We start from the raw sequence: 71,349 nt of genomic DNA, 5'->3' as shown, positions 1-71,349 counted from the left end.
AAAGGTGGACTGGTTCTGCCCTACTTACCATGAGAGAGGGTTAGGAGAGCAGAAGCCTCTTACAGACTGATTTCAGCTCAGCGGGAGGGACAATTTCTACAAATCCTAGCCATCTAAAATGGAATGGTCTGCTTTGTGGGGTGATGAGGCATTTTTGAAATATTTAATATTCTTTTTTGAACAGGCAATAAATGCCACAGGAGGGAATCAAAATGAGCCTAACTATATGAGAGTTAGTCTCCTTCTTTTTTTTTTTTTTTAAATGTTTTATTTATTTCTAGGAGAGAGAGAGACAGCGCGAGCAGGGGAGGGTCAGAGATAGAGGGAGTCACAGGCTGAAACAGGCTCCAGGCTCTGAGCTGGCAGTCAGCACAGAGCCCGACGCGGGGCTCGAACCCATGAACCGCGAGATCATGACCTAAGCGAAAGTTGGACGCTCAACCGACTAAGCCACCCAGGCGCCCCGAGTTAGTCTCCTTCTTACCCCGGTTTCCCAGACATTCCTTTTTTCTTCTGAAGAGGCAACCTCTTGTACCTGGTATTTGACCAAAGGCCAAACAACTCTCCATAGGGAATACTGTAAATGGGCCATGGTCCCTGGCACTGGGCAAGATGACTTCGGAGAATCTTCCATCTCTCAGATCTCCCCGTTTACTTTCCCAGCTCATCATCCTTAAGGCTGTATCGCAAAGCTGAATTCGAATCAGTGAAATACACATTCACTACTCAAGCATCAATTGGAGGACTTAAGACTTGGCTGTGGGAATACTGGACCAGCTCTGAGCAGCCCTTATAGCGACAGGCAGATTCCAACATGTGACCAAAGAGATATCAGAGGGAAATGGACCACAGACCATGTGCCAAGCTTGTGGGAACCCTTTGCCAAATGTATTCCTTCCTCTATTTGATACTGAAGAGGACAGGAATGTCATAAGATTGGGGAAGGAACATGACTTAGAGGAAGGGACTGAGGGTGAGGCAGGGAGGAGACAGGCTGAGGGTAGAGGGGAATGGAAAGGCCATGGTGTTTCAGGGGCTGCTGGGAACACTCACACTGGTGACCTGGGAAGTGGCCTTTCCTGCCATTGGAAAACCCCAAGTGTTCCTCTTGGCCTTTCTTCCTGGCTGTCCCCTGCCTTCTCCAAATCTCTCAAATACTTCTCGAGTCTGTTGTCAGAGTACCTATGATGCATGCTTTCATCCCTGACATAGAGAGCTACACACTACCGCATACATGGAATCTCTTTTCATGTACTTGGAAAATCCAAGGGCATTTTTGATCTTGAAGGTAAGCTCAAAACTCTGATCCTGACAGATGATTCTGGCTGCAGCACTCAAGGGCATCCAGACCTGACAAATCCAGGCAGCATCTGTCCTATTTTAAGTGCTTGGCTATTTCCCCAGAATAAATGGAGGAAAGTAAAATAGGTAGAGCTTTCTAGCAGGGCTCCAGACTCCTTTAATTATGAGAAGTACAGGAAGCCATCTCACCTATCCCTAATTCAGCTTCTTAAAGGGGAAACAAAGAATAAAACCATTCATTATTGTCATTGTTATAATGGCCATCATTCATTTTAAGGGCCAAATAGTCAGTGTTTATTGGGCACCTGGGTGGCTTGGTTAGGTGTCCAACTCTTGATTTCAGCTCAGGTCATGTTTTGGTTCGTGGGATGGAGCCCAACATCAGGCTCTACACTGACAGTGAGAGGGTCTCTCTCTCTCTCTCTCTCTCTCTCTCTCTGCCCCTCCCCCACTGTGCACACACATTCTATCTCTCAAAATAAATAAATAAACTAAAAGAAACAAGAAGTCAATGTTTCTCAAATGTAAATTGAAGAAAAGGCATATATTTTCTAGACATACTTTCATATCATCAATAACAGAGTACATAACAAACAAAATAGAAGAATCAGTAATGATTTTCATATTCAAGATAAACTCTCAGAACATCTCAAGGGACAGATTATCACACAGTTCTGTGCTTGGAGGTTCGTTTGGCCTCAGTTCCACAAGCTCAGGGCCATGGGCCTTGTGAATCTCTGGAGGTAGGGTCAGGCTAGGGCTGGAGTGTAGGCCTCACCTGAGGCACTCAAGGCAGTGTTCTGCCATGAAAACTCCACTTCTACCAATGAGAGCAATAGTAACAAGGGTAGAAGTAACATCAAGAAGAACTAACATATTTAAGTGTCTACCACAGAGATATTTGCTAGCAATTCGGCATATATGTTCTCATATTTGTTTTACAACACTTGTAAGAAAAGGACTCACAGTGACCTTGTTTTGCAGATGAGGAAGCTGAGGCTTAGAGACCTCAAGTCATTTTCCCAAAGTCACACAGCCAGCAAGTGAAAGGGTCAAGGGCCAAACACGTACCCCTTAACCTCTCAGATTCTTCTTTTATCTCTCATGCTGAACTGAGAAGATCCAATCCAAACATGGCAGGGAGATTCCAAAGAATGATCTTAGGAAAAAAAGGGAGAGAACAATTAGCAAAGTGAAGTCTAGGAAAACCAAGGGTAGGTATCTAAGGATCAAGAGACTTGCAAAAAGTTGATCGAGCTGAGTGATGTAGAAGAGAATTTGTAAAGAGAATAGTCAGAGATGTGTCTGGTTTTGTTTTGTTTCGTTTTGCTTTGTTTTGTTTTGTTTTAATTGAAGTATAGCCAGGCCACCAGGGTGGCTCAGATCTGAGTGTTCGACTTCAGATCAGGTCATGAGATCACAGTTCGTGGGTTCAAGCCCTGCACTGGGCTCTGCGTGGACATCTTGCTCAGAGACTGGAGTCTGCTTTGCATTCTGTGTCTCCTTCTCTCTCTACCACTCCCCTGAAAGCTCTCTGCCTCTCAAAAATAAATAAATGTTTAAAAAAAATTAATTGAAGTACAGTTGACATGAGACCTGTCTTTTACATGATGCCTGTCTGTGTGGTAGGGAAGGTGTGTGCCTTAAGAGAGACTTGCTGGCTTGGCTCTCACCTTTCCTGCCCTATCCAAGGCTCCCACCTCCCAGGCAGGACAGAACTTGGCGGTGGGGGGAAGCACACGTGCTGCAGATGGAATGTGAGCCCAGGTGCATTTGTGCACTCCATCACCAAAACCCCTGCATCAGGCTCCAGATCCTTCCAGTGGACGGTGGAGAAGATGTATTGACTGAAAGGACTCATGGCGACTGACTATGTGTGTCTCTAACAAACGCATACCACAGGACACCCATCTTCAGCACTCACAAGCAAGAAAAGCTATTAATTTAGCAACATGAGAAATGGAGAAACTTTAAACAAAACTCTATGAGTGATGTAAATTGTGGGAGAATGGAAATAATGATCTATTTGTCTTAATGAAGAATGTTTATTACCAAATAGGAAAGGAAAGTGTTCCTGGTATTGATACACTATTTAGGTAATAAGAAATAACCCTCTTTGGTCCACCCTCCACATTACAAAGACATTTTAACTTGGTGACTATGGTTTGAGTCCACTCACACCTGGAGTAGGGTTTCTTACTTGTTCATACGAACCTTAGCCTTGTTGATGAGGTTTGTGAATTCTCAGGTTTCTTTCTTCTTTGCTTGGAGGAGGAGGCATGCAGCATGCAGAGGAGGGATCTATAAGCACTTCTTCAAGTTTTCATAGTAGCCCAGAGACAGAAAACTATTCTAACCCTTGACAGTTTCCACAGTACACCACTGATGTGCCTTTCAATGCAAGATGCATCATCATATTGCAGAATTTTTGTTTCTAAGCCACCCCCAACTTTATCCAGGAACCTCTCCTTCTCTCTAAGAGCTAAATATATTGAAAACACTCAGTACTGCCCTGCCTGTGTGTACAAAGAGAGCCAAGGATGTACTGCCACAAGTGTGCTGGACACAACTCTTATTGGTCACGAGTGCTGATGGTTAAATTTTTAGAAAATTGATGAGCTTGTTGTTAAGCTTTAAAATGGCCATGTGTGGGGTGCCTGGGTGGCTCAGTTGGTTGTGTATCCAACTTCAGATCAGGTCATAATCTCATAGTTTGTGGGTTTGAACCTCACTTCAGTGTCTGTGTTGACAGCCCAGAGCCTGGATCCTGCTTCAGATTCTATGTCTCCCTCTCTCTCTGCCCCTCCCCTGATCGCTCTCTCTCTCTCTCTCTCTCAAAAATAAATAAACAACAACAACAAAAACATTTTAATGGCCACGTGTGAGGTGCCTAGGTGGCTCAGTCAGTTTAGTGTCTGACTGGCTCAGTTCATGATCTCGCGGTTTGCAGCCCCACTTTGGGCTCTGCACTGACAGTGGGGTTCTGCTTGGGATTCTCTCTTTCCATCTCTCTCTGCCCCTGTCCAGCTCATGCTTTCTCTCTCTCTCTCTCTCTCTCTCTCAAGATAAAGAAATAAACTTTAAACAACTTAAAAAATAAAATAAAATGGTCACATGTGGAGTATTTACACCACAGAAATTGGCAAATTCTACAATTTTTTTTTTCCCTTTGAGAACTAAAAATAAGAGACCATGATTCCTTCACTGGGCATACCAGGCATTCACAATTTTTTTTAGCCAAAGTTGGTGAACATCTACTAAATGGCAGATCTTGTAGTAGTTACAAGAGCTCTGATGATAGGTAATACATGATCTCTAGATCAGAGAGACCTCATTAGCTTTGAGCCACTCCCTGACCATTCTTCTGCTCACTGCTAAGACAGATGAAAAGCTTTGGATCCACTGGCACTTGAAATTGAAATAATCTTTTCTCTAAAGTTTAATTATTTATTTTGAGAGGGAAAGAGTGAGCACAATCAGGGGAAGGGCAGAGAGAAAGGGAGAGAGAGAGATTCCCACCAGGCCCCACTGACAGTGCAGAGCCCAATGCAAGGCTTGAACTCACAAACCATGAAATCATGACCTGAGCCAAAATCAGGAGTGGGATGCTCAACTGACTGAGTCACTCGGGACCCCTGAGATTGAAATATTCTGAAGTCTCTCCCACTTGTCATGATCAAACATCCTAACAAAGGCATTTCAGAAGCTTGAAAGCAATTCATCTGGAAATGAAGTCTTTGCTAAATGGCAGAAAAAATCAAGCCCCTGACTCTTTCGAAATATTTTTCTTCCTCTATGTCTTTTCTTAACTTTTACCCTGGATCCCTGGAGGGTTTCATGCCAAAGAAAGGAACATAGTACAGAAATTCCCTTGGGTAATGCAAGGCATTTGCTTTTGCTAGAACCTTCCAGATTTCTGGGAACAGGTTCTTAGAGATTTCATAAATGCTACTAATCTTTTGTTTGGTTTTTAAATCTTGTTCAAATATATGATTTTCTCATCATTATCTTGCCCCCTGCTCCAGTTTAATTCCATGGCTGTGTCCAGAATGAAAAACGTCAAAGGAAAAAATAGACTGACTTGACTGACTTGAGTGATGTGAGCCTAGTTCGCCTGTGGCTGGGGCTGGTCTGACCTCCTGGTGACCTTGAGCTATCACTTACCCAATAAGTATGCAACAGGATGGTATTTCTAACCACAGGAACATTTAAAGGATTAACTGTAGCCCCCAAGGTTTTTTAGAAAAGGTAAAGGCAATTAATTCTTACTTACCCAGTACTAGCTAGTTTAAAAGACAGACTCTGCATTGTTTAGATTATGGAAAGCCTTGGATCCCTTACTTCTAAGAACCATAATCAGCTTAAAAAGGCCTGAAACTGTGAGTGCTCAGAATTTCCTGTTGAGGATCAGAGCTGACACTGTGGTTGCTCTCAGGACATGAAGCAGGGTCAGGTAACAGTCTCAAAGACCTGGGTCACCAGGAGAATGTGATTGCTGACATTCCCTTAAGGGGAACTTGAGAATGGAAAATAATAAAGGAGAATCCGGGGCCCTCACATGTGAGGGTACAGAAGTGGGGTGAAAGATAAGAGAATTAGAGATTTTCTTCTTCTCTGTTTCCATCTCCTGTGGCTTCAGTTCTTTATCTGTGCTGATCTCTTTCTAGGATATTTCATTTGAAAACCTCCTCTATTTTAAAGATACTGAGTGTTTTTTGGGATACCTTCTCTGGGATACGTGCTGGCGATACTCTGAAGATCAAGATGCCATTTCTTCCCCCACAAGGAGCACATGATCCTTTGGGGGAAAAGAGAAGACAAGATGGAAACATGATGCATTAGAACTTGGGGATTGTGGGAAGGGTCCCTAAGCCAAGCTAGTCATGGGGGGGCTCACTGGAAGAGGTGATATCGGGGCTAATTCAGGGACAAATAGACATTATCCAAGCAAGTGAATGGAGAAACAATATTTCGAGCAGAATAGAGAGAGAATGTATAGAGATGTAAGAGAACAGGATACTTCAAGGAGCTCTAAGTAAAACTGGAGCTTAGGGTTTGATCAGGGAGGAGTGGTAGGAGATGAGTAAGTAGAGGCCAGCACTGGAATGTTCTGTAGGATGTGCTAAAGAGCTTGCAATTTAGCTAGGGGAGGGCCACTGAAGTATTTTAGGCAGGAGAATGGCCTTATTAGAGTTGTGACTTAGAAAGCATTTTAAAATATGAATAATAAGGTTCGTTGATAGTTGTTGAGCACTTACGATGTGCCAGGCAAATTTGGGGCATTTTTCTTGATGTAATGCATTGTCAGTGTCAACAGCAGTATGGCAGCATATGGCAACAGTTAGGGGTAGTGTCAAGATACAAATCCAGCCAGGACACCACCAGAGACTCTGTTTTCAGCTGCTAAGCTACAAACATATCTTATGTTTCTTTCTTTCAGTCACAAATGCAATGTAATTCCCATTACCGCAGCAATTCCCGTGCATATGCAAGCGGCTCTCTCCTTTTGAAAAACCCCAGATTTCTATTACATAAGGTCTAGGGAGTTCACAAATTGGAAGGAATGCACAGAGAAGTTCACTTTGTCTAGACTTTTTGCCCTCCTATGGTGATCACGTACTTCCTCAGTGAAGATAACTCTGCAAGATGTTTCCCATTGTTTCAACCCCAAGATTTGCTGGGAATCCCCAGAAATCCCTGGCCTACGCTCAATTTCTAGATTCCAGAATAAGTTACTCCTTGTCGCTATTTATTTCACTTGGAGACAGGTTTTTTAGAACCAAATTCCTTGTTAACAAGGAGCAAAATTAGGAAAATCAAATCCGAGTTAAATGAAAGATAGTTTTAAAAAAAAAGCAAAAGGAAGGATTTCTTTTATTCCTAGAGGGCCAATCTTATACTTTTAGGAAGCCACAGATTATGCATAGCTCCTGAGATACGCTTGTAAATAATCAAATGTTACTTTTATTCTGTCATCAACCCAAGTTACCAAGCACCTGCTATGTTCAAGACACCATGCTGGCTACATACAGACGTGGTTAAGTCGTGGTTTCCATTTCGTGCCTGATGGAGTTGCTCCGAGTCAGTCACTGATACTCGCACAATGTGGGTGTTTATCATCTTCATCTCCCTGAATACCTCCATCTCCTCCGTGACTCTTGCTCACATGCATCTTTTGACTTACAGGAAATCCTAAGACACTCCTTCCCCTGAAATAGTACAATTGTAGACATCCACTCTAGTTCAGGGAGAGGAGCGACAGCTCCTGACATGGGTCATCTGGCTAAACCAGTTCTTACCACTCCATTACTTAACTTTCCCGTTTGACTAACAAATGACTAGGCACACTCTAGACTACAAAGTTGTTAAGGCCTATTTGGGAGTTCTTGGGCTATGGCCATTTTCTTTCTTTCTTTCTTTCTTTCTTTCTTTCTTTCTTTCTTTCTTTCTAAGTTTATTTTATTTATTTGTTTGTTTGTTTGTTTTAGTAATCTCTACACCTAACATGGGGCTTGAACTCACAACCCTGAGATCCAGAGTCACATGTTCTTCGGGCTCAGCCAGCCAGATGCCTTGGGCTGTGGCTATTTTCTAAAGGGAAAAGTGAAGAGTTTTGATTTCAAGTCATGAGGAAAGCATCACTACTACTTTAAGCACTGAACATGGAAATATCTCTAAAAGAAGTGTTAGCCTTTTGGAAAATCTCTGAAAAGTCCAGCTATATGACCATAAACCTACTCCATCCCTTTCCGAAACATACAAATTACTCCTTGGGAAACCTTAAGTTTTAAGGGCCCCAACGTGATGCCCCAGGGTCAGTTGTCATGGAAACAAAGCTAGGGTGTGAATAGCCCATTCAGTCTCCTACCCCCTTTCCCACCAGGCACTGCTCTGGGCCATTTGCTGGCCAGACAAATGCAGAGCAAGAGGGAGGTGTGTGATCAGAGAGTTCCAGATCAGAAAGCTTTCTCTCTCAGTATTTTTCAGGAAAGCCTATTGTTCTCATTCGTGAATGGGGGAAGACATGGAAAGCTGTGAGGAAGTGAGCTTTCGAATTCATTTTACATTAATTTTTCGTTAACTTCATTAACAGCACTCTTCTGTTTTCTCTCTCTCCTGTCTCTCTCTGCTTCCCTCCATCTCCTCTGCTTATTTCCTACTTCATCCTGGCCATCCCCAGCAGTGTCATATTGACCTCTTTTCCAGACTCCCAAAGGTTGACAAACCAGTTCCTCAACTACCACCTTCACCTCCACAGTCATCACTAGCTGTAAGTGACAGGTCAGCCTTCTGAACTGTAGAGACAGCGAGTGCCTTGTATGAAGAAAATGGGGGCAGCCTTCTCCCAGAGGTTCCAGTTTCAGCTGCTCCCAGACACAGCATTTCATCCAGGCTCTCTGTCTGATCATTGACAGCATTTTTGTGTAGTGCAGCAGTTGACGACACCGGCTTTTACAGGTATCAGGGTTTAGCCATCTTTCTCTTACAGGTGGCTAACCAGGGTCTAATACAGTTACAGGACCCGATGAGTGAGTATGGTATTGCCTACTCAGTTCCACCCAAGCCTTTAAAAACTATGTCTCTCTCCTCCTACCACTTTATCTTTATGGAGCTCTTATCTTGCCCCAGTGGTCATAACTGATTGCTCCATAAGATTCCTTTCCAAGTTGGGCGAGATGCTTTGTCCTGGATTTTGGGGCTTAGAATGCTGGTGGCTAACAGCTGTGAAGGTAAATATTAGAAGATGCATGTAGTTCTTATTATACTGTTATGCATGTAGTATTAGAAGATGTCTACCACATGGAAATAGACAGACTGAAACAAGAGAAGGCAAGACACAACACCCAGGAAGAAAAAGATGGAGAAAGAATCTGTACCGTGTTAGGTCCCTGCCTTCAATGGTTCCTGAGGTCTGCTGCACCCCTGCCCTTCTTGTGGTTTGGTTGTTCTGGAAGAAAACCCAGGATCCTTCAAGTGTGCTTCCATTTTTTCTTAAGGTATACATTGAGTTTTTGTCACCTGCCATCAAAAGGAACTTGACTTTTCCCTGGAATTTAGCAGCACTCTCTAAATGTTCGCTGAGGGACAAACGTGCAGAATTTCAGAGTCCAAATTCAGAACACCCTAAGACTTTGAAGATGTTGGAAAGGCCTTCTGGTTTATCCCTCATACTGGGTGCCAATTAACAGGCACTCCAGCCAAGGAGAAAGTGCTCTTGGTTTTAAAGCTGCCTGGAAGAAGATTTCATAACGTCTCCTGATGATTTAACAAAGCAGATGAGATGAACGTGGGTAATCGTGACATCTTGAACCTCCCCTTTTCCCTTAAATTCCTGTATTCCATTCCTAGTCTTAACAATTTTCCACTTTTTATTTTTAAGCTATTATTTTAAATCTTTAATTCTTTCATCTCTTTCAATTTTTCATACCATTTAAAATCTATTTGTATTTCCCAACTTTTTTTTTTTTTGCTTAAAAATGTCACACATATCATTGTCCCCTCATGATTAGCCTTTTCCCTTTTTCAGAGAATTCAAGCAGCTTATCATTAAGAGGCATATGATATGCATTGTTCCATCCAGCAGACATTTACTGAGAGCCTTGTTCAAAGCAGGCGTATGCTAAAGGCTGGGATACAGAAATATTACAACTAGATCCTTCGTGAAAAGAAACTACTTAAAATCTAGTCTAAACCTGATATGGAATTTCATTCGATTGAGTTTGAAATTCATACAGCTATTGTCCTTATTTTCTTCATTGATTCATTCACTGTTCAGTCATTCAACACGTAGTTTTGAGTTTGTTTTGGGCTGGGTACTATCCTGACCTTGGTTTATGAAGTTGAACCATGTTTCTATATTTTAGTGGGAGGACAGAAAGCAAACAAGTGCACAATTAACTAATTATTTCAGACGGTGTTGGATAGTGATAATTGTTATGACTAAAAGGAGCAGAATAAAGAATTAAGCATCCTGGATTATAGGTAGGCTATTATAGATGATGAGATAATCAAGGGGGTCTTCTTTGAGGAGATGGTATTTTAACAGAGACCTGAGTTACACTAAAGGTCGAGCCATGCAAAGATCTAATGTGATAGCAGCCCTGCCAGATGGACAGAGGAATTGGACTAGATGGTCTCTGGGGTTCCTCCTAGAAGAAAAACTTAGAATTTTACGCTTTCCACCTAGTTTCCTTTTACAACAGTTTTCATGGTTCCTCTCAAACCTTTGCCAGCATGCATAACTTCTAGTTGTGGAGCCCAGTTAGTCCCTAGAGGGGTTCTGTCATTAATTAGGACTCTGGTCCCAGTAGCTTATGATACCATGTAGTCCTCTCTCATTTCAGAAAGAGCCCAAGATGCCAGATGGAGACAGGTTCTGATCTTTCAGGGAAAAAGAAATGGCTTTGAGGAGCACTAAATAGCATCCCTGTGCCATGGTTAATATGCTATATAAACCATAATTTCTCCATCTGTAAGTTTGAAGTGATCACCGTGTACAAAATATTGTCTTTGTAACTTAAATTCATAACGAAGAGATTTGAGGCCAAATTCCTAGGCAACGAAGTCTACCAGATCCCTGGTGTCCTCTGGCCACACAAGAAATGTACTGACTGATTATTGCTAGAGTAGGTGGGCCATCACACAGGCATTGCGAACCTTGGTTCTGAAGATTTATTTTGCTCCTGCCAGTTGCCCTGATACCACTTCAAATTAAATTCTCAGATTGAGAATATTTGGGCCACACTAGCCGTGTGAACTTCGACCACTTGTATGAGTGCCAGCTTGTAGCTGAACTTCTCAGATGGGATGTTTCTCACCCTTTCTCCACCAGTGCCAAGACAGAAATATGCCAGATTTTTTTTTGCTGTCTCTATCTGTATGGCGAGTTTACTTCTTGTTTACCTCTGTAGCGAAAGTATAGCCCCTTTTTAAAAAAGTTTTTATTTATTTTGAGAGAGAGAGTGCAGGAGGGGCAGAGAAAGAGGGAAAGGGAGAGAATCCCAAGCAGGCTCCATGCTGTGAGCATGGAGCCCAATGTGGGGCTCAAACTCAAGAACGTAAGATCATAACCTGAGCCAACATCAATAGTTGAGCACTTAACCAACTGAGCCACCCAGGCACCCCTGAAGGTATAGCCCTTAGGTGCCTCAGCTTTATGTAGGGGTCTCCCATTAGATTTCTCATCATGGGCATTTTTTCTTATTTAGTGCATAAAGTAATGGCACATTTTTAATTGATGGCATTCTAGAGTAACATCTAGTAACTAATTAGAAAGCCTGGCACTTTGGGAATAGAATGTAAGATGGGTAGGTGGAATGAGGGTGGCACAGAGAGAAAGCCACTGAAAAGGGACATGGGAACAAATGAAGAGACTAGTTCATCAACTACACTCAGTCAGAGAAGAATCAGACTCTGACTTGACTGATAGAGCACTGTGATTATTGGCGAACATTTGGGGCCTGAGTGCCTGAGGATGTACTATGACACCAGTGAGACTTTGGACCTTAGTGTAGCACATCAAAGTACCAAACACAGCCAGGAGAGTGGTTCTAAGAGTTTATACTGAACTATGGTTCAGTGTGTGTGGTGGGGGAGAGGGTTGGGGGGTGCCCAAGTTCTTTTTCTGAAGGAAAGGTGCCTGAGGGCCCTTGCCCATTATTTCTTTATTTCTTACCTCCCCTACTATCTGTAAATCCCAGCAAGGGCAGGCACTTCGGCTTTCTTCTACATCAGTGTCTCCCAGTGCCGAGACCAGGACCTGACATATACCAGAGGCTTAACAAATACATGTGCAATGAACTCAGAGGTGATAGTCACTGTTGGCCCCTGCCAGTGGTGATGTAGGGGCTCAGGCCTGCATTCGCAGTGCCAGGCCCAAAGCAAACAGGCAGATGTACAGAGATACTGCAGCCAAGATGTGAAGCCAAGTGGGTCAGAAAGGAGAGGAGCTGATGCGTGAGGAGGGGTAGAGCAGACAGACAGAAGGACCCTGGAGGAGCGCCCTGAGCTAGACAGTAGGCTTCTCTTCAGTCTTCCTTGCAGTTCCTGAGCCTCTGGTGTGGGTGTGCCAAGGCCAGGGAGAAGAGTGAGCGTGTGGCGAGTGGCCAGGCTGCAGGTGGCGCAAGAAGATATCTTCTTAAAATGCTGCCCATGAAATTCCTAAACCATGAAAAAGTATTTTACAAAATGTCTTATATTAAAAGCAACTCAGACAGAAACAAAGCAGAATGCTCAGGTGTCCATGGGCTTGGCTCCACTGAGACTCCTTTCTCTCTCACATTAGAGGTATCTTTTCCTCATCCTGGCCTCTGCTCCTCATTACCAAACATCCTTCTTTCTGCAACTCACTGCAATCTCACTTCTTCTAGAGCCCCCAGTGTTCTGACTAAGCTTACCCCTAAGTCTTAATTCTATCTGATAACTCTTTTCCACTCCTTTCCTGTTTGACTGCCCTGTGTTATCTGGCACCCCTGGGATCCTCCTATTTCCTAAAATTCTGCCCTTGGTCTCTGGGACACTTTCTCCTGGTTTCTTCTTGGTTGAATTGTCAACCTTCTGTTTCTAATCCTTTGCTTGTTGACATTCTCCAAGCTTGCCCAGGGGGTCCCTGTCTTTATGCACTACAGTACAACACTGTCTCCTTGACTTATCTCATTGATATTGTTAGCTTCAAATACCCCCATCAGACTGTTGACTCCTAGAAACAAACCTCCAGTCTAGGTCTCTTTTCATAGGGTCCAACTGTATATTCAGCTAGAAGTTAGAAAAGATTTACCAACCTTGCCTGGATTATTGCAAAAGCCTCTATCTGGTCTGTCTCCAACTGGTCTTTCCTCCTTCCACTCAGCTGTTTGTTTCTCAAACCCAGTTCTGATCATGTTTTTCTTCAGCCTGCTGAGTAAGTATTGCGCATCCACGTAATATCATAGCTGGTATTTTGTACATGCCTTTATGATTACACTTATCATATGGTGTTATAATGCTTTGTTTGCACGTCTGTCTCTCTCTCTCATTACACTTTGAGTTCTAACAAAAAACCTATTATCTAGAAATTATCTTTGTAAGGCTTCCATGAAGCATAGAGTCTGGTATGTTTTGGGAACTCAATAATGAACGAATAAAATAGTTAATGAATGAAAGCAAATGTTGGGTTGGGCTGAGATACCTTCTTGTTAAACATTAACTCCTTTTAAAACCAACAGTGCCACATGTCTTAGTTCTTTGTCAGCTCCTTAATACATTTTCCCTGTTGACTCTGGTGTAATATTCTACAAGTGAAGACACAGAAAACCTTCGACCAGCTTTGGAAGGGAATTTCTAAGCCTAGAAAGAACCCCAACTAAAAGCATTCCAAACAGTTTCAGATCTATCAGGTCATACTACATTTTCCATTAATTAATAATGTATACTTACTAAGAGGTATGTACTCAGGTGCTATACATAATTACTCCACTTAATCCTCACTGCAACCCTGTGTGGTAGGTACACTAGGGCCATCTTGATGGATGTACCATTTTATACATCCTTATGCCCTAGTCCCATCATGTACCAAGTTGAAAGTATATTTGGAGGGAACTCTGCCAATATGAGTGCAGAGCCCATGCTTGTAACCTTTATGCTTCATCCTCCCCTTAGAGACTTCCCCTTTGCACTAAAGAGAATACTGACTGCTCTTTAAAATTAGCTTATGGACAATTGTTCTAGGAAGCCCTGTATCTCAGGCTAGAGACCCTTCCTTCTCCCGGGTGCATACTTCCACCACAGTGCTTCTAACATTTCATTGTGATTGTCTGTCAGCCTACCTCTACTGCCCAGTTAGATCACAAACTTCTCAAAGACAAAAAATGATTATATTCATTGTTGTATCCAGAGCACCCAACGTGATGCCTGTTGCTTAGTACATTTCAGCAAATATTTATTGAATTGAAGTCAATCACATGGAGAAAATCCCTAAGCTAACTGATGGCCCGAGGGGGCACAGAGCCCTGTTCCCAGAACTGGACACCTTCTATTTCTCTCTGCTTTCCAAGGGTTTCTCAGTATTGAAACTGATGCTCTCTTTGTTTGACATAAAAATTCCATAGCCCCTCTGATAATCACTGATATGCAAAAGATAACAGTTTTTAGCTAGAGTCCACTTTCAGATTGACTTTCATTATTGTCTATTATTAACATAAGCATATTTTGTTTTAAATGCATATGTATATATGCAAAATATTTCAATATTGAATGCAACTTCTTTTAAAAAAATTTTTTTAGTGTTTATTTTTGAGACGGGGAGAGGGGAAGAGAGAAAGGGAGACAGGGGATTCGAAGTGGACTCTGTGCCGAGAGCAGAGAGCCCGATATGGTGCTCAGCCTCACAACAGTGAGACCACGACCTGAGCTTAAGTCAAACACTTAACTGACTGAGCCAGGTGCTCTGAATGCAGCGTCTAACTGCACCTCCCTACCCCCAGAGATCATGATAATGCTCCACTGGGAATCCCTGGGTTTCCCAGTTTTGCTCTGGCCAGCGCCTTCCTCAGGCAGCCCCTTGCCTCTTGTCTAGTGACTGGGCTTTACCACAGATAACTAGACTTCCAACATACTGAACCCCTGCTCCTGACATTTCCAAGTATCCCTTTCCCCATCTCCACACACGTCTTGATCTCCCTCTCTACTGCCGCGCTCCACTTTGTTAGGACTCCAAATGCTGACCCAAACCCTTGGGTAGACAGGCCTAAGGCTTGTTCATTGACTTTGCCGCATTCTTGGGTCTATTCTGCCTTCCTACCCTCTACTACCCACCTTTTAAGCCTTGTCTATCCCCATGAGCGAGCTTCATACCAGGACCTACCTCCTCTGGCTCCTCCTGGCACTGTCATTCCAAAGACATGACACATTCCGGTAACCTCAAATGTCTAATAGACTAAGAGAAGAAAGGCCTCTTGGCCTTTGGATGCCAATGCATGTCATTTCCCACTCTGGGAAAACCGATCACGATGAGGCTGGCTTTTGTTTTGTTTGCAACCGATTTTATCCCTCAGATGGTAGAAGACTCCATGGAGAGAACAGCTCTTTTGAACGTAACTCTAACAAGGTTGACGTGATTGGTTGATAGGAAATCTTAGATATTGTGTTGACCAAGAAATGGACACTGTTCACAATCAGAAGCAGAGTAGAGTAGTGGAAGGAGCTTCAGCTATGTGCTCAGAAAGACATAAGTTCAAGTTCCAAAGGGTGAGTTATTTAGCCTTTGTCAGATCCAGTTTCTTCACTCATTTTTGGAGATAGTAACCTTACCCATTTTGAAAGGTTATTGTAAAGATAAAATGTGAACTCACTGACGGTGTTGACCATGTAGTAGAGAACACAGTGAAAACTTATCTGATTACCCTCTTTACCAGCGTCCAGTATGGGTTTAGTAAATATTAGGTAGTCAGATTTCCCAATGTTAAAGGAAAACATATGTTTTCTCCTGTGGGTCAGAGACTCTAAGTGGAAACCTTGAGTGCAACTGTATCATTTCTTATAAGATTTATTTTTTTTTTGCTATCTGAATAAGTAAATATCTTATTCTTTAAAAATTAATGGGTCATGATAGAAAATAGGTTTCAAAGCTAAAAATCACAAAATATACATATGAGGACTGTTAGGCATATGAAAACAAGTTCAATCTCCTAATTAAAGAACTAAAAATTTCAATTACACAGAGGTATTTTTCATATCTAAAATTAGTTTAAAAATAAAAAATTATTACAGTCATTGTTGAGGCTGAGAGTAATAGGCACTTGCATGCATCTGTAGTGGTAATATAAATTAGAAAACTCTTATGCAGGGACATTTTGCAATTTCCAATAAATATATATATAAGCTTATCTTAAAAAATATGGGACACTTGACAAATTTGCATGTCATTCCCATGCAGGAGCCACGCTAATCTTCTCTGTGTCCTTCTAATTTTAGTACACCGGCTGCTTTTACTAAGACAGATACATTTATTCTCATTATGTGGCACAGGAAACCAGGACTCAAAGAAGTTAAGTAACTTGACTAAAACTATACAATTATAAAACATCACAATTCTAGGTTTATCTCTGCAATTGCACCAATCCAATATGGTAAGAATGTTATCTCACACTTATCAGAAGATCTAATAGGTGGTTACATAGAGATTTGATGAACAAAAAAGAAAAAAGTAATAATTACTCAGTAAGTGGCCCTTGGTTTTTGGCTTTTCTACAAAACTATTGGGGCACCTGGGTGGCTCAGTCGATTAAGTGTCCAACTTCAGCTCAGGTCATGATCTCACAGTTCATGGGTTCAAGACCCGCTTCGGCCTCTGTGCTGACAGCTAGCTCAGAGCCTGGAGACTGCTTCGGATTCTGTGTCTTCCTTCTCTCTCTGATCCTCCTTTGCTCATGCTGCTTCTCTCTCTCTCAGAAATAAATAAAAAACATTTAAAAATTTTAAAACAATTATCTTGGCCTTTGCAACAGGTCAATCTCATGGCAAAGAAAGTTGGGGTACAGTTGGTTTAGACTAAAATGAGAAAAAATGCGAAGTGTCATCCCTAATTTTTTTTGGCTTTGAGAAAACCACCCATAATAGACATGTTGGGGACAAACTGGGGAACTTGAATATGGACTGAGTGGAGATAAAAATAAGGAATTATTATTCATTTTTTTGTTATGTGTGATAATAGAATTATCCTTTAAAGAAGAATTTTTTCATTTATTTTATTTATCATTATTATTTTTTTACTTTGGAGCTACATGCTGAACTATTTAGTGGTAAAATGTCATGATGTCTTTATTTTAAAATGGTTCAGTAAAGCGATTTGTAGATAGAGGAAATGTGGCAAAATATTCACCATTGCAGACTCTAGGTAGAGGATATACAGGTGCTCTTTGTGGTATTATTTCTATTTCTCTGTCTATTTGAATGGCCTCAGGATAAATTACATATGAAAGAAAAGGCCCTTGGGAAACCCTGCCCTAAGAGGGGGTGGCTCTAGAGTTGTTCCATGGGGTTTGGTCCCTGGCCCTGTTCCTTACAAAGACTGGGAAGACTAACAGTCACTGAAACTTAGGTTTGGAAAGGTGGTCACTGGCTGGAATCTGGCTAAAGGAAACTTAATAAGAAGATAGGGTCATATGTTTAAGTTTTTAAAAAATGAACAGCCTGAGGAAAGATGTTAGAACAGCAATTTTGACCAAAAGGACAAAAAGGTGTTAGTTTGTGGCAAGTCATTGTGTGAGTATGAAGTCACATAGCTGCCAAGGAAAATGGATTTCATGTCAGTCTGCATTTCTGGAAGCAGATAACCCAGACCGAGGGGGCTTGAGAGTCCCTCAGCCACATCTGGCCAGATCGTATCTGGAGTTTGAGATTCCACTCTGGGCACCTTGTTTTGAGTGGCCCTGGGTGGGTCCAGAGAGGGTGGCCGGGCTGTGGGATCAGAAGTTTAAAAAAGATGAAAAGAAACATGGGTGGTGCCATGAAATATTTCAAGGGTTTTGTGCAAGACGGACTAGCCCTGTGTAGGCAGCTTCATAAAAAAGAACCAGATACACTTGTTACAATGAAATGAAGACTTTTTGTAAAGATGCCAGGGAAGGACTACATTTGCTAAATGGAGAGTATTGTGTGAGCTGTTCATCACGCTTGTTTCACGGTAAGAGAACAATGGTAAATTGGAGGCAAAGAGAGAGGAAAAACAAGAGAAAGTGCTTTTAGAAGTTCAAAATGCTACATAAGCTGAAGCAAGGTTTCTATCTGCTGGTACTAGCATTTTGATAGCAAAATTTCCAAGGGCCGGAGATAAAATTGATCTTTGCTCTGGATGCTTGCCTGAAATTTGCCGTTTTCAAGCACTGTGTTGCTCGTATTCACAAAGACAAATAACTACTTTGATAGTTTATCAGCTTTATAATTCCAAAGCTATATAGCCTCCCTCCCCGTTACTTTTTGAAGTTTTTATTTGTTTGCTTGTTTCATATTTGTTTTGTTTTTGAGTCAGTGAAACATTCATGTGGCTTAAAATTCAAAGAACAGGGGCACCTGGGTGGCTCAGTCGGTTAAGTGTCTGACTCTTGATTTTAGCTCAGGTCGTGACAGCTCTTAAGTTCTAGCCCTGTGTTGGGTTAGACAGTGTGGAGCCTACTTGGGATTCTCTTTCTTCCTCTCTCTCTCTACCCCTCCCCAGCTCATGCTTTCTGTCTCTCTCTCAAAATAAACAATAAACTTTAAAAAAAGATATTAAAAATAAAAATAAAATTATTTATTCAAAGAATAAAGGAATATCATGAAGTATCTCCTTCCCCTGCCAATTTCTGTGCTCCAGCCATACAGTTCCACTCCTGAGAGCCAACTAATGTTAGCCAAAATCTTGTTTCATATACACCTTACTCTTGACCTAATTTTCTCAATGTGAGAGTCTTGGAAGCAAGGGTTTCCTGACTCTTTGGCCATGTGACCGGTAAGATGCTTCCTGTTACACAGGACCAAGTAGAAGCCAATCCCAAGGGGGTTAGGAACAAGTATTCCTCAAAACAGCAAACATCTGCCAGTGCCTAACTTCACTATCCTGCAGTTTACTGGCCAGGGAGTGAAATGCCTCACCAAAGACTTTGCAAGGGAGAGATAATATCTGTGAAGGTAACTATGGTGATTTCTCCTCTGACTAACTTTCCTGAAAAAGTTATACAATTGCATCTTTGCTCTTGTCCAGAGAGCTGGGCGGTTGGTGCCATGAAGCACCATATTATATATCATATCATACTATGGCTGATATTGCTGAGGATTCCTAGTGGGGAGTAACTTATGCTTATTTCCATATTGGCCTGTCCACATGCTCTTCATTTGTGCCTAAGTGTGTTATTTCTCCAGTGGAAACAAGTTCCTAATACCTAAGCTCTTTGTACCCTCACTGCCCCAATTCAGGGAACTCAGCTCCTGTTTTCTCATATTGCTTGGCAACCTAGGAATGGAATTTTCTTGTAAATATCTTCCAAGTATGCATCTGGGTAGCTCCTGTGGGAAGATACTCTTAGCATGAGATATCATTCCCATCCTCGTTAAGTTATACATTTTTCTAGAGATAAGAATTGCATGTATGAAACAGCGACTGTACTTAGGATTCTTGGTCTTTAAGAGTGTAAAAGTTTCCTACAATGAAAAGTTTAAGAACCACTAATATAGACTATTGTTCTCAGTCACCCCACTAGAACACTGGCAAACACTAGAATGTTATTCTTCTTGATGAGATTTTGGAAACACCCTTGTACTCCAGATAGGGACTTCTTGAGACTTAGGAAGCATTCTCTCTGACTAGGCATGTAATATTCAAATTACCTCAAAAACTCCAAATAATTATGCTTCAGGCATATATTTCTCCCTAATTCAGGGGTACAGATACCCCAAATCCTTTTATTAGATATGTTAATTTGTAAAACAAAAAAGAAGAAACATTTTTATCCATGGTTTGTCTGTCCCATGGCAATGATCTGAAGTGGAATCACGATTCGTGTGTGCCCCAAGAGGAAGTGCTTATTACTTCTGGAGATACTGAACTCTAACTGAACTGAAACCAAGAATCCTAGCCTACCAGAAACATAGGGCAATAGAGCAAGTTTTACTGGTTTTGGGGGGTTTTGTGTGTGTGTGTGTGTGTGTGTGTGTGTGTGTGTGTGTGTAAGAAATGAGGTCAGTTTAAGTACCAGACCATTTGTTAAAGATTCCTGAAGGCTGTTCTTCAAATACAACCAGCACAGAGGTTGGTTCTCATGTGTTGGCCCAATGTCCATTTAGCCAGGATTTGGGGGTTCCACAAGGCCACTGCACCATAAAGAATGGATATAAAGAATTTTATATGAGCCTGCCTGAAACTGGGTATGGACTACTTGTGCCTATAAATGTAATATTTCCAAGCCTAGAGTTTTCCTCTGTCTCCCTCACACTGCTGACACATGGATCAGGACAGAGTTGAAGGTGTACATTCTCAAACCAAAGTAATGAAATGACAGCATACAAGCACGTGGTTTAGATACGACTGAGCAAAGATTAGATGAATATCTGATTATACACAGGGCGCTAAACGACATCATGTGAGCGGGGCAAGACAAGGCACATTCCTGTCCTTGACGGCTGCAACCACTAATCACTTGCCATTTTCCCCATTGCACCATAGTATCCTCTTGTCACTTAACTGACAGAGACAAGGACAGAAGGGTGACCTCCATTTCTCTCTCTCTCAATAGGTTGAACTCCTGAGGGACCTCCAGGAGCCATCTCCAGCCCTCTTCTCTGAAGAAGAGCTGAAATAATTTTCACAGAAAATTCACATCTTAGAAACAGAAGAGTGTTGTCTATTACAGCACAATGATGAATCTTAAAAAAATAAAATTAATGACACTCAAAATGTTCCATTTGAATCAGCAAATCTTTATCATCATGTAAATTAAACCACTTATCTTCAGGAAAAGTGAGAAGGAGACTGGCAAGAGCTAGAATTCTAGCAACCACAAAGGCAAAAGTGAGTCACCTTTTTGGTGACTGGGGGTGGGGGGAATTATGAGAATACGTTAGCGTCAGAAACAGGCTTGGTTAACTTGTTTTCTCTTGGCGAGTCTGGAAGAGGATGAGCTCCAACCATTCACTGCATCATTTTCTTGCCCACGGGCTCCTTTCTGGGCAAAGAAGAGAGCTCCATCTCCTGCAGAGATTTGTAGGTATCTGCCAACAGTCCGTGGAAGACAGCTGTCCTAGGGCCCATAATGGGCAGTCTGTAGTGAATACTCTCTGGAAGACAGTGCAAGAAGAAGGTAAAGCAAGGGCTTCTTAGAGTCTATTTTTAAAGAAATTCAAAATATCTAAAAGTCACCAAAGACCTTTGTTCAACCTTATAAAACAGATTTGAAGTTCACATAAGAATTTCTTTTAATAAAACCATCTTTAAGCTTCTACTAATCTTGTCAAGGAGGTCAGAGAAGAATACCTAGAAGCAAAACTCGTATTAAAAGTTGTGGCCAATTAAATAAAAAGTGAATATAAAATGTGTCTGGAGTTATAATGTGAGTCAAAGGGAAAAGAGGATTTGATTTCCAAAAGACTTTTTAGGAACACAAATACGGTTCTGTCTTCAAACAAACAAACAAACACACGTGATCTTACAAAAAATTGTGATAGTACTTGCATGTCAGAATGAACCATCATTTTATGAAATGATTTAATTTAGGGTTCCTTAAAAACCTCATCATCCTGACCTCTTCTTCAAACATGATTCTATTTATAAAAAAGTTGCTTAATCTTCAACTTTTCCAAAAGACACATTGCTTGAAGGAGAGTAAATTAGTGCATGAAATAACATCTTTCTATTGGAAGTCACTGAATGTAAGGGACTTGGGAGTCCTGAATTCTCTGGAAAAGCTCCTTGCTCCAGCTGAGTGAGAGCTAAGAGATGTCACAAGACTACAGACCTAGGATCCGGTTCAGTCTCATCACTGGAATAAAGAAGAAACAAAGGTCCAGGGTCACAGGCACTGATGGACCTAAGACCAGAACCCAGATCTCTTTAATCCTAGCTCAGTGTCCCCTCACTGGGCCAGGTGGTCGGCCAAGTCAGGTGGTTCACATCTCCACCAATGTTTACCGACAATAGCTTGTGTCATGAGATATTCTGGACTCAAAGTCAGAGTTAAGATAACTGAATCTAGAAAAAAATCCCCATCATGGACAGAGATAGGCTCTTTCCGTTTACTTGGGTCTCACCAAGTAAATGGTATACTTGGTATACTGATAATATACAAAGGTTAGCTGAATCCAGAAAAATACTAGAAGTTGCAGTTGCGATCAATGAGAAGAGTTGGGCAGTGACTGGCAGGAATGTTCACTGGGATGAGTCAGCTGTCTGGCATGTGGAGCATGTCCACGGGCCTTGCTGCACAGGTGGGTGGCAGCTTGGGCAGCAAGCAGCAAGAGCTTCGTCAGGGACACGTCTAAGCCATGTAAACCACCGGGGCCAGAGCTGTGTCAGCAGTTTTTCTGGGCTGATCAAAGATAAAGGCTGCTTGGACGAAGTGTCTGGCTCTCAGGGGAGGGGGCGGGCAGGCAGAAAGCTTCTCTGGTCTTACAGGTGGGAACACAGAGGCCCAGATAGGTTAAAGAATTTGGTCAGCCCTGTACAGCAAGATGAGGCTTGGAGGCCAGGCCTCCTTGCTTCTAGGCTGGTGCTTTTACAATAACCTCGGGGAAGCTTAGAAGTGTCACGGCGGCAATCTACAGTAGGTCCACCAGGCTTCCACTCCTCGCCAGCTCCAGAAGCACCCTCCTGAAGTCCCCCTCTAAGATTCTGTCCTTGGATGGACTGTAGGCACAAGAGCCAGAGTACCTCCAAGAACATAATGTGCTCATCTTATGTGTGTATGCTATCCTTTTTTTCTATTAATAGCAAGTGAACATAAGAATAGCACTGGGCCACTGCTGGGAGAAGGCAGGCGGTTTAGGAAGCCTGTGGGGTGGAAGGTTCAGGGCTTTGGTGAGGCCATCCAGGTGTGTGGGCAAGCAGTTCCTTTCCCACCTTAACTGGTACTGAGACAGAATTACCTACTTTGTGCCCCATTTCCATGAAAATTCTTCAGCAAGTAGATTACGGGGCTCTTTAGAAAGAATGAGACAGGGCCATGTGGCACGTAGAGGCTCTGGGAAGGAATGTGGCGGTGATAAAAGCCAGTGAGGCCTGGAGAGGGGGCAGGTGGGCTGGTGTGAAGGGAGGGCTGAGGATCAGTCTAAACAGGCTGTAAGCAGTATGTGAAAAGAGAAAGAGGCGGGCAGTGGGAACATGTTCAGATACTTTAGAACCTATCTTAGGGATTAAACTTTTCCTCCTACTACTGTTGGGGTAGTATGTTTCCCACTACAAGTATTCTAAAAACTCAAACCTGTTGAGATGTCATTACTGGAATCTTCAGATACAGTCTTGGCTTTTGGTGGAGGAAGACTCATTCTGTTTGGAAGAAGCAAGAAAACACATTAGGTAGGGCACTGAGCTCGGTGGAAAGGAATGTACTTTTATACATTTTACAACACAGATGCTGTCTTGAGTCCAGCACCTGTTAACCTGGTGCTCAGACCACTTTGCCGCAGGGTGAGATGGCTGGACCAGAGACCACTGCATCTCAGGCTCTTCTTGCTTTATGGATTTAGATAAAAACCTCATTGAAATAAATATTTCATTCACTGTCAGAACACGTATGGTCTAAAAATAGAAGGAATCAAGAACCCTCCAGCATCCAGAAAAAAGTAACAATTTTTCCAGACCCATAATCTACCCTTCAAGTGCAAAACAGAATCTTTTGGTTAGAACCTTTTTATTTCATTTCATTTCATTTCACGTATTTTTACCTTAAAAATATCTTGTTTTATCCTCTTCATTCTACTACTGTGGAGGTAGTATGTTACCCACTATAAGTACTCAAACCTGTTGAGATGTCATTACCGGACATCAATATTATTGTGTTAGACTCATTTCTCTACTTTTGAGTGTTATTAAAGCAAAACAGAAACCATGTAGAAATACTTTGCTGTTAATCCAACTTCGATTAAGTAAATTTTTATAAAGAATCATTTATTTATTTATTTATTTATTTATTTTAAGTTCTTATTTTAATCACCTGGTGCTCATCACGACAAGTGCAGTCCTTAATCCCCATCACCTATTTCACTTTCAGATTTGGAGAAAATGTCTTGACCACATCCTATTTCTCCTGGTGTCTAAGGCTGTGGACGTGACCCTCGACCAAAACAGATATGAGCCCAAACCATTTCTATATTAGATTGCTTAATTTCTAAAGGCTGACAGACCTGTAAACTTTAATGGGATATCTAAGTCTCTACATTCATTTCATGGTTTCTATTTCTACAAAGACTTTCCAAGATTATTTTTACTTTGTTACCAAAAATATGGCCCATCTGGCCAGTTTATTTTACTCAACTGTCATTGGGGGACTCAGTGGGACTAAGAAAAAAAAATCCCTTCTATCACCCATATTGAGCAAACCAGAAAGTGGTATTTGTCAGACTGAATTATTTAAGGCTTGTTTGCATTATAATTCAACAAATATATATGCCTCCATTAATATTTCTTCTCTCTTTCTCCCTCTTTCTCTTCCTTCTTGCCTTTGTTCCTTCCATTTAACACACAACCCTTAATTTTTACAATAGTAGAGTTTAAGTCACTTTTTTGAGAGAGAGAGAGAAAGTGTGTGTGTGTGTGTGTGTGTGTGAGAGAGAGAGAGAGAGAGAGAGAGAGAGAGAGAGAGAGAGGTAGAGCTCACCCAAAGCAGGGATCAAGCTCACCCCATGTGAAACTCAAACTCATGAACTGTGTGATCCTGGCCTGAGCCAAAGTCAGATGCTTAACAACTGAGCCACCCAGACACCCTAAAGTCACTTTTAAAAAACTATTATTTCAGTAAGTACAATTCTACCTGAGACTCAAAAACCGTGAGGACCAATTTAATAAGCTACAAACAGAACCAGGACCTTACTTTATAGTCACACTACCTAAATCTCAAACAGAAGGGGTCTGTTTTCCTTCATAACATTGGAAAAAAAATGGCCAACATAATGATACTTCAGGTTAGTGTTGACATGATTTTAGGGTTAGTTCAACCTTTAGTCTAGCTCAATAGGAATGAGATCTTGTTTAAAATCAGCTAATGATTCATGAATTTGGGACTTCACTTAAAATACCAAACTTGCAAGATAAATAAACTAGGGCAACAAATTTCAATAGTTCTTGGGGCACCTGAGTGGCTTAGTCGGTTGAGAATCTGATCTTGGCTCAGGTCATGGTCTCATGGTTTGTGGGCTTGAGCCTTACATTGGACTCTGTGCTGATAGCTCATAGCCTGGAGCCTGCTTTGGATTCTGTGTCTTCTGTCTCTCTGACCCTCTGCTGCTCATGTTTTGTCTCTCAAAAATAAATAAATATTTAAAAATTTTTTTAAATTCTTTCATAGGAGAGTGAAACTTATGCTCAGAAGTCCCAGACTTTAGATAGTTCAGTTTTCCATTTAAAGTCGATAAAGAATATTGAGCCAAATTACTTTTATTATGGTCTGAAAGGAGCCTTTTAAAAGTATAGAGTCAATGTAGGTCAATGTTATTAGTGCTGGATCCTGTCAGGTTCAAATACACTACCCATGTCCTCCCAGATGCTATCTCTCGGGACCAGCCACTCAGGACATGGTCCCCTTGCCTCAGAATCTACATCTCAGCTTGGAGCAAATTTCATTAAAGGAATCATAGTATCTACTGCTGTCCAACATAAAATTACAAAAAAACCCCACACATTTGTTTTTCCATATTATTGCCTTTGTATGGGCTAAAAAAGTTAAAGGCTGTCATTAGATCACATATAACTTTTTTGATTGGTCGCATCAAGTCTGACTGTGACTGTACATAAATCTACCTATACTGATGCCTTATCCAGGGTGAGTCTGTAGTTTGAGTTTTTTAATGAAGCAAAAATTGAGTCCTTCTTCCCTTTCTGATAGCTAAATACAGAAGAAGAAGAAGAAGAAGAAGAAGAAGAAGAAGAAGAAGAAGAAGAAGAAGAAGGAGAAGGAGAAGGAGAAGGAGAAGGAGAAGGAGAAGGAGAAGGAGAAGGAGAAGGAGAAGGAGAAGGAGAAGGAGAAGGAGGAGAAGAAGAAGAAGAAGAAGAAAACTACCCTGAAATCCAACTCATCAAAAGTCTGAATGGATTTTATTTTTTATGCACTTGAGCTTGTTAAGAAAGCAGCCAATGATCACCATACAAATGGATGACAGGAATTTTAGTTAGTAAAAAGTAGCAGAGAATGTCCTGGACTGAGAACAGATTATGCACAATCTCCCATACCTTCTCACTTACAGAAGTCATCTGCATGTAGAATGTGTGCTCACTTCTGCCTGAGTTACCAGAGGAATCTCCCATCTCCCCCTTGTACTGTTCTTGGGGAAGTGGAAAGGCGGATTCTACCTTCTACCATAATTTCAGTAGCTGCTCAAGGAAAAGGATGAAAACAACTTTTTTGGTCTAACTATCTTGTTTAACCAGGAAATGAAACCAGTCAACAGGCCCATTCACTAAGGATTCCCTGAACATTCTACTTCCTGTGTTTCTCAATCCACTGTTCTTTGCCCCCAAACTGATGTAATCAGAATTAAAATAATGTCTTGAATGAAATCTTAGACTTACCTATGACTCATAAAATTCTCAAAGGATAGTTTCAGATTATGAGGAATCATCAGAGTTCTTGGTTGTACCTGAAAGAAAGTCTCATTTAGAGCATTGCCCAAAACTGTAACCCAATTTAAATAAATAATGCACCACCTTAGCAAATTCAAGTTGTATCTAGTGTTAGAATCATTCATATATTCTTTTGTGACATGAATGAACCAGAGGGGTCACCTGCGCACAATTCATAGGGTCTGTGCTCTTCCCAGGTTATCAGATTTTAAAATTAGAAACCTCAAGATTGATGAATCCTCCAATTCTCTTTATGGAGCTCACCTCCAATATTCTTCAGGTCTCAGATCACCTGTCAGCTCCTCACATACACCAGTGACTCCCAGACCACTGTTAGGTGGTCTGCCTTCGGTTCTCACTGTTCCCTAGGTTTCCTCTATCAGAATACTCCTAAGGTTTTTATTGTATTTCCTTGCTTGATGTCTGGTTTCCTTTATAGACTTTCAGCCTCCCCAGGGCAGAGACCATGTCTCTAATATTGTATTTCCAGGTTCTAACACAGTGTCTGTTTAAGAAATATTTGTTGAACAATTTAGTGAATGAATGAACCCCCTTTGAAACACACTTGGAAGTTTTAAGTGTGCCCTTCATATAGGACTAAAATAAATTATACAGTTATGGTATTCCTGATTAAGACATTATTTTCTTGAACTTTTTCAGGTTTGTTACTAGTACTAGATATTGGTTTTCTTTTGGGGCTCAGGCTTTCTCTAATAATCATATTTCCCATTATTTCTCAAAAGATATTGTAGCCATGACAATGAAAAGATAATAACAAAATGCTGGTGCAGGTGTTCAGCTGGGCTACTCATTGAGTGACTTGCAATTTAAATTTATGACCCAGGGGGCACCTGGGTGGCTCAGTTGGTTAAATGGTTAAGCATCCGACTTTGGATGATCATGATCTCAAGGTCTGTGAGTTCGAGTCCCACATCGAGCTCTGTGCTGACGCTCAGAGCCTGGAGCCTGCTTTGGATTCTGTTTCCCTCTCTCTCTCTGCCTTTCCCCCACTCATGACCTGTCTCTCTCTTTCTCTCTCAAAGTTAAAAACAAATAAATTTATGACACAACAAAACTGCAAATTAAGGACCTTCAGAGGTGCTTGAAAATAGAGAAAAATCTTAATATTAAGTTAATGAAATGCCAAGCACCTACAGTATTTAAGAAGATTGTTGTAACTCATTAGTTGAGGGAAAGTGAGGGGAGGGGGAGTAAAGAATGATCCAGTAACAGGAGCATCTGGGAGTAGGGAGGACAGCAAAGACTTTGGTGAGAACCTGAGAAAAGATTTCTAGATACAGAGAAGGGATGAGAATGAGGGAGACACACTGCTTTTTCACAAGTTTCTTCCGAAGTTGGCTCTGTTCCAAAGAAATATGAAGGAAAATCTCTACCTTCTCCTGATTAGCATGATCCTTTTCAAAAGCCCCTAAATCCAGCTAGTACTGTTGTATGCATGAGTGGGCTACGGGGACTCCCCCAGAACAAAGCTACCAAAGATCGCATGTTTGTCCCTGAGAAGAAGTGTGTCATGTGGTCATCTCCTTCCTATTCAGTCTTGAAAACGTTGACCTTCCCACCAGGTCCATTTCTATTTCTATTCATCATTTTATTATCATTATTTGCTTACCTATTGGCTTATGTCTTATTCTTTTATTTACTTATTTTTCCTTCATAGCTGAGCTATTTATTACCTAAGCATCTGGCCCATGGTAGGCAATTAATACATATTTGTTGCAATGAATTGAATTACATAAATAGACTTTTGGAACCAGTTAATTTACATATGTTAGAGAATGCCTCTAACTCCCTACAGTATGTCCAGCTTGACATCTTACTTTGAAAGGGCTTGAAAGTGTGTATTAGAGAACAATGCAGATAACAGAAGGACTACAAAATAGACATTTTAAGGGGAATATGAGTTGTTTGGAGCAGAGATGTAGTAAGAGACAGTTTACATAAAGGTTAGGCAGATACCCTGGTGACTCACAACCCTAACATTCAGTGGGTATTACTTCCACACTAAACAGTTGAGCTCCTGGTGTGGGTACTCATGCAGGAATATGAGTAGTTTATACATGCCAGGTCCTATTTAGGATTTTTCTGTTTTTGGTATTCATCCACTTGATGCTTTTATTGTTTTAAATATTTTTCTAGTGTTAATCTTTTCATAAATTTAGACACCATATGATTCACCATCTCAGCGTCCAACTCAGTGGTTTTTAGTAGTGTCACAAAGTTGCACAACAATTGCCACTATCTACTTCCAGAAGATTTTCACCAGCTCAGGAAGAAACTCTGTCCTCATTAGCACTCACTCTTCATTTCTTCATTCATATCCCTGGCAACCACTACCCATTTTCTAGTTCTCTAGATTTGCCTTTTTCGGACATTTCATATAAATGAAATCAATACAATATGTGCTGTTTACTGTCTGGTGTCTTTTACATAACAAAATGGTTTCAAGGTTTATCCTGGTTGTAGCATATAGAAGTGCTTTCCTTCTGTGGCTGAATAATATGCTATTATATGGATTGAATCACATTTTGTTTATGCATTTATCAGTTGATAGACCTTTGAGGTATTTTCACTATTACGAATAACGCTGCTATCAACATTCTTGTACAAGTTTGTGTATGGACATACGTTTTCAGTTCTCTTGCTTATACATCTAGGATGGAATTGTTGGGACATACAATTGTTCATACCATTGGGTCATACATTGTTGGCTCTACAGTTTGAGGAATTGCCAAGCTGTTTCCTAAAGCAGCTGCATTGTTTTACATTCCCACCAGCCATGTATGGGGGTCCCAGTTTTTCCACATCCTCATCAACACTTATTGTCATCCACTTTTTTATTATGGTTGTTCTTGTGGATGTAAGATAATATCTCATTAGGAGGCATCTGGGTGGCTCAGTAGGTTAAGCATCTGACTTCGGCTCAGTTCGTGACTTCTCGGTTCATGCATTGAAGCACTGCATTGGGCTCTGTGCTGACAGCTCAGAGCCTGGAGCCCGCTTCAGATTCTGTGTCTCCCTCTCTCTTTGCCCCTCCCCTGCTCTCTCTCTCTTTCTCAAAAATAAATAGGGGTGCCTGCGTGGCTCAGTCAGTTGAGTGTCCAACTTCAGCTCAGGTCATGATCTCATGGTTCGTGGGTTTGAGCCCCGTGTCGGGGTCTGTGCTGACAGCTAGCTCAGAGCCTGGAGGCTGTCTTTGGATTCTGTGTCTCCCTCTCTCTCTCTGACCCTCCCCTGTTCATGCTGTCTCTATGTCTCTCTCAAAAATAAATAAAACATTAAAATAAATAAATAATTTAAAAAATAATATCTCATTATGGTTTTGATTGCATTTCCCTAAAGGCTGATGATGTTAGGCACCTTTTCACAGGTTTATTGACCATTTATGTATCTTCTTTGGAGAAATGTTTTTTGAAGTTTTTTGCCCAATTTAAAATCAGGATGTTTGTTTTTATTGTGGAGTTGTAAATGGGGTGAGTTTTTTTTTTTTTTAATATTTTGGATTCTAGTCCCTTACTAGATAGATGATTTGCAAACATGCTCTCCCAACCTGTGGGTTGTCTTTTCATGTCCTTGATGTTCTTTGCAGCAAAAAGATTTTTAATTTTCGGGAAGTAGAATTTATGTATTTTTGTTGTGGTTGTTTGTGCTTTTGTTGACATATCTAAGAAACCATTGCCTTATTCAAGGTCATGAAGATTTACACTTATTTTCCTCCAGGAGTTTTATGTTCTAGCTCTTACAATTAGGTGTTTGATCCATTTGTAGCTCTTTTGTGTATATGATGTGAGGGAGGGACACAACTTCACTTTTTTTGCATGTGGATATAGAGCTGTCTAGGTACCATTTACTGAAAAAAACTATTCTCTCCTCCTTAAATTGTCTTGACACCTTTGTTAAAAATTAGCTGTTCAGGACCTCTTATTCTAATTCTTTTTTAAAAAGTTTTATTTTATTTTTGAGAAAGAGAGACAGAGTATAAGCAAGGAAGGGGCAGAGAGAGAGGGAGACACAGAATCTGAAGCAGGCTACAGGCTCCGAGCTGTCAGCACAGAGCCTGATGTGGGGCTCAAACCCACGATCTGTGAGATCATGATCTGAGGCGAAGTAGGACACTTAAACAACTGAGCCACCCAGGTGCCCCTCTCTTATTCTAATTCTTATGCAGATCCCAGATGTATGTAATTACTTTTGGTTTTCTCCTGTTAATTTTTTTTTAACTGTTCACAAATGTAAGGTTCTATTTCTGGACTCTCAATTCTGTTCCCCTGATCCATATGTTTATCCTTAGGTCAGTACCACAAAATCTTGTTTATTGTAGCTTTATAGCAAGTTTTGAAATCAGGAAGTGCGAGTCCTGTAACTTTGTTCTTTTTCAAGAGCGTCTTGGGTATACTGCATCTATTGCATTTCCATATAAATTTTAAGATCTGCTTGTCAGTTTCTTAAAAAAAAAACAACCTCTTACAAGATTTTGAGGATTGTATTGAATGTGTAGACCATTTTGGGAGTATTGCCAGCTTAATAATGCCAAGCACTCCAAGCCGTAATCATGTTCCCCCCCACCATTTGTTTAGATCTTCTTTAATTTCTCTATGTGATGTTTTGTAGCTTCTGATGTACAAGTCTTGCATTTATTTTTGTTAAATTTATTCGTAAGTATTTTAATTTTGTGATGCTATTATTGTAAATGGAATTGCTTTCTTAATTTCATTTTTGAATTGGTCATTGCTAGTATATAGAAATAGAACTGATTTTTGTTTTTTGATCTTGTATCCTGTAACTCTGCTATACCCATGTAATAGCTTTATTTGTTTCCTGTGGGTCCCTTAGGACTTTCTGAATATAAGATTATGTCATCTGCAAATACAGTTTTTTGTTTTTTTTTGTTTTGTTTGCAAATACAGTTTTATGTCTTCCTTTCCAGTCTGTTTGCCTTTTATTTCTTTTTCTTGTCTTAATCACCCTAACTAGAACATACAGTACCCTGTTAAACAGAAGCAGCAAGAATGGACATCCTGATCTTGTTCCTCATCTAAGGGGAAAATACCCGGTCTTTCTTCATGGAGTATGATGTTAGCTGTGGGTTTTCCAGAGTCACAATTTATCAGGTTGAAGAAGTTCCTTCTATTTCTAGGAGTCTTTATCTTCTCCAGCATCTACGTCTAATCCCCTGCTGAGAAAGGAGGGTGGGGGGGGGGGGTCTCAGTGACTCCAGCAGATATGCAGTACCCCTGACCCCAGGAGGAGGTTAAGGCACTATTGTACATAGTGAAGCAAGGGTATTTCACGTTCATGTTCGAACTTACTATAGTTTCTCACTGGGCGTGTGTGCACTGGTTCTCACTTTCTTGTTTGAGGTCCTTCTTCTGGGCATCTGCAGCAAACAGTAAAACCACAGTGGTTCTATCCAGTCAGGTCTGGACAAGGGCAAAGGTCAGAGAAGAGGTCTTGAGAAAGAAAACAGCTGCTGAAGTCCCAAGTGAGCCAGCTGGCCAAGGCCAGCTTGGGCCCGGGGTCAGTGCATTCTAAATGTGGACACGGTGATTCCAGGAATAAGACCAGAAGAAATCCCAATCCCAGTTTCCCAGATGCCAGTCAACGCCAACACTGAACACTGTGATCTTTATGAACTAGGACGTGAACATAGATTGTAACAATCAGAGACACTTTTGTTGGTAGCTCAGTTACATTTCCAAATCTCACACAAAAGTTTCACAAAACTGCCGGTCTCTTTCATGTCCTATTAGTCAAAGCACTTTCACCACTACTTCATCGAAGGAGGCTCTCACATGTCTCTTGTTTTTCTTCCACTTCTTGCCCTTCTTCTTATTACACAGCGGCCCAGACTCAAAGGAGAATCATAGGATATCGGAATTGTAAAGACCCTTCCTCAACTCCTACCCTGAACCTATCCATTTAGCTAAATTAACCTTTGACCCAAGCCGGATTGGCCCTAACCCTAATCCTTAAACTGACCCAAGTCCTAACTCTGACCTGTATGGCATCCCTGCAGACAAGGGCTTCTTTCTGTAGCGACTCTGACAGATGGTAGGCCTTGGTCCTTGTGTCCTCCATCTTCCCATGCTGTCCTCTTTCTTTTCTTTTTAATTAAATTTTTTAAAATTTTACTTGTTTATTTTGAGAGAGGGAAGGGGCAGAGAGAGAGGGAGAAGGAGAATCCCAAGCAGGATCTGCACTGTCAGTGCGTAGCCTGACTCAGGGCTAGAACTCATAAACTGTGAGATCATGACCTGAGCCGAAATCAAGAGTCAGATGCTTAATCCACTGAGCCGGCTGGGCGCCTCTCCTCTTTCTTTTCTTAATACTCCCTCATTCCCCACCATTCTGCACCCCCAGTGACAGACTCCTCCCACTAGCTAGAAAGTACTATAGAATCTCTTCTTAGCCTTTATCCTGAGGTGCTGGTTGAATCAATAGACCCAAAGATTAAGCCACTTATTTTATGACTGAATTGGTAGAGGCAGATTGTATTGTCTGCGTGTGTGTTGTGTTGTGTTGGGGAAATATTAAGGGGGAAGAAGTCCCATAATCTCCTGAACCTCTATAGGTGTGAGGTTACCTTAGGGTCTCAAGGTAAAGTGACTCATCTCATCTGTCTCCCTCTGACTGATCTACCTTATCTTCTGGTTTGCTGAAAATGGGGGGGATTTATCATACTATGTCAGATAATGGTGCTCCCAGGGCCAGTGGGTACTTAATTGCAGCCCTTATCAAGGCCTTCCCTGCAAAAAGCATGGTTTCTCACCACTGGGCCCTGGTGGGGAAGGGGTATTGCTGTGCCCTGGGATGCCCATGCCCATCTCTGTCATCCCACTGACCTACCATTTTTATTTCTTGACATGTGGAGCACAGCTGCTTGTTTCTGGCCAGTGTGGGGTTACTCATGTCCCTCCTGGCCTAAGAGGAGAGAGAAACAGAGAGAGGTAAGGAAATGGTGGCAGTACCTGGGGCAGCAAAGAAGGGGAAAAGAGGTGGAGGAATAAGAGAGGTCACAGTTATTCCTTCCATAAAACAGAGAGGGAGTCTCTGGTCTCATCCCCATTCTGGGTGGACATTGAGTCCAGGCTTGGCTCCAGCTGGTAGGTTCAGAAAGACTTCAGGCAGGAGGGCATGAGCCACAGACTAGGCAGTGACCTTGGGACCCCTGCATACAGTAGTACAGGTACAACTTACCCTTCTTCACTCACACTGATATCAGAGTCATGAGGCAGGTTCATAGAATGTTATAATATGGGGGAGATGGGTCACAGGGGCAAACGGAAAATGGCTATGAATTAGAGCCCTTTCCTGTTATTTGATGGCCTATTGACTTGTTACTACATGTGTGTACACCTACGCCCTGACCCATTCCTGCTGCCCTGGGAGGGAAATGGAAAGGGGAGGAATATATCTGTGCAGCATGTGGGGTGCCTGTGGTGTGTGCCTAAGATCCTCGGTGGACTGGTCTACAAGTAGCTTCATCCTCTGAAAGACATAAAGCACTTGGACAAGGCATTATTATTGAAGATTTGAGGACTGAAAATTAGGGACAAAGTTGGATTCTCCTCACAAATATTTAAAATACATTTCATTTTTCTAGGCCGTTTAAAAAGAATCAAGTGAGTATTACAGTGTTGTGGGTTGGTATGTTAAAGTATGAGTGTGAACAACTCAATTCATTCATTCAACAACAGACATTTATTGTGAGGCCACCCCGTGGAGGGTGATGGGCTGGGGCCACAAAGATGAATAAGACATTTTCTGGCCCTAAGGAAGGTCAGGGAAAAATACAAATTCATTCATTTGCCCATTCATTAGGTACTGGGGTCTCTGAAACAAATAACACATAGCTTCAGACCTCAAGCAGCTCACACCCAGCAGACTCTGTTCAAGGAAGCACAATGGTGTGGAGGGTATGGTGACTAATACGTTGAGGCCACAGTGAAACTGAAAAAAGCTCCGGAGCTAATCTGGATGGGGGTGGGGGGGCATAGAGGGAAAGGTCTGAGATGGCCTAAAAGAGCAGGCAATTCTTGGGTAGGTGTTGGTGGGGTGGAAAAGGCGTGGGGCAGGCATTCCAACCCAGGAAACACCACAACAGCATGGAATAATGACCTAGAAGATTGGTTGCAGGTAACTGAGGATAGCTGAGAGTGGACCACTGTCTGATGCGGGGCGGGGTGGGGGGTGAGGGGTGAGAGAGGCTTGGCTTCTGGAAGATTCCATCTTCTGCCAGATCTTCCCTGATACCCTGAGGGCAATACCTGTGGGGGTTCGGCCCTCTCTCCACCCTCCCTCCCAGCTGTGAGTTCTGAGACTAAGATGCATCTCTGAGGCTGTGATCCAAGGTTGGACACACTATATCACAGAAGTGGCGATGATACTCCTGGGCCTTCAGAAGAGAGAGACCACGTCCCTAGGAGGAATGGGGAGAGGCTTCAAGAAGTGGCATTCACACTTAGTCTAAAGGATGAGGGAGGCATGCACAGGTGGGAGTGGAAAAGGGAGGATCCTTGGGTAGGTTTGTTTTTGGTGGCATTATAAGCAGACTCTTGTCTTTCCTGCAGGGCACTCCTTCCCATTTTCCAGACTTCTGGCTTCTTCATAAGAGTTCATTGCAAATGAAGCAACACCCACATCTGAGAGATCTCAAAGGTGCATAGCAGGGTCTTGCCAGTTAATGATGACTGCGGATGTGACTGCAGGGTTCCACAACCATGATGTCTGTCATCCCCCAGAATCTGAAGATGAAATGGTTTATATATTGTCCTGCCAAGCCTGGTTAGCTCGTCATCCCTTAAGGCATAGCTTCCCTGTTACTTTCTCAGAAAGTCTTTCTCCTGTCCCTCTTACCATTTTGCACAGCCCTGATCTGTGTTGGATGCCTGCCTTTCTGATTCCATCAGCATTGGTATAGCTTTTTTAAAAATGTTTTTAAATTTATTTTGAGAGAGAGAGAGAGAGAGGCTGGGAGGGGCAGAGACAGAAGGGGAGAGCAAATCTCAAGCAGGCTCCATGCTGTCAGTGCAGAGCCTGATGTGGGACTTCATCTCACAAACCATGAGAGCATGACCTGAGTCAAAATCAAGAGTTGGACACCCAACTGACTGAGCCACCCAGGTGCCCTGAGTTGGTATAGCTTTTTGTTGCATTTTGTACTGTTATTCTTTCTTTATTTAAAAAAAATTGATATGCTATTTTTGAGAGAGACACAGAATGAGTCAGGGAGGAGGAGAAAGAGGGAGACACAGAATCTGAAGCAGGCTCCAGGATCTAAACTGTCAGCACATAACCTGACTCAGGGTGCGAACCCATGAAGTGTGAGACTATGACCTGAGCCAAAGTCAGATACTTAACCAACTGAGCCACTCAGGTGCTCTCCTTCCCTTCCCTTCCCTTCCCTTCCCTTCCCTTCTTTCTTCCTTCCCTTCCCTTCTCCCTTCCTTCCCTTCTTCCTTCCTTCCTTCCTTCCTTCCTTCCTTCCTTCCTTCCTTCCTTCCTTCCTTCCTAAAAGGCTTGTTTTCCTCCACCAGGCTGAGAGTTCTTGAAAAGCAAAAGCATGTCTCAGAGATCTTTGCATCCCTAGAGCCTATCACAGAACCTGGTACACAGTAGGCATTCAACACATGTTGGCTGGCTGGGTGAATCACTGTAAGCATTTTGTTTTTGTTTTTGTTTTTTTTTCTTAATTTTTTTTAAAGTTTTATTTATTTCTAGGAGAGAGAGAGAGAGAGAGAGAGACAGCGTGAGCAGGGGAGGGTCAGAGAGAGAGGGAGTCACAGGCTGAAACAGGCTCCAGGCTCTGAGCTGGCAGTCAGCAAAGAGCCCAATGTGGGGCTCGAACCCACGAACCGCGAGATCATGACCTAAGCGAAAGTCGGACGCTTAACCGACTAAGCCATCCAGGCGCCCCTCATTGTAAGCATTTTGAAGTGTCACACATACCCCATACATATGTGTGTACAAGGAAGTCGGTGCTAACAATTTGGGATTCCATGCTCTGTAGGTCCCCAGCTTACTCCTTCCTGCCTCGCTTTCCTTCCTAGCCCTGGAAGCTTCTGTAGCATCTGCTTCTCACTCTGGGTTTCCTTAAGGCCAGCTCAGCAGCAGCAGGACTGGAGAGTGAATTGGCTGGTGGTTCGGAGCACAGGCCCCTGGTTACATCATCTGTAGAGTCAGAGCCCCCAAGGAAAGCAGCTCTGAAATGTTAATGGGGTTCTCATTTTCCGGGCAGCTGTCCCCAAGACAGCCGCTGGAAACTGTGATGAGAAAGTGAGAGCCCAGCCGAGGTATGAAGCGCCCTTCGGCCAGGCCCCAGAAGCCTGCCCTTCCCATTTCACAACTAGACACATCCTGATATTTGAGGTTAATATAGTGAGTTTCCTAAGATCTGGCTCATGGCCCCAGTCCTTGGCCTTCTTGAATCTTTGATAAAGAAACAGAGAAGTATATTTCTCTTCCTCTCCCTCTTTCCACTTCTCTCTCTCCCTCTCTCTGTCACACACACACGCACACACACACACACACGCACACCTCTCCACATAACAAAAACCAAAAATGTAAGCAACAGATGGTCATTTTAAAAACAGCCATCAGAACATATCTGAGGAGCACTGACAAATTTGCCTCCAACCTTCCTGCCCTTTGACACCTCTGCTCCTTTTCTCCTTTCCACTCTTGCCTCAAATGAGAGACACCTCCTTGGTCACCTCTAGTTCAACTCTTTCAATGAACACAGTAAGGAAATTGTGGCCCAGAAGGGTTAAGAGATTTGTCAGCACATGTATTTAGTTTCAGTAAGCCAGAAATTTCCTTGGATAAAGGGTCATATGAAGACCACCTTTCCTCAGGGAGAAAGTAGACTCTTAGGACCCATATGAGGGCCTAGGGGTTCTTATATCTCTTTGAAAAGGGTGGCGATCAGAGACATATTTTCAAAAAAACCCCTATGATAATTACACATTTTCCCGCTGTCTGAAAATAACAGTCATCTTGATTAAAGAATAAAGCTGAATATGGTTTTTAAAACACTCACATGGCTGACTAGGAAAAACTTCGAATATATATGAAATATTGTCAACAGCTGTCAAACCTACTGTCCAGACTTCTTAAACTTGGGTTTTATGACAGTCATTATTTCAGGTCAGTGGTGTCATTATTAAATCATTTATAAAACATATTTGTCGTTATATGTGTTTGATCAATATACACAGGCTTAGGAGCATGCAAGGTAGTTTCCGTGCTGATCACAGCTTTCAAAATTTAAGACTCAGTGAGAAAGAAATAGCTAAACGAGTCCGGAAGTTGCCCTCGTATACATTTTCCCAGCCGTGTCTCTGCTGCTGCAGCGTCTTTAGCGGGGCCGTTTTGGCACAGGTCTGCTAAAAGCAAAAGAAATACTGCTCTCATCTGGACTCGGACTCATTAGGCTAGAACAGCAAACTCAGATCAAAGAGAGAAGAGAGGGAATGGGGAGCGGGCTCAGAGAGACTGAGGTGGCATTTTCTACTCCATTGGTAATGGAGGAACTCGAGCTCGGTGACACCCAGCCCAGCACATAGGCAAAGGGGGTCTCAGGGGGACGCCAGCGGGAGTCCCCAGGCGGCCACATCCATCTGCTCCGCCTCGTGAAGGCGCTCTGAGCAAGTGATCACTTGGCCTCAGTTATCCAGCTGTTGCACTACACTTGGCTCTTCCCCGGTCCCCGGCGTCGAGGGGTCTCTCGTAGATGGCAGGTGAAAGTCGTGTCTCGTGAAGAAGCCGCCCCACAGTAGACATTTAAATGGGGGAACGTGGAGGCTGCATTTCTTTGTGTTCATGGTCTATTTTTCTTCTTCATTAGCTCTGCTCTCCTCTTGCGTTTCCTTTTTTTGGTATTTTGTCCCCCTCCCTACCTCTCTGCTGCTGCTTTTTTGCTGTTTGTTTTCCTCTCCCTGTCTTTCAGTCTCTGAGTCTCTGTTTCCTTTCTGTCTCTCTTCAGTGAGAACTGCTCCAGACGCACAGACAATGGTGTCTGGTACAGGACCGCCCCTGGGCAGGGCAGGAATGCCACTTGGAGGGTGGATGTTTGGAGTTCTGCCCTTTGACCTGTGACTGGAAGAGGAAGGGGGCCAGTTGGCAGACACTTTGCACCTGTGCCCAGAGGCCACGACCTCTAGCTGGCTGTAGGGCCGCCGAAGCCTCCCGGCGAGTCCCTGATTTAGAGGATCAAGGAAGAGATAGAGTGTCTGCAGTGCATTCCACTCCCACCAGATACCAGAGTTTCTTTCCAGAACCCAGCAGCTGCGGGCTGAGCCCACATTCACCTCACAGGGGACACGTGCTGGCCTCCGTGGTGGCGGCCAACTCTGTACAATTGTGTACTCACAGACCTCTTTAAAATAATCGTTACCTTCCTTAGCCTCCCCATCTATTTTAGGTACTTTCTCGGCTATCTCTGTTCAGCCGAGCACAAGACATTCAGGTTTTGCCCCTTCCCTGGGTCTTCATTTCCTTGTGAGGTCTCCTGTGTCACGTAAAATGCATATTAAATAGATTCGTAGGCTCTTCTTCTATCAATCTGTCCTATATCAACTCAATTCTCAGGCGCAGCCCAAAACCCTAACACGGCGAAAGGTCCAATTTGTCTTCCCTCCGCCTACTTGCCTTTACAATGTGCAGGGGCAACTGGCAACGGTCTTTCACACGCAGACGTGGGAGGAGCGGGGTCGGCGGCGGAGGAGCAGCTCCTCACCCGGTGAGGATGAGGGCGAGGCACTGGAGCTCTGCGGTCTTTCCTCGCAGGAGGAATGGATTTGTAAGCCGCTGGGCCTGCCCGAGACCCGCCGCCTTCACGCAGCTTGCTCTCGCATGCCCCCTAGCGGCCACCTCTGAGTACTGCATCCATGAAATTCTAAGCCTTGCGGAAACCGGCCTCCCACCTGCCTGGGTCGTCATTAATGCTTCCTCTCCCGCCTTTCCCGCCCAGCGGGTCTGGGGCCTGGAGTCTTAAAGCCTCGGAAGAGATTCAGCCAGCCTGGGATGAGGAGGCGCTCGGTGGCAGGCGAGAGGCTGTATGAATCGGAAGTTCAGGGAGACAGGACGGCTTCTAGCCGGTTCTGCAGCAATCGTCGGGTGGATCCTGACGGTGAAAGTCGTGTCTCGTGAAGAAGAGACCCCCTGGCGCATGTCCTGGGGTCACTCGTACCTACATGCCTGTCTAGGATGTTGGGGGATTCGTGCAGTGACTCTCAAGCACAGCCCTGCCCCTGTCCTTCCCGTGCTGAAAACCCGTAAGGTCTCGCCGCGGCTCCTCTGCCTGGGCCGCGCAGCGCTCCCGCCGGACGCACCCGTCGGCTCGGTTCCCGTCCCGGCAAGCCCCCTGCAGCGGCCTGACTCCTTGACGTTTACAAGCCCTTCCTGCACGCTCAGGCTCCGCGTTTTTGCTCCCCTGGCGCTTCCCTCCACCGTGGAAATAACTTCCAGCTCGCACAAGGACGCCACTTCCTCTGGAAACACTCCCTGGGGCTCTCTGCTCACCCTACCCCTCCCTCCCACCGCCCCGAGGGCGCTTTTCCAGCCTCAGCTGGCTGCCATGCACCCGTGCCGTCCACGCAGCGTTCGCCCAGGCGGTATCTGACTCCCTCCTCTCCCCATCTGCGCTAAACCGCATAGGAAGGGCTCCGTAAGCCGCTGTCTGCTTCGTGACACAAGGCCGACGCAACGGTGGCTCACAGAGCGGAGCTGTCAGCACGGTGGGACGTCACACTGAGGGGCACTGTGCCAAGTGCTTGGGAGCCCCGCCTGGGCACGCTAGCAGCCGCCCTGTGGGTACGTGTACTTTTCAGGTGAGAACTGCTGGGACACCCCGGAACGCTCTCCCTCGGTCTAGGGGAGCTGCTGACTTCCTCGCATCTTTAAGATCAGGAACCCTCTGGGCAGTGCCCTGTAGGCGTGTCCCCTGGCAGCCAGTCATAGTTGATTTCTGTGAGGTGGAGGGGACATGAGGAGGACAATATGAAAGCCCATGGGTGTAGGATGCTGTAGGTGGGAGACATAGGGATCCAAGGTGGTGATGGGACAGGGTCAGAGGGTCCAGAGGCTGGGACTGGCTCTGAACACCAGCTGGGAAGTCCTGAAGGCCTCAGGGCCTATTTCTCAATAGGATTCCTCCCCCTGCTTTTTGACGATTGCAACCTTTATTCTTAGGGCTGGTGCACTTGAGCTGGGGTGAGGGGGTGGTGCTCATTCTTTCATTCAGCAAATATCTACAGGACAATGATGGTGTTCCAGGCTCAAGGATCTGCTAAGGAGATAGGAAATACCTTTACATTTACATTCTATGTCATCCTGGAACCACTAAGGGTTTCTTTTCAATTAAAAAAAAAAAAATTGAGTACCTTAGATAAGACAACTGGAACTTGAAACAAAGCAGGCAAATGCATATCCTTCTTAGGTGAAGCCAGAAATGCAGAAGCATGAGGAGATCTGAAGCAACAATCGAAACAAGAGCAAGTTAGATCCTAGTCTCTGGTTTGAAGAGCCAAGCCCTTGCTTGTTTCAGAGATGCAGGGGTCAGAATGAGTAGCCCCAAAACGTGCCACTTTGGCCTGTAGATTATTTTGAGCTGAGAACAATCAAGGCCCAGAAGACTCAGGAAGAAACTTTGACTTTCCCCCTAAGTGCCTAAAAGAGTTTAGACAGAGGCCCCCACAGAATCCCCACAGAACTACACTATAGTATGAACTAGGGGCGGTAGACAGGGAGGAACTTGGCAAAGTCTGTTACAATGCCTCTCTGTGTCCCACTGTTTCTGGATGGCCCAGCAAACATTCATTTACCAAACATTTACTCTTTCCATTCTTATGAATTGTCTTTTTTCCCATTGAAATCCCTAACCCCTGCCTCCTTCCCTTTAGCTCAGGATGACATATATACCTCATTTGGTGTGACTGTCTTTGGAATCTCATGTGGGTTCCTGAATGTAAAAAATTAAATTTGATTTTCTGTTGTTAATATGTCTTATGTCAATTGGATTCTCAGACCAGCCAGAAGACACGTGAAGGGTAAAGCAAAATCGTTTCCTTTCCAACTGAGATAACCCAAGGGACGCCCTAAAGAGTTGTTCCCCACCCTAGTCCTAAAGGGTGCAGGCCAGTTGGCAGCTTTTAAATAATGGTTTTGCCCTCTTAAGTCACTCTGGCTTTTCTGTCCCTTTTGTTTTGAACTAATCAACACCAGTTGTGGATTGTCAGAGACAGTATACAAATTAAGGCAGGAAAAAAATTGTTCCAGGTGGCTCAGTCAGTTGAGTGTCCAATTCTTTTTAAAAAAACATTTAATGTTTTAAAAGAGAGCTAGAGTGCAAGCGGTGGAGGGGCAGAGAAAGAGGGAGACACAGCTGAAGCAGGCTCCAGGCAACGAGATGTCAGCACAGAGCCTGACGTGGGGCTCCCACAAACTGTGAGATCATGACCTGAGCTGAAGTTGGACATTTAACCAACTGAGCCACCCAGGCATCCAATTCTTGATTTAGGCTCAGATCGGGCCCTGCATTGGCTCTGCTCTGGGCATGAAGATTGCTTAAGATTTTCTCTCTCTCTCTCTCCCTCTCCCCTCGACCCCTTCCTCCCTGCTCACACTTGCTCTATGAAATGAAATGAAAAGAAATGAAATGCTTTAAAAAATTCTTCATCAAAGCAGGTATGTAATGGGTGAAATGCACCCAGATCTCCTTCTTGAAAAGACCTATGGAGAAGTTACTCATGAGTAGTAAGAGCAGGATTTTTCTTGTCTGGCCTGCTTTCTTGGAGTCTGTGTTCCTGGATGCTGAATCCACTCATTTCTTCCCATGGAACATATTCTTCTTCCAACCGTTCTGGAACATTCTTTCTAGTTAGTGGTGAAGTGAAGAAAATCAGTTCTCTTCACAGGTGTGACCTGCCTCGCTGCTGCTGTAGTTCATTTTGTTACAACATAAGAGGCCAAGGCAAGCAGGGGGCCTGGACATCATAAACTGTGTGTGCAGCACTGTGCATGCCCCTGGCATTCCAGAAATGGAAACTCGGAATGCCAGGAACACCTCTCCTCACTAATGAGGAAAGATTTCATTGTTCATTGTTCATTTATAACACAGGCACAAGAAAGGAGTCTGGTGTTCCCAAGGCATTTTTCGTTTAATTTCTACCCCCCATTTCCCTGGGCCCTGGAAGAGCAGGGGAGGTGGGTCTGACCCAGCCCCTTTGTGTTTGATTTGTCAACAGCCTGCCTTGAACTTGATGCAGAAATGCTGATCAAGAGACAACAGAGGCCACTTTAGAACTGCTTTAGCACTCAGTAATTTCAAATAAGTAGGGTCTTGTGTGACCTGAGGGCTTTCGAGACTAATGAGGAATGTGACTTCAGGACAGGCGAGGGGTTGCAGGTGTGTTTCAGGACCTTGCAGATAGAGGTGCTCTGAGTACATTTTACTAGCTGCTTCTTCCTCTTTTAGACTGTTCTGTGCTAGAACTGCTTGTCCCGGAGTAAGTAATGCTTAAAGCACGTTTGTAACTTTCTTACCAAGGTCTTACGAGAGGGTTTTACCAAAAATAAACAGCTTGGAACCCAGAGCTTTAGCCGGAGGAAGAGTTTCTAATCTTTTAAGAGTTGCTGATACTCAAACTAACCATCCTTTCAAGGACTGTATTCCTGTGTTGTCCTCCTGAAGGCTCAGGGCACCACACTGCTGTTGTCCAGTCAGTGTCTTTTGAGGTGGGGAAGTGCCATTTCTCTTCACAACAGTTGAGATTGCTGCCCAGATACTCTCAGTTTAGAAACAAGTAGAGCTTTGCTGACCGCTTAGGTTATTTGTCCTTGTGACAGCTTGAGGTTAGCTGGCCAGGGGGAAACTGACTTTCCCTTTTCAGTGGACTGTCAATAGTCTGGCACTTCTGACACTCCAGGACCAGCTGTGAAAGGGAACAGGCCCTGGGGGTGCCCAGCTGTATTCTGGGTCTGCCGTTTACAAGTCCCCTGCCTGCTCTCCCCTCCCTTCCCCCTACCCCTATAGGTACCACAAACTGTATAGTCAGGGACTGAGACAGCTGGGTGACAGAGGAATGCCCAGGGATTATTTACTCCTGGCTGCAGGGGCAGGTCTAATGAGAATGGGCGCTGGGATGGAATGGTGGGCCACTACCCTATTTAGATGTCAAACACTGGCCATTTCACATTAGCAAGATGTGAGCTAGAGTTTAGATACAAAGTACAAATAGCAGAACTGAACAAGCATTTCATAGGTGCTCTGAAAATACACACATCTGTCTGTTTACTGAGACTGTGGCTTTGAAAAAGTGCAGCAGATACAGCAAAGGTACATGTTAGTGAAGAGGGAATATGGGGAGAATGTCCCTCATGGAGAGTTGCTTATCTATGGGCTAGAGGGTATGTGACCCTTACCAAGAGGAGGAAAAACTCCTTTAGAAAGTTCAACCTCCCTAGCAAACTGCCGCACGTGCCAGGGAGCTGCCCCTCTTCACCTACGACATGCTTTCAAAGTTGCTTCCTGACCTGCTCCTCCCTACCCCCCCTTCTGATTTCTCCCATTCACCATTCAGCCCCCAAATTACCTCATGCTCCCCCTTCCTCTCCCTTCTCCTCCCTAGAGCAGGGCATATCACCACACCCAGGGACCAAAAACGCAGTAGGAATGAGGAAGCTCACGTATTTTGCGTGTCAGCACACAGATGGTGCTAACACACCAACACCTCCTAGTTTGAAAACTAGAGACATGTTCCACAACACTTTGTTTGGAAGTGTCAGGCTTGAGGAGACTGGAGATTGTTCTACCCAGCCAGTTGCTTATCTATAAAGGCAGGAATTTATGGTTCTAGACTTTTGGTGGTTAAAATGAGAAAATTTCAGGGGTACTCTACACGTTCAGAGAAACTTCTCTAGTAACGAACTATAGAAATGACCCGTGAAAGTATAATCTTAAAAGTGAGAAAATTTCAAATGAAAGTAGAGGAGAGAAAAAGTAAGATGCCGAGGAGGCTAGAAGTGCTTGGAGAGTGGTATCCACGGGCAGAATTCCTCTGTGTTGTTGTGTGGTGGTTGCTGGGAGGGAGGTCAATTGAGAGCTCGTCCCCCTGACAAGACTATTGTCAGGGCCCACTTTTGTCTGAGAGAGCCAGGCCGTTTCTGGTTTTGAAGCGTTCATCTTGGGTTTCTCAACTGACCAGAGTTGCCTCTCTGAGAATTGCCCCAGAATCATCTTCTGTGAGGTCTTTGTTGAAACCTTTGCCCTCAGTGGCTGGGATGTTACCTTTTGGGGAGGCTGAGCACTAATGGCTTGTTGGTGAGGCTGCCCTCACTGAACCAAGGGATCTTGTCAAATTTTGGCACGGAAACCTGGAGAGAAATGGAAAGAGATCGGTTTGTAGAATTTATTGCATTTAAGCATTGCCATCAAAACCATGAGCAAAGTAAGCTAACGGAGACTCTACAAAAGCCAGCACTTCACAAAACATTTCTACGATTTGTATTTGAGCCTTTCGACTCTCCCATAAAGTATCCAACAGTATAAATACTGTTATGTCTGCTTTACAGATGAAGAAAATCAAAGCTCGGGCATTATAATTTGCCGAGTCACACAGCTGGGAAGTGGATTCAGGTTTTCTGACTTTGGTGCCCACTATATCTTGTATTCTACTATCTCTATCCTTTTACTGCTTTATTACTTCCATCTGTTTATGCATCCTCTGAGAGTTCTATGAAGTCAGCTGAATATTAGCAACCTCCCATTCCGTTTCCAGCTGTTTTCAGCCACTGTGTCCTCCATCCCAGTTCCTTCTAGGCAGCAAAGAGGAAAGAACCACACTTCGAAGCTACAGACAACTGGATGTGACTCTTGATGAATCCACTTTTCAGCCGTGTGGCTTTGGACACATCACAACCTCTCCGAACCTCAATTTTGTCCTCTACGAGGATATCTATCATCACTTTACAGCTCAATGCACAAGACAGAAAGCTCCAGGAGAGCAGGAATTTTTGTGGGCTTCATTCACTGCTGCATCAGGAGCACCTAATACAGTACTTGTGTGTGTCCAATGAATTCATGGATGCATGGCAAGTCCCCAGTTGAGGGCCTGACTTAATAACAGGAGCTCAAGGGAAAATAGGCTTTATAATCTCTCTTTACCAGCCCAGCCTCTACACCTGGCGTTGTTCGGACGCCAAATCCTGTCTTTCTGTTGGGGATTGGCTTTTTCCTAGGCTCTGAGTGCTGCGTCCTGAGAGGGGAGCCTGGAGGTCCTCTGAGCAGCCAGGAGGGGGCAGCAGCGACCACGCAGTCTCTCTAGCCGGGGACGGACGCTCTTGCCGCAGGGGCGGTGGCGGACCCGGAAGTGCTCGGCCGCCGTCGCGACCCCCGGCGCCCCGGATGGGAAAGGAGGCGGGCGGGCGCCCTTCCCGGCCGCGCAGCTCTAGGAAGTGCGGGCAGGTGGGTTCCGACTGGGAGTCAGTGTTTCCAAGCCTCTTTCTCCTCCGCCCCTTACCGTCCCCCTCTGTCACCCCCTGCCCTCCTCCGTCACCCGCCCGTCGGCGGGCGGGGAAGGCCCCGGAGGGTGAGTAGGGCGCCCCCGGGACGCCTGCCCGACCCCCGGACTACGGAGGGGCGTTGCTCTTCTGGGCGCCGCAGACCCTTCAGCCGGCGACCGTGAACTCCATGGGCTGGGGTCCCTGCTGCCTTGAGGGGGGCTCCCAGCGGGGTTCGCTTGTGAAACAGAACTTATCACCATGGAAGAAATAAGGTCGGCAGTAAGCAGTTTCTTCACAGACTTGCTGGGTGACCCCGGTATTTCTGACTCTTAAGTTTTCACTGTGAAAAAGGGGTCGTTGTCTTCGAACCTCACGAGAGTTTCCCCGTTATAATTGGAATGGTGACTCTTTGAAGGATGATACGCTCAGGTAATAGATTGAGACTCTTTAGTTGGAGCCCTTGGTTTTGGCCGAATAAACTTCAGTGCCCGTACAGTCTTGTGCAGTTTACTGTTGTCGTTAGACTGATACCTTTTCTTTTCTCTTTCTTTCCTTCCCTTTCTTTCTTTCTTCAGATGCCTTTGAGAACTCAGTAAATAAAAGCTTTGGATCCCATACCTAGAAATTTACACTAATTGCAACTATGAGCATAAAGGGCCTGGGAGGGTTTTGGGTGAAGCCTGAGGGATATGTGAACCCCTGAGCTAACTGGTTTAGAGGGAGACATGATGTGAGGCCCAGGTTTTTAGGGTCAGATTTTAGTTTGAATCTGGCTCATTGTCTATTACTGACTTAGCGTGGCCTACAGTTACCTAAGCACTTTGAATCTCGGGTTTTTTTTCTTGTTTACTAATTAAAGTGGAGCTAATGCTGACTTGAAAGCTTGCAGGGATTAAATGAAAGCAGCTATGGAAAGCACTTGGCATGTAGTAGGCGCTCAAATAAGTACTAGCTACCAGGTGTCTGTTATCATCTGTGGGATTATCACTTAAAATCTGAAACAAAGGGTTAATGTCCGTGATTATAAAATGGCCACCACATGTAGTTTTGCACAGACTTTTAATAAACTGAGTTGCTTTGAAACTCTGTTCTTCCTGGACGTTTCACAGCTTTCCGAGGTTCATGAGGTTCATAGTGTGTCTTTTTCCAGGACCGTGGCTTTACCATCCTGCCCCAGAGAACAAACTCATCTATTGTGGGCCTAGCCTGGGTTGCTGCCTTTGAAAGCAAAGCAAGGTGGGTTCAATATCAACGGCCACACGGCATGGAATTTCCCGAGAGGTCTTACTGCAAAATTTGGTAAGGAACAAGAACCACGTGGACTTCTGTGAGGGAGCCTGAGCTGGCCTGAGATTGCGGGAGAGGACAATGGGTGCCCAGCCTGTAGCTGACACTAAGGAGGCCAAGTGGCAGAAGGTCTTGTACGAGCGACAGCCATTTCCCGATAACTATGTGGACCGGCGTTTCCTGGAAGAGCTTCGGAAAAACATCTACGCCCGAAAATACCAGTACTGGGCTGTGGTGTTTGAGTCGAGCGTGGTGATACAGCAGCTGTGCAGCGTGTGCGTGTTTGTGGTCATCTGGTGGTATATGGATGAGGGCCTTCTGGCCCCCCAGTGGCTCTTTGGGACTGGCCTGGCTTCTTCACTGATTGGCTATGTCTTGTTTGATCTCATCGACGGAGGTGAAGGGCGGAAGAAGAGCGGCCGGACCCGGTGGGCTGACTTGAAGAGTGCCCTGGTTTTCATTACTTTCACTTACGGTTTTTCACCAGTGCTGAAGACCCTGACAGAGTCCGTCAGTACTGACACCATCTATGCCATGTCGGTCTTCATGCTTCTAGGCCACCTCATTTTCTTTGACTATGGAGCCAATGCTGCCATTGTTTCCAGCACGCTGTCCTTGAACATGGCCATCTTCGCTTCTGTCTGCCTCGCCTCACGCCTGCCGCGGTCCCTGCATGCCTTCATCATGGTGACTTTTGCCATCCAGATTTTTGCCCTGTGGCCCATGTTGCAGAAGAAACTGAAGGCATGTACTCCCCGTAGCTACGTGGGTGTCACACTGCTTTTTGCATTTTCAGCCTTGGGAGGCCTGTTGTCCATTAGTGTTGTAGGAGCCATCCTCTTTGCCCTTCTGCTGGTTTCCATCTCTTGCCTCTGCCCTTTCTACCTCATTCGCCTGCAGCTTTTTAAAGAAAACATTCATGGGCCTTGGGATGAGGCTGAAATCAAAGAAGACTTGTCCAGGTTTCTCAGCTAAATTAGGGACTTCCATTCTGTTCTTAAGGGAAGCTGATAGACTAGCCTCCCGACAGGTATAAGATTTGAAGGGAGAATCCCATTCTGGAAGCAACATACTGATGTGGGTGGGGGAACGGAGATCAAACAAAAAAGCTAACCAAGGGCGTGAGTGGTGAAGGTGCTTATTCTTTCTATTATTTTGTGGGTGAAAAAGCTTTCTGGAGCCCTCTTGAATTATTGCCTCTCATTATTTGCTGTAACAAATGAAGTGATGTGGGTTCTATTTATTAAACAAGTAACAACACATCCATTAAGTTGTCCCATGATTTTTCTGTAAACAGAAGGCTGATGGAAGAGGCGTGGAGAGTGAAGAGAGAATGAAAGCATGTGTGTGTGTGTGTGTTCAGGTCACTTCTCTCCCTTTGTTAATCTGCAGCTCAAATCCTAGAATCCTAGATGCTGTGACATTTCATTGCCTAAGATCACAGAATTGGTCATTTAACCTTTCCTCAGGGTTTCTATGTAGTTCTTAGTGAGGCATGTATACACTCATTGCCCAGGAGGGTGTGATGTGTCACAATACATAATCAGAATGCTGAGGGAATTCAGAGGCTGGACGCCAAATTGAATTGGAGTAACTAAAAATACTAGAGATGGCATTTGAGCTCGGTCTTGGAGGTTAGGTGGGATTTAAGTAAGTAAAGATGATTTTAGGGCAAGGTGGCAAAGGCCTTTAGGAATCAGGTCAGTAATAGGAGCAAGTAAAGTTGGTATACTTTGTGTGACTAGTGACAGCTGAAAACTGGATGGGGCTCGGCCCCGATCAAGGAGGGCGATCCCGCTGCACCAGCTGAGTGTCTCTAGTCAGAATGTAGGCCTGGCTTCAGAGCTTCAGATTTCTAATGAAATCTAATGGTTTCTAAATGAAATTGCAATAGCCGTAATTGTGATTTTTCATGCGAAACCTGACTTGTAAATTCTGTCACATTTAAATCTGGACAGAAGCCACACTTGAATGTGACATGTGGATGCCGTCGTGCCACATCTGTTCTTAGGACAAGCACAAAGGTGGGAAAGTGTTTCATGGGAGGTTAGGCTTCTGGGGGTTTGAGGTGTGAATATTCAGGAATTTGGGCTTTAACCACAGGTCATTGGGCACAATCCAGCTTATTTAAGGAGGGAGCAAATGATTAGGTGTTGGGGTAGTTATGCAACTGCTCTGTGTTTCAGTGCTTTCATCTGTAAAGTGGGAATGGAAGTATTTACCTCTAGAATAGTGATAATTAGATGAGATGTACGCAGAGTGCTTTGAAGAATACTGGATATGGAGCAGAGGGACAGTAGTGCTCGCCATTACTGTTGTATCAGGTTGATCTGTAGGATGGCTTAGGGAGGGTCAGGGACGAAGTATAAAATGCATTGAATGCTTCCCGCAATATCTGGTACTTCATGAAATAATTCATTTGGGGCAAATCTCTGCACCATCCCTTCTCACTAGAAATTAATTTCAAGTCAGAAACTAAGTAATGCTTGTATTTCTCTGAACATAGATTTCTCAAAAAAATGTCTTGAACGGGACTGTGAACTACTGTCTTCAGCTCTTTGGACTGATGAGACTAGTGTTTCATTAGAATGGGTAGTTTTCCCTAGGGCCAGTTAGATTGCTTTCCTAGTCCAATGACACTGGCCAGAGGGGAGAGAAGGATCTTGGAAACTGACTTGTGGAGCTCAGAACATCCATTTACTGCCTGCATTGGGTGTGGCCTTTACACCCCTGGTGAGTGGCCAGAACTGGCTCATAGTTACTGTACAGTTCACATTGGGAACACGGCAACAGTGGTTGAAGGTAGTAAAGAATTGTATAAAATAGTGCTTTTTAAAAAAATGTCTTAATACGTTTGCCTTATTTGAATAGGCTTGTGATTATCAGCTTTAGGGAGCTCACATAAGCAGCTGCATCCGAGTCAATGAGCAGAAATTTCCCCAAATTTGAACCACGTTCAAGAATAGTTTCAGTGGGATGAATTAATGCACCCATGCTGTCAGTTTTCAGCTCTTCTGTGTCATACTGTGTATAGTATTTGGAGCCCCCCAGGACTTGGTTTGGTGGCTGTAGAAGTTTGGTGTGAAAGTGGGAGGGGGATGGGGAGTTGAGGGGTGGATGGTGTCAGAGTTGGGCAGCCAACTCAATTCAGGTAGAAAGATGGTGAGGATGATATTCCAAGCAGAGTGAACGGTATGTTCAAAGTGCGTGGGGACCCGATGCATCCAGGCAGTGAACAGAAGCACAGAATAGATGGGCTGCAGGGAGAGGGTTTGGGGTCTGAGAGTGCCGAGTGCTTTGAATTATGGTATCCTGTAGTCAATGTCAATGCAAATTGAGGTTTTGAAAAGGGGTACAAGATTTCCACCAAACACACTTTCATGAGTGTATAGATCTCTCTATATGTATGCATATATATGTTTACATATAAAAAATTCTGGCAGCAGTTTTCGGGCTGAGCCTGGGGAGCTCTGTGGCAATAATGAAGGGTTAGTGTCTGGAATAAGGGTGGCTAGGCTGGTGGGCGTGGAGATGAGACGCCTGATTAGGGAGGCTGTCAGACAACTTGATAGACTCCTGTTGAGAAAGGGAAGGGACTGTAGGATGACAGTGTTCTGCCTTGAGTGAATTTGTGTGCCATGCAAAGACAGAAGTGAGAACAGGTTTGGAGGTAAAGTAGATAAGAAGATAAGAATGGGACACATTAAGTTTGAGGTGCCTGAGCTGGTACACTCAGGCCAAGTGTTCTAATTGTAGTATCTGGAGGATGTCAGCTCTAAATTCTGGGCGTAATCCGGAAGGGTATTGAGATCTAAACAGAATCTAGTGCCTTTGTACTTGGAATTCTTTGTACAGAATTGGTTGCCTCATAACCAGGCTATAGTGGAATTAGAAATGGGTCACAAAAAGATAATTATAAAATCAAAATGATAAGAACCAAAGGGAAAGACTGCCCTGTGAACACGGATTACAGAATAGAACACCACAGCCTAGAAGGAAGGTTCAACAGAGATACAGTGTCATTGCCTATGAAAGTATAAAGTGTCAAAGTGAATCTTGGTTTACCAAGTCATGAGTTACAGAAGACACCCTTTGAAATTTGAGAAAGTTTAAGACAAGTGAAAATATAATTTTATACACTTTCTGCAGTAACTCCAAGAAGTTTCACAGACCAAGAATATAAATGAATTCCAAAAAGTTTTGGAGAAAAATGCAAATAAAAAAGGCGTAAATGTTTTGTAAGAAAATGTTAAACTCCAAGCTCTTTTTTTTTTTTTTACACATAGTTTATTGTCAAATTAGTTTCCACATAACACTCAGTGCTCATCCCTACAAGTGTTCTCCTCCATGCCCATCCCCCCTCCCCCCCACATCCATCAGTCCTCAGTTTTTGTCAGCATTCAAGAGTCTCTCATGGTTTGCCTCTCTCCCTTTCCCCCACCATTTCCGCCCTTCTTCTCCCCCTTGTTCCTCCGTCAAGTTCCTCCTAATCCTCCTATACGTGCAAACATATGATATTTGTCCTTCTCTGCCTGACTTATTTTGCTCAGCATAACACCCTCAAGGTCCATCCATGTGGCTACACGTGGCCAGATTTCATTGTTTCTCATTGCCATGTAGTATTCCATGGTATAGATAAACCACATCTTCTTGATCCATTCATCTGTTGATGGACACTTAGGCTCTTTCCATGTTTTAGCTATTGTGGAGAGTGCTGCTATGAACATTGGGGTACACGTGCTCCTATGCCTCAGCATTTCTGTATCCCTTGGGTAAACTCCTAGCAGTGCTATTGCTGGGTCACAGGGGAGTTCTGTTGTTAGTTTCCTGAGGAACCTCCACACTGTTTTCCCGAGGGGCTGTACCAGTTTACATTCCCACCAACAGTGTAGGAGGGTGCCCGTGTCTCCACATCCTCGCCAGCATCTCGAGTTCTCTGATTTGCTCATTTTAGCCACTCTGACTGGCGTGAGGTGGTATCTCAGTGTGGTTTTGATTTGTCTTTCCCTGATGAGGAGGGATGCTGAGCATCGTTTCATGTGTCTGTTGGCCATCTGGATGTCCTCTTTGGAGAAGTGTCTGTTCATGTCTTCTGCCCATTTCTTCACTGGGTTGTTTGTTTTTCGGGCGTGTAGTTTGGTGAGTTCCTTATAGATTCTGGATATTAACCCTTTATCTGATGTCATTTGCAACTATCTTTTCCCATTCCGTTGGTTGCCTATTAATTTTCTGGGTTGAAGAAACTCCAAGCTCTTAAGTGGTACTACCTGAAGATAATGAGACTCACGGCACACTGCTTTGGGTTGCTGCTGGCGATATAGGGATGCAGGCCTAGGTAATGATAGGTGTGACCTGGTGTGACAGTTGTTGGGAAAGTTACTTATCACTTAAGTACAGTGATGTGGTCAGTCTCTGAAATTTAAACAACACTGAAAGTGTGCAAGCAGAATGTTAACGATTTAGACTTTAAGAGGACTATGATGTGTGTGTGTGGGAAGGGAAGGGGAAAATAGAAGGAAAATGCATTACAGTAGAATTGGAATTAAAATCCCAAACAAAATCTTCTTTGTGTAGGGAACTGTCACCCCTCCTCACTCTGCACCCCTTTCTCCCAGCTCTGCTTCCTGTCAGTCTTCCTTTCAGTAGATAAACTGGAGGGTGGGTGCTAGTGGCAAGTGAGAGCAAAGAAGGAGGGCTGTCCTTCCAAAATGGTGTCTGGATTGTAGTTGGAAATGGAAGGGATCTGGGAGAGGTAGAGGTATAGAGCAGCAGGTGTGCTTTGTTTTGTGGCATGATGTGGCTTCTGGATGATTGGCAGGCAACTAGAAGGCTGTGCAGGGATCTGAGGACAGCAGCACATTGGTTCTCTGTGGTGACCAGACTGGTGTCAGTGGTATGTCTGCATGCTATGTCAGTACTATAAACTTTTGAGTAAGGCTTCAGGCAGCTGGCTTAAATTGTGGATATAAGAATACATGCTGAGCATTCTCAAGGAAGCATGGAGCCATTATACATCTTCTAAGCCAAAGGCTCAAGGTCAAGAAAAACAAAAGCCAGCAGAGGGCATCAGTCACACAATTTTACAATATTTCAAACCCATCAAATGCAGGGAAACAGGGCTGGGACACAGTGCCGTCCTGTGGAAGTTATTGACACTCCTTTTTGTAATGAAATTCAACAAAGTCTTGGAATTCTTGATGAACTGTGGTTTGAGAAGTAACCGTACCATTTGAAGGCCTCATAAATCCAGGACATAAATAGCACATTGGGATTTGATAAATTATAATTGCTACATTTTCAAGCACCCAGTGTATACCAGGCACTGTGTTAGGCACTTTATATACACTATTTTATTTACTTCTTACAACAATCCTGTAATTCAGGTATTATTTTCATCTTATAGTTGAGATGACTGAGATGCATAGTGAGCCAGGAACTTGCCTCAGGCTGTATTGCCAGTTTGGGCTGATGGTTTGCTTTTCTGACAGCCGAACTAGGTCCAGGGCCAAAGGCAGTTGCTTTTAATGCTTTCTCAAACCTCGCATTATGTCCTTTATCCCTTATTCCTACCCCCAACATCTAGCAAAATAGTCGTTGTTCACTCAGGCTGATCTCTAGCCCATTCACATTTTATGATGTTTGGCCTCAGGAATGTATTCATTCAGCAAATATTCATTGAGCACTAACTATATGACATAGTGTTCTATTTACTTGAAATATGTCTGAACAAAGTGGACAAAGTTCCTTGAATCTAGTAGAGCTTAACTTCTGGCAGGAGGAGACAGACAATATAAGTAGAAGATAGTAAATGCTATGGGAAAAAAGAAAAAAAGTAGCAATGGTATTAAATAAGGGGGTCAGGGTAGGTCTCATGGAAAAGAACATTTGACCAAAGACTTGAAGGAGGTGAGAGAATAATCCAGATTCCCAGGGGGAAACCATTGTAGGCAAAGGGAAGAGCTGCTATGAAAGTCCTGGCAGAAGACCCCGAAACTGCCTGACATGTTTGGGGTATAGCAAGGAGTGGCTGAAGTGATGAGGCCAGAGAGGTAATGTGGGAGGCTGGATAACGTGTGACACTACAGGCTATTAGAAGGACTCTGGCTTTTGCTCTTAGATGGGAGCCTTTGAGAGGTGCTTGGAGAAAAAGAGCGACATGATTTGACATACCCTTTGAAAAGCTCATTGTAGTTGCTGTAGGGCAAGACCAGAGCAGAAAGAAGCATTCGGAAGCCCTTGTGATAATCCAAGCAGGGAACCATGGTGCTCAGAACAGAGTGATAGCAGAAGTGGGGAAAAATAGACACATTCTGGATATAATTTGAAAGTTTAGTCAAGGGCTTCTTGACATAACAGACGTGGGATGTGAAAACAAGAAAAGAATCATAAATGACTCCTGAGGGTTTTGGCCTGAGCACACTGAAAGATAGAGATGCCATCAATTGATTTGGCTGCAAAGGGGATATTGGTGGAGATTTCCGGGAAGAAAATCAGTTTGAGGCATGTAGGATATGAAATGCATTGTAGATATCCGGGCTGAAATGAGTAGGGGTTGGAGAGAGGAGTTAGGATTTTAGGAGCAATGTATGGGATGGAAATATAAATTTGGGAATCATTGGTATATAAATGGTATGAGACTGGACAAGATCAGCAAGGAAGTTGATATAAACTGAGAAGAAGATTGAAAATTCCAAATCAGAAGGTTGGAGAGAAGAAGAAACAAAAAGACTTGGAAGACACGGCCACTGAGGCAGGAGGAAAATCAAGTTGGGAGTCCTGGGAACTAAGTGCAGAGGACTGGGGTGGGGGTGGGGGGCAGGTGATCAACTGTGATCAGATGAAAATCTGGTAAATCAGGGGCGCCTGGGCGCTTCAGTTGGTTAAGCATCTGACTCTTGATTTCGACTCACGTCATGATCCCTTAGTTCATGAGATCAATTCGAATTAGTGAATTCTCTCCCCATCCCCCCGCTCCTCTTCCTCTTGCATTCTTTCTCTCAAAACAAATGAATAAAAAAAAGAAAGAAAATCTGGTAAATCAAGTAAGATGAGGGCTGAGAATTTACCATTGGATTCAGCAAGGAAGCAGACATTGGTATCCTTGAAAAGAACAGTTTTTAGTGGTGTGGGGGACATAAAAACCTATTTCGGGTGGGGTTAAGTGGGAAAAGAGAAGGGGAGTTGGAGCAGCAAGTATAGGCAACTTTCTGGAAGTTTCGCTTCAAAGGGGAGCCAGGAAACCGGACAGAAACTGAAAGTAGAGGTAAGGACAAGAAACTTTGTTTCTTAAGATGGGGGAAATGATACTACGTTTGCTGAAGGAAGTGAAAGTAGTAGTTGAAGTTAGAAAGGTACAATTATGGGCTAGTATTCTTGAGCATTTGATAGGAGATGGGGTCTTGTGCACCAGTTGGGGGGCTGGCTTCAGACTGAGGACAGGTTAGTTACTATGGTTACAGGTGGGCGGCAGAGTACATAAGATACAGATGCTCGTGGAAAGGTGGCTGGTAAGTGGGTAGAGGAGATGATGGGGATTTCCGGAAGTTGCTTTCTGAGTGCTTCAATTTTCCTAAGAAGTAGGAGACAGAAAATCAGCTGAGAGTGAGAATGAGGGACAAAATGATGGAGGAGGTAGGAGAGAGAAGGTATGAAATAGTTTAGGACTTCTGGGCAGTGAATGAACCAGGGATGGCTAGGGTCATGCACAGCAAGATTAAGGGCTCACTTGAGCATGGTGTTCACGACGTTAAAGTGAAAGCAATTAGTTGTGGTGGTGTGTGTATTTTCCAGACCATGTGCAAACCACAGTGGATGGAGAGTTGAATGTCTCTAGGGTGGTGGTTTTATAAAATTGAGAGAAGGACAAGGGAGAAAAGTATATGTGCATGGGCGTGATTATAATGATTGATTGTGGCATTTTAGTTGGGTAAGAAGGGTAGTGAACCCCTTTACAGGGGTGAAGGACAGGGAGAGGAGGGACAGGGGAAAGGTCAGTGAATTGGAGGTTCAAGCAGCTAGAAGGATAGGAAGTGAAGATCAGAGAATATAGACAAGGTTATAACTTTGGGAGTGAGTAGCTGAGATAGAGTGAAAGACAATATCATTGGAGAAATGAAGTCCAAGAAGATAAGAAATGGGATGGATGGGGTGGGATGTTGCAAGGATAATTTACACACATGTGAAATCCCCACGAATTAAGACAGGAATAGTACTGGAGACAGCGGCAGGGCAATGGGAGCTAAAATCATCAAGGAATGAAAGAAAGTAAACTAGAGGTTGGTGGGTCAAAGCAACAGTGAGGGGTAGGATGTGCTGTAGTCTGATGCCATGAGGTTCAAAGCTGAGGGTTTTAGGGAGGAGGGAGGAAGGAAAAGTGGTCATGGCAAGAATGCCTACCCCACTCGGATTTGGCAGTGTGAGGGGGTGTGGGAGACGAGACAGCTGCAGGGGGAGCCGTGCCCTGAGAAGAGATTCTGGTTGTGTTAGAGCAAGAAGATGAAAGACACATCCACACAACAGCTTGAAGATACAGGGGATCTCACTGATCAGGGCAGATAGATTACAGAGGGCGCAGTGTGGCAGTTTCCAAAGTTGAGGAAGCTGGGAGGGGGGCACAGGACGGTGTGACGGAGCTGTGTGGAGGGTGCTGGGGAGGAGGGTGACCTGGCAGTCTTGGAAGACTGACATAGGCTGTGTGAAGGACCAATAATAAAAGTCCTTGTGGGTTCAAGGCAGGTGGCAGAGAGAGTGCATGTGTTGGGGCTGGGGGGCTCCTGTTTACCTTGAAGGAGGTGCGGTCTTAGTGTGCACCTTCCTCACATCATCTTGAACATGTTACTATTGTTTGCTAATGGCATTAATGTGCATATCCTCCGGCTAATAGCGCATTTTAGCAAGAGCCTTTTGGGGATAACAACACAAACTTCATGAGAGCTGTGTAAACTTCCAACAGTGGCGCGGTGCCATTTGTAGTGTCCTAGAAAGTCTGATTCTGGGTAAAGTGAAGAGAGTGTGGACGAGAGCAGAGTTTGATCAAGGTCCTGTGGACAGTCAGGCCTGAGCAGGCACACTGCTGTGACCACGGGGAGGGCCCCAGTCAGCTGTACTGATTGCCAGGGAGAGGCGGAGCAGGGACCACTGACGACCTGTAGGAGTGAGCTAGCTTAGAGCAGCCTAATGCTTCTGGCAGGGTTTTTTTCTTTTCTTTTCCAACTCACAGGTGTGATTAATGGTGGTTTGTTTACCCTGGGAAACAACAGCAATCACTGACCAAACCCAAACACCATTCTCTTCCCAGATACATTACAGTGATTAACGGGGGCCCCCCAGAGATGAGGTAGTTAGGAAGCATCTGGTTCCCAAATGCCCAGCATCTGCTCAGCACCAGGGGCCTGGTGGCACCGTGGTGCTCCTCACCTCCATCAGGTGATGCGGGGCAAAAGTGCGAGGGGGAGGGGCTCAGACAGCCAAATGGCCTTTGCTGCCATCATCTGGCACCAACTGGCACCTGGGTTCAAATGACACCCAGCATCGGCCTGAGGTCTTGTGCTCTGCACAGACTTGCTCTACAATCCCTTGACCATATGTGGCTGGGAAAATGGAACAGCCCGATTTTACCAATGCAGAGGTCGAGGGACACTGTGGTCCCTCTGGCCCCTGTGAAAAGCTGGCTCAGTGGCTGCCTCTGCTTTCTCAAGCTCTGCTGGCTCACTGCTCCCCACTCTGGGATGGCCCTGGGGCCTTGCATGGAGCCAAGGAACATTTGGACTCTGCTCAGTGAGTGGGCTTCCCACTCTTTCTAAATTTCAAAATAAACAGATCTTCAGGCCCCAGGCAGCTTTTGTGTATTTTTGTCTTTTTTCTTATATAGTTTATTGTCAAGTTGGTTTCCATATAACACCCAGTGCTCATCCCAAGAAGTGCCCTTCCCCATGCCCATCACCCCCCTTCCCCTCTCCCCCAACCCCATTAGCCCTCAGTTTGTTCTCAGCATTCAAGAGTCTCTCATGGTTTGCCTCCCTCCCTCTCCCCCACAATTTTTCCCCTTCTTCTCCCCCATGGTCCTCTGTTAAGTTCCTCCTAATCCACCTATACATGCAAACATATGGTATCTGTCCTTCTCTGCCTGACTTATTTTGCTCAGCATAACACCCTCAAGTTTAAAAGAGAAAAAAGGCAGCAGGCAGAAGGAATTGTCTCCTTGGCTCTGACTTGCTCTCTGCTGCCTGCTGCCTTCTGAAATGCACCCTCAGAGATAAGAGCTGGGACAAGATATGGACCCAAAGAGCCAGAGTGCCTGGTTTTAACAGTGTCCTGTGAAGCTTCAAAAATATACTTTGTTAGCAACTGTTGTGAGAGAGAAAACCCACATCAGTGGCTTCCCCATTACTGTCTTGAGGATGCTTAAGTCTCATTGATGCCCGGGAAGTTTGGTAAGGCTTGGTCTCCTCCTTGCTTGCCTAGGGCTCTTGTCTGTGAGATTCACTGAAGATGTAGGCTGTGGTTAGAAATCGGTATCCCATATACAGTGCTGTCAAATTTGATTTGATTAAACAGTATGGGAGTAGCAGATTAGTCTTGACTCATCCCACAACAAGCCATCTATATCCACCTAGAATCTTATAGTAAAATAGACCAAAACTGTGGGTGTATAGTATGGTCATGGAGGCAACTAATAGGTCCTATAAATGAGGGGCATCTAGTAGTGAAGTGTCACCAGCTCGCTTGATTTATGTAGATTTGATTTATGTAGATTTAGACTCTGTAGCTTTATAAAGGGATATAGAAGTTATTTTTTTCTTTTTTTTTTTCAGCAATTTTTATCTTCCTGTGGGTGAGGTTCATGTTTTTAAAATGGATTCACAGTTGTAAAGTTTACTTCAGAATCTCATGGAGTTGGATTAGAGACTCCATGTCAATTGAGGGTGATTTTTCGAAAATCAGACTTAATGCTGAGTTATGAAACAGATGTTACAACAATTTTCAAACTCAGGGTTAAAGAAGATCAAAGTGTATCCTGCTCCAAGCCCACTGAAAGTATCCATGTCTGTAAAGGAAAAGTAGATGTTATTTCCTCATCTCCTTTTGGCTTCTAGCCTCAAGGCCATTTGGTGAAATACCTCTCTGTGTATATGAGGTCTGCATTTATTTACCAGTGAAACTCCGTAAGGGAAGGATTGGAAGTTTTGTTTATTTTTTCCTACCTTTAGTTCTTTTTTCTCCATCTCTCAGATGTCTTGGATTTTTCTAGCTGGAGACTGGGGGACTCCCCTCACTGCTTCCAGTAAGAGTGCTGCCTTCTGATTCTAAAGCCTTTCTGTCGGAATCCAAAGCAAAGGGCACAGACTACTTTAGTTTCAATTCCTCTGTCTTCTCCTCAACCAACACTTAGAAATGAAAACTTTGGTTTCTGACTGGCTGAAGTGAGTTCTATTGTTCCTTTCTTTGTCAGAGGTCAGAGTCACCATGTTCTGGAATGTTGGCATGCATTGGTTAAAGTGTATACTCTGGGTTCTAGAACCTAAGTGGCTTCTTCAAGCACTAAAATCAAAACAGTTCTCCCTGGGAAATTGACTCCCATTTTCTCCTGTCATAGCACCATGCAGTTATAGCCTATTGTTATTTTGTAAGCTGCTTTTATCCTGTTACTTCTCTGGGTGCTCCCAGACCACGTAATAGGACATGCTTATGAATCCAAGGAAAGTTCGACACATAAGTAATGGGATGAGAACACTTAAGAGATTATTTTTGTTTATAAAACGTAAAAGAGTTACTCGTGATGATCCTGAGTTATGGTCAACTCTGAAGAACAGAGCACGTTTTCAACCCTATCAAATATTGAGGGTGGCAGTGGGGGCAGGGAGAGTTAGGGAAGTGAACATCATGAAACACAGAAACACTAAGGATAGTAAATAAATATGAACCTTACCACAATTTAATATTATTACAGGCTGCTTCTCCCCACCCCCCGCCTCCACTTATCCCCTTTTTTCTTGGCTATTCAATGTGAGGAAGGGACTGCACTTTTGTTGAGATGGTGCAAGATTCCTAGGGAATCATTTTATTCTGTAATTTGGGTTTTCCTTTCTCATTGTTCATCAGGTCAATGTAAGCTTTAAGCGTCTAAACTGTGTACCACTGTAAAGGTAAGATCATGTTTAAGACAAAGTGGAAAAGTATCAAACACCTGACACAGATGAATTGGTGAAAATCTTCCTATTGCCAACCTCTTTTTTGCTTGTTTGTGGAGGTGATATGAAATAATCAGGGAATACTGTCTCTGTTCAGATGGGGACATTGGCCAGTAAGAATACTATTTAAAAACTCAAATGGTTGGGCTAGAGGTGGAGGGAAGGCCAAGGGCTACATACTGTGCCTCGTTTTGCATCAACCCAATTGGCCCCAGGAAAACTCGAGCCTCAGTTCATCCCCTGCGTGGGGGCCTTTGAATTTTCTTAGTTACCAGTGCTTCTAACTCATAGTCACTGGACCTGGCATATAGGTAAAACTGATGGAATGTGCCATATGAAATTTTAACCTGAGAAATAAACTAGTTTCACACTTTTGAGTGGAGAGCATAGTGCTTATAAACGATTTTTATGGTCCAAAGAGAGAGCACTGTGAGTGAGGGGTTTCTGTTTTCTAATTGGAGGGTCCTGTCTACATCTTCTGCTTTGCCGGTCCTTGCCGGAGCTTGCCTAGGTCAAACATGAAGTACATGGAAACCCCAATTCCTGACAATTTTTTTACTTTCCTATCCTGTAGATTTCTGTCTTAATATGGTAAATTGAGACATATACAGAAATGATCTCACCCAGTGGGAGATAATTTTAAATTGTAAGTTAGATCATGTAAATCTTCAAAGAGAAAAATTCTGAATTAAATCTTAAATCATTTTTTTTTAAATCTTGAGATCACAAATTTGGCAGATGTACTACCTTAATAAACACTTTATATGGATAAATGTTTTTTTAATGTAGCTTAAAATTTCAGTGTTGGAATTACTTTTGAGGATAATTATTTAAAAAGTTCTCTGTTCCTCCAAACTCATACAGATTCATTCTTCCAGTACTTACTGCCACGTCAAAAAAATCTTTCTTTTCAAGGTGGCAACATTTCCTTGCACTTTTATTCTGAATAATATATTTTCCCCTGAATTTGCTGAATAGAATATTTGAGGCTTATGGGCTTCAGACCTATAAAATCTTCCATGATCTTACATAATTTACCTCCTACAAAGACTGTTTAGAAAAATAAAAACAGAAAAAATGTTTTGGCAAACAACAATGGGATCCCTGAAGGCAGGTTGAAATTATGTCTTTTGTGTCTTTTCCAGATATCTAGAATTTGTACTTCATTTTTTCACACTTAAAAAAACCCAGTATAATTAGTATACAGTATTCTATTAGTTTCAGATGTGCAGTATAGTGATTCAACAATTCTATACCTTCCTCAGTGCTCCTCACAGCAATTGCGCTCCTCAATCCCTATGGCCTGGGTCACCCATCTCCCTGCCCACCTCCCCTCTGGTAACCACCAGCTTGCTCTTTAGTGTTAAGAGTTGGTTTCTTGGTTTGTCTTTTCTTCTTTGCCCATTTTTTCTGTTTCTTAAATTCCACATGAATGAAATCATATGATATTTTTCTTTGTCTGACTTTGTCTGACTTACTTTGTCTCACTTGGCATCATACCCTCTAGGTCGATCCATGCTGTTGCAAATGACAAGATCTCATTCTTTTCTGTGGCTGAGTAATACTCCATAGTATATATGTACACACCACATCTTCTATATCCATTCATCTATTGATGGATACTAGGGTTGCTTCCATAGTTGGCTATTGTAAATAATGCTACAACAAACACAGGAGTGCATCTATCTTTTCAAATTAGTGTTTTCATATTCTTTAGGTAGATAGTCAGTAATGCAATCACTGGATTGTAAGGCAGTTCTATTTTTAGCTTTTTGAGGCACCTCCATACTTTTCCCACAGTGGCTGCACCAGTTCACATTCCCACCAACGGTGCAAAAGGGTTCCTTTTTCTCCACATCCTTGCCAACACTTGTGTCTATCTTTTCATGCTTTCATTGGACAGACATTTCAACTGAAGATAGGTTATTATTCTCCACCAAGTAGCATCTTAAATCACAATGCTTTAAGAACTACTAGATCAAACTACATATTTTTCACCTTACCTGGTTTTAGTTGAAGATTATTTTACTTTGGGTCTTCTTTAGAAAATGAAACAGAACACATTTCATTTTTATATAGAATAAACTTTGTTTTTATTATAGACATGGATCAAAAATAAAAGCTTTTATGTACATATATCATGTAGTGCAAATGAAAGGCTCTTAAATACCACAGATAGACATGTTGTTGGAAACAAAAGGAGATGAATCATGGGAGTTAGGATGGTCGTCCTGGAACTGCGGGAGGGGGTCGCCTAGTGAAAACAAAACAAAACAAAATAACAACAACAGCAAAACACAGATGCAGAGGAAGAAAACAATGTTTAAATTATAAAACAAATCCAAATAGGAGCATGCAAAATTATCCCACAAAAGTCAAATTCAAATCAGACAAAAACAATGCAGACATGCAGGGGAAATGAGAGAACACCACATAGCAAAGGTCGCAGTTCCCAGGGATTTTCCTGGCTATTGGCAGTGTGCTAGAAATGAGCCACTGAAGCCCACTCCAAAATCTTATGATTTTGCACCATGGGATGATAAATCCATTGATAAATCCATGCAATCATATTCAGGAGAACTGGAAATAGTACCAGAGCCAAATACCTTTATAACCTTGAGTATTTTGTTTTTGAGCCCTGATTTTGTGGCATTCAGTTCCTTCCAAAGATTTCAGTAAATCTTGTAAAATCTCCATAGGGAGAGGGAGTTGGTATAGAAATACGATAGGTAAAAAAAAAAAGGGGGGGGGTTTAAGATGAGGGAAATTAGAAGGTGTCACGAGATCAAATGAGCCATGTAAGCATAATGCAGAAAACGTCAGGGGTTGAACTTGTGAACTTGTAAATAAGAATCTGCTCCAGGTGAATATCCTAATATGATAGCCTTTCCAGGCCAAGGGAAACTACAAGGCTAGGCCTGGTCCATGGGACTCCAGGATTCCGTCTCAGAGTTGTGTCCAGCTGAAATTCTGGTTTATTCTGAACTGGGTCCAGGGTAAATGAGACTGAGTTTGCTGGATCTTTCTCCATATCCCTAGCCTGGCTTACATCTTGTCAGGCCTGTGGTTGTGAAATAAGGATCCAGAGTTGTGCTTCATTTTGACCTCAGCCTCTCTGGATGATTTGCTGCTAGAGAGTAAACTCTATGTTGCCTTGAATGGCCCTATAAGTAGGAAAACAGTGGGCCAAATGAAACTTTCCCACTGGTTTCCAGCAGAAATCTGTACTTTAATTTCCTCTTTCTAACCAAATTGGTAATGAACTCAACATTCCAGCAAGTCATAGGCCTGTGAGGTGAGCTCAGTACCCTACCCGCTGTGGGACTTCTTTCTGGCTATTCATCCAGGTGTCAGACAACTCACTCACTTCCATCTTACCCTCATAAGACTTCAGTGAGTGGAGCAATGAATTCTACAAAAAACAAAAACAAAACCAAATTTCTTTTTCATCTTCTACAAGATGTTAATGGAGCAAAACTGTTCTATTTCTGAGCAGTGGTTAAAAAAATCTTATTCTCCCTGAAGTCTGAGATCAATTTTTCTTTGGTCCAATTTAAGCCAGCTACGCTAAGGAGGCCTCTCATCCATTTAAATGACGAAGGACTTGTTTTTGGTAACCTTTCAACTGCGGGGGGTCTGCAAGCCTTTAGCTTTAGAGACCCAGGTAATGGGTATCCCTGGTGTTTTCATGAAGAAGGTGTAATTAAATTCCTGTCAGGCTCAATGAGATTTATCACCTGCCCAGCAAACAGAAACTATTTTTGAGTTCTGAAGGGGCTTTAGAACACTTTAATTACCTCAGCAGGGTGGGGAGGTGAGCCATTAACCCGAACAGCAAGTCCACAGTGTTGAAGAGCCATCCTGTTAACATATGCCAAAGCACTTTCCTGTTTGAGCTCGTTTGGTGTTCTAATCCAGAAACAGGATCAGAAACTCTGTCTTGGAATATATTTCACCTGACAGCTAAAATGCTTGCTTCCAACAACGGAGTGACATTTATTCCCTCGGGCAGCTCCTTTCTTTTCTCTTCACTTTCCAGTACCAATTTTCCTCTCACTGCTGAAGAAGCATTGTCGATGATGACACCATGCAGTGGCTGAGTGAGTTCTATCACGGATCGTGGCAGTTGGGCTTTCACTATTTCCTTTCCAGAATTTTCTATATTACTTACACGATGCTGAAGTGCCTGAAGACAAGCGCTGAACATATTTGGGCTTTTAATATTAAGAGCTCTAAACGTGCCCCATACTGTTGCTGCCTCTAACATGAAGGTTGGAGAACTGAATTGGAACACGGAGCTGAAATACTGCGTAGCTAACAAGTTTTAAAGGTCAGCATGCTACTAGTCACCATACAAGCAAATCTGCCTAATTGAGATTATAATCTCAGGTTATACCTTCTTAAGTTTTCTGAGAACTAACTTCACAGAATTGAAAGCACAGGAAGGTGAGGAGGCAGAAAAGCATGTATGAAACATGGCCATAATTCATACATGAAAGACTCAATTATCAATAAGAACAATGAATTACCCATATCCTCTTTGATCTACCTCAATGCTATAATCTGTTCTAGTGGTGACAAGGTTCACAAGCCTTGGGCAAGGTCCCAGAGAAGGTCCCTGGGAAGGTCTTATGACTTTTTTTCTTTTCTGTTACCATCTCACCAAACATTCTCTGCTTGCTTTCATTGCCGTCATTTAGATAAACTTCATATCTCAGACCAGTGGGTAAGCCCGAAGGCTTGGGAAAGTGAGATAGGAAAGGCACTAAGAATAAGAATAGGCATTCCTTTCTATTTTTCTTTAATAATCTTTAATTTGAAATCAACCTGGATCTATTCCTTTACAAGGATATAATGGGGTAATATAATTAATTTAAAGGAGCTCTCTTTTGGAGAGTTAAAGAGAAAAGTTAATATGGAAAGTTAGCTGAGTCCTCCACAAGGCATACTAAGACTTGTTCCATGTATGTCTCCAATAGCTTTCATGCCTCCTGATCTGATGTGACCTTCCTCCTTGGGTCTAGTACACTGCTCTGGATCTAGTACACTTTCTGGATCAAGTCCAGAAAGATGGTCCTGGGCTGGGAACTCTGGTTACTCTTACATTTGATTTTATCACCTGACTTTGTGTTAGTGACAGTCTGTACTGGACTAATCTTAGTGCATTTTCACTCCCATCTAAAGCCTCTAAAACAGTATTTCCTCACAACACTAGTGCCATGAGATGCTTTATGAACAAAGCGTTGATGGTCAAATAAGCCTGAGAAATATGTAGACACTGACACTCTCTTAGAGACTCACAATGCATTCTGATATTAAAGCTTCTGTAAATCTTAGTGAAGAAATGTTTAATTTTTAATCATCATTTTCCAGTATTTAAACATCATTTATTGGTATGTGTATGTATAAAGCCTACTAAAATCCCATGGAATGACCTTTGGGAAGCTCTGAACCAAGACTGTAGTTTTAGCCAACATTTCTTGCAGGTCTTATAATTATTAGGCTGCCACAGTGTCAAAGAGCATCAACAAATGGTCTTAAAAGTGGCAATGCCAGGTATGTGTTGAAGTACTAGGAAGTAGGGTATGAGATCCATCTAACCCAAATACCAGATAGGCTTCTCAGTATGAAATTTAACACTTCTGCTGATAAGCAGAAACACAAGTCTCTTGAAAACTGAGGAGTTATTTAAACTGATGGCAGAGGTATTTTTAAAATACAAATGGTAATCTGCCAAATAGTTACCAAATAAGTAGTTTGCCAAATCAAGTCCTTTGGTTTTGATAATTTCCAATTAGGAATGATTCTGAATAAAGAATCATGCAGTAACACACACACACACAGACACACACACACACACACACACACACACACACACCACAAGTGTACAGCATGATTCTCATCCTCTCTCTTCCAGTAAGGAGTTTCCTTTACAGGCACTAATGGCTCCATTCAGCAAGATGTACAGATGTGAAAAAGAAATTACAACAGGAAAGCATGAATTAATACAACATCCTTTGCAATTCATCTTTTCACAATGAATGTATTCTGAATACAGAGGGGAAATAAACCAACATTCCTCTTCTCCCATTCCCTTCTTGTCTTCTGTTTTTGGATGGATGGTTCAGTCTGGGACTATGTACATTTATATGGGACATATCATCAAAACTCTGTAACAAAGAGTCTCTATGCTCTGGAAACTGAAGACGAGGATGGGTTTAGCTACTACTATTTAGTACTCTGCCTATTCCATTTTCTTAATATTACAGAAACTTAAGGGGTAACTTCTCCCCCTCAATGCCCAATGAAGAAATAATGGAGGCCAACTGTTGGGTCAAGAGCTCAATTTTTTCTTGTAAGAAATGCCTTCTGTGGATCTAACATTTGGGTGAATATTTTCCTTCCTTCTGCTTCCCAGGGATTTTCACGAACTTTTCCTTTTGATTAGCAAAATAAGATGGTGCCTCTTGTCAAGTGTCACATTGCACCCTCCAACTGTCTAAGCCTTGTGCCCTTTTTTAACCTACTTCAATACTGACTTTGAACCAGAAATAAAATGTCTCCTACTCTTCTGCCTTTGGTTTGTCCAATTTGCTCCCTTTAAAAATCTTGACCTTCCCCAAATTACTGACAGTAATGTCTAATGGTATTCTCCATTTTGTTAATTTTGGGCCAATTTGATCAAAAGGGTTATAAGTATTTAGAAGCCTCACATTTTACTGATATGCATAGAATGACTCAAATATATTATGCAAGAATGAGGAAGGGGGGAGTCCTTCAAATGTTATCATTTATTTCAGGTTCAGAAATACAGCTTCACATTTTCACAATAGGTACATGTGACCTTCAAGAATGATACAGGCTTGAGAAACTTGCTTCCAAAATTCCATTCACAGAGTCCATCCATATATCAGTATTAAGAAATCCTGAAAGTGCCAAGAAGACAGTGGAAAGTATTCTGGCTCAAATTAATTAAAGAATCAGTTGAGAAGGTTAAGATTTTGCTTCTATACACTGCTTCTTCATAACAATGCAAAAGAGGAATTTGATTCGGAAAAGGGAGAGAAAAGAAACAGACAAGGAAGCAAACCGAAGGCTATACATACGAAATTAAACATAAATCAAGTAATGGTGAAATTTCTGGTTGAGAAGAATAGTTTTTTTAAATCAAAATGGCAGCAGACAATGCAAGAGGTTGACAGTAATTTTTATAATTTTTAAAACATTACACAATGAGCAAAGTTGAAGGAATTCAAGGGTAAACATGAAAAGAAATGAATGCCTTGAGCTGAGCCATGTGTAAAACTCCAGACCAGGGAGGTGAGCAGTCTCACCAGTATACCAGTACAAACAGGCCTTACGACGAACAAGAGACACTTCATTGAGTTTCCTCTCTCTTGCTCTCACACATGCGCATTCTTACACATATATACAGATAGCAAAGCATATACTACATATGTTTCAAAATATTCTTCAAGTTTCACAATACAGAGCACCACACAATTTTAAGCATACCAACTAGAAAGGATGATTAAGACACATTTGAGCTTTTAAGAAAGGGGTGAGTGATCTAGTGAACTAATTATCGTTTCTCTACAATCATCTAGCTTTTTCACATTAGACTGTGAGCTCACAGGTAGCAGTCTTCTTGGTGAAATGATATAACACTAGGCTTGAGTCTCATATATTATCTCCTTTCACTGGGTTGCACAGTTCAGAGACCTACTATTTAGGTTTTATTCTCAATGTTAAGGAGATTACTATCAGTTTCAAATACTTATCTTGTTTACCAAATGAGAAATGTTTACCTAAAAGAGGGGACAGATGACCCATCTCTGAGGTATTAAGTAACTTCTTCCCTGCATTTTTAGAAAATTTATTCAGTAAAGTCCATTATTTTTGTTATATTGGTATCTCTCTCCACTTTATTTTTTTGACATTTACTATAGAGAAAAAATGACTTTGTAGACCAATTTAGCTTTTTAAGGTTCAGCTCAGCAATCCAAGAGTAATTTATAATTCCAATCAGAGATCTTAAGAGTGGGTTTCCAGATCTTACAGTATATTTGGCAAAGGTAATTCCTTAGATAGCAGCGCTGTGGATTTATGTCCAAATGACTGTGGCTGTTACTCTACCATGTTATCATGGTAATTCTGAGCTTTGTGCCTCTCCTTGCAAAATTTTGTAGACCTCATGTATGTTATCACAGTTATGTGAACCACTGTTAGCACATATGGCAGACCCTTCAAAGTGAGCTCTTGTACTAACACAGTTTAAAAAATATATTCATACCCACACACACAGCACATGTACACATAAATATTTACACCCAAACATAGCATATATACACAATGCACAAACGATCGCACGCATGCTTGTGGCATTTTAACAAGTGCTTTTAAACCTACCTACCCAAAGGGGCACGAGACACATGTACTTACAGAAATGAATTTACCATGTATATACTGTACACACAGAGACACATGCATAGAAAATATGTTTGTACACACAAAACATCAACATTTATCACATACTGGTATTAGGTCCCATTTCATATTTGAGAATTATGGCTACAGTCTATACTAAAAGTCATAAAATTAATCTATATGACTATGTTTAAATTCTAAGTTTAGAAGGCTTACAGTTATACCACAGGAACTGGTTTCATTATAATGTTTTGGAATAGAATGAGTTTGTATCTGAACAGGTAGGCAATTTGCTACTAAACAGACCCTACTGCTCTTATATGTTATAAATGTCAGCTAAAATTAATATTCAGAACAGTAATCTTGGTAGATGAATTCTGGAAATGCAATATATCTGTCTTAAATCAATACTATTTCAATAATCTGTCCACAATTGAGTAAATGGTTATTCCAATGAGTCAATAAGCATGCAAGGTTTAGCGTGTGACAAGAAGTGATACACCTATCAAAAAACACACACACAGTTTATTTTTCCAAATCCTAAAAATACTGTTATATTTGATTATGCTAGGCATCTATTGTGTAGACAACATCAGAGCAATCAGTTAGGAGGAAGCTACACAAAAGATGAGGGGTGCTATGGAAAACTCTTAGAAAGCTCATAAGGCTACATTCCCACCTTAAGGCAAGGTATCAATGCAATTTCCTCACATCTTAGAGCTCCTGACTCCATTCACATTGACATCTCCTTTTAGTAGGACGCAAAACCTTGGGGACATGGTATTCATACTAATCACATGACATGGTACTGCAGCAAACTGAAAGTATTCTCCAACATGACTTCTGAAATTCCAGAGGAAGCTGGGTTCTGTTAGAAATAACTCAGAAGTAAAAGAACAAAAATGTGCCTACAAAGAGAGACAACTGGGACAGTGAAACTGTAGGATTATAATCTGGGAGGAAAAGCCAAAGACGACAAATGCCATTGTTTATGACTACATAAGATCAGTGGAAAGAAACTTGGAAAAACATCTCCAATTTTCTTTGACATGGTTTGTGCTGATCTAAGAACACACTAGTGGTTATCCACAATATTTTCCTTTAACAGAAGGAAATTTTTGAAATACAGCAAAATGCAAAACCACATTTAGCACAAAGCCAAACCCTGAAGTATATAATCCCTTAGCTGCCTATTTTAGAGAATTCAAAGGAAGAAGCAAAGGCAATCCTAAAAAGAGGGAATTTTATGAAAAGAACTCACTGTAGATAATTTGTTTTACTATGGACATTTACTTAACCCATTTCCATTTAGCTGAAGCTATTTTAAAAATACATTATATATCTTGCACATCTGTTCCATTCACAAAGAGTTAAGATTATTTTTCAAAAGAGAAAAAAAAGATGTGAGAAGATTTAGGGTGGTGTTCTTTATACAATCACTTGTAACTGAAAAGTTGAAATGTTCTTCTTGTAAATTTTATATTCTCTGATTTTTGCTCATTATAAGTGGGCTAGCTGTAACCCTTTAGAATAACTTCAGAACAATGCCATTCAACTTGGCAAGTTCTCTTTTTAATAATGGTTGAAAGTTTTTACCTCATAGTTTATGAGTGTCTGCTCTGGGTATAAACTACACAGGAAATTAAAGTTAAGTTAACATACAAATCATGTTTGCTGCTTTCAAAGGGAGACATTTCAGTTGGTGAAATCTGATTTACTTCTGTAGAATATGAAATAGTGTCATGGGACGCCACTATTCAGTAAGTACTTGCTCTGCTGTCTGGGAACAGTTAGCAGACAGAATTCCACTTGGCTTCTGGCTGTTTCCTACATGCTGATCATCTGGTCCTACATAGTCCAAAACTCAGCCTCAAGACTGAACTATTAACCCCCAAGCTAAACTGATTTTGCAAATTTTAGAAATGTTAGCATTTGCCAAGTTCCTTTAGATTTCAATTTCTTAATTTTTTTTAGAATGACCTGTATAAAGACTCTGAAGTTGTACAACTGTAAAAGTGTGAGCTCTGCTATTAAACCATGGCATCTCTTACTAAATGGCTTTTATTTTCATTCTAGGACCCCCTCTTATCCCAGAGCGAGGCTCAAGATCTATTAAGAAAGCCTAGAATGGATAGGAAGTTACATTAAACAGGTTTTAAAGGGAGGAAAAAGTCTTACACAGGGGAATTAGAAATTAGCATGGAAAGAGAGTAAAATGTTTGCTCCAGCCAAATAAATAAATAAACTGGGGTTAGTGTCAAAGTGTAGTTAGCCAGGCCTAAAATTAGATCAGTACAAAAATTATATATGTTCCATGTCAACCTTCATTGTAACCTATAAAGAGGTATA

General features: G+C 42.8%; 2 protein-coding genes, 1 non-coding gene and 1 pseudogene across 7 annotated transcripts; 1 reads left to right on the top strand and 3 right to left on the bottom strand.

Moving 5' to 3' along the window:
* Positions 1–16,168: 16,168 nt before the first annotated feature.
* On the bottom strand, positions 16,169–16,276 carry LOC120224202. The gene has a single exon (XR_005526494.1). It is a non-coding gene; the product is annotated as a U6 spliceosomal RNA (small nuclear RNA).
* Positions 16,277–20,709: 4,433 nt separating this feature from the next.
* On the bottom strand, positions 20,710–59,662 carry CUNH1orf105 (chromosome unknown C1orf105 homolog). 2 transcript variants are annotated; one of them, XM_039222415.1, is made up of 7 exons: positions 59,587–59,662; positions 44,883–44,968; positions 40,978–41,065; positions 33,443–33,517; positions 26,528–26,595; positions 23,226–23,290; positions 20,710–21,087 (listed from the first exon to the last, which is right to left on the bottom strand). In XM_039222415.1, exons 1-7 carry the CDS (start codon positions 59,605–59,607, stop codon positions 20,942–20,944), a joined length of 549 nt encoding a protein of 182 aa, XP_039078346.1. In that variant the 5' UTR covers positions 59,608–59,662; the 3' UTR covers positions 20,710–20,941. The 2 variants fall into 2 exon arrangements, with proteins under 2 accessions (XP_039078346.1, XP_039078347.1); XM_039222416.1 differs by lacking the exon at positions 33,443–33,517.
* Positions 40,328–48,649, top strand: PIGC (phosphatidylinositol glycan anchor biosynthesis class C). Of its 4 annotated transcripts, none has more exons than XM_039222412.1 (2): positions 40,328–40,425; positions 47,247–48,649. In XM_039222412.1, exon 2 carries the CDS (start codon positions 47,465–47,467, stop codon positions 48,356–48,358), a length of 894 nt encoding a protein of 297 aa, XP_039078343.1. In that variant the 5' UTR covers positions 40,328–40,425; positions 47,247–47,464; the 3' UTR covers positions 48,359–48,649. The 4 variants fall into 4 exon arrangements, with proteins under 4 accessions (XP_039078343.1, XP_039078341.1, XP_039078344.1 ...); XM_039222410.1 differs by lacking the exon at positions 40,328–40,425 and adding an exon at positions 45,958–46,058; XM_039222413.1 differs by lacking the exon at positions 40,328–40,425 and adding an exon at positions 46,066–46,182.
* Positions 44,476–44,553, bottom strand: LOC120224201 (annotated as a pseudogene).
* Positions 59,663–71,349: the final 11,687 nt, after the last annotated feature.

The sequence above is a fragment of the Hyaena hyaena genome, unplaced genomic scaffold (assembly GCF_003009895.1).
Source record: "Hyaena hyaena isolate Hyena2069 unplaced genomic scaffold, ASM300989v1 scaffold_1124, whole genome shotgun sequence".
NCBI lineage: Eukaryota > Metazoa > Chordata > Mammalia > Carnivora > Hyaenidae > Hyaena > Hyaena hyaena.
Note: the sequence above shows the minus strand (reverse complement) of the source record. Positions and strands in the feature narration are given on the sequence as shown.

Coding starts and splice junctions, on each gene's coding strand:
- CUNH1orf105 (XM_039222415.1), bottom strand. CDS start 59,607: ATGGAGAAAAAAGAACTAAAG. Junction 44,969..59,586: donor TGGAGAAAAAAGAACTAAAG/GTAGGAAAAAAT, acceptor ATTTCTCTCCAG/GTTTCCGTGCCAAAATTTGA. Junction 21,088..23,225: donor CAGTAATGACATCTCAACAG/GTTTGAGTTTTT, acceptor ACTGTCTTCCAG/AGAGTATTCACTACAGACTG.
- PIGC (XM_039222412.1), top strand. CDS start 47,465: ATGGGTGCCCAGCCTGTAGCTGACACTAAGGAGGCCAAGTGGCAGAAG.